This window comes from Cantharellus anzutake (assembly GCF_015039405.1).
Source record: "Cantharellus anzutake strain C23 chromosome Unknown EI90scaffold_42, whole genome shotgun sequence".
Lineage (NCBI taxonomy): Eukaryota > Fungi > Basidiomycota > Agaricomycetes > Cantharellales > Hydnaceae > Cantharellus > Cantharellus anzutake.
Window position 1 is genome coordinate 545,997 of NW_024066992.1, and position 57,290 is coordinate 603,286.

The 57,290-nt window shown below is 49.4% G+C and overlaps 18 protein-coding genes across 18 annotated transcripts; 7 read left to right on the top strand and 11 right to left on the bottom strand.

Moving 5' to 3' along the window:
* Positions 1-9,977: 9,977 nt before the first annotated feature.
* On the top strand, positions 9,978-11,283 carry EI90DRAFT_3018304 (uncharacterized protein; the record flags this gene model as incomplete). Its single annotated transcript, XM_039057220.1, has 7 exons — positions 9,978-9,996; positions 10,082-10,137; positions 10,374-10,405; positions 10,486-10,590; positions 10,688-10,963; positions 11,017-11,047; positions 11,107-11,283. 7 exons carry the CDS (start codon positions 9,978-9,980, stop codon positions 11,281-11,283), a joined length of 696 nt encoding a protein of 231 aa, XP_038913424.1.
* A 562-nt stretch (positions 11,284-11,845) lies between these two features.
* EI90DRAFT_2928711 (uncharacterized protein) lies at positions 11,846-14,886 on the bottom strand (the record flags this gene model as incomplete). The annotated part of the gene is made up of 13 exons (XM_039054968.1): positions 11,846-12,172; positions 12,227-12,310; positions 12,365-12,472; positions 12,527-12,669; positions 12,706-12,758; positions 12,781-12,943; positions 12,997-13,056; positions 13,129-13,218; positions 13,271-13,409; positions 13,446-13,693; positions 13,743-13,838; positions 13,894-14,036; positions 14,114-14,886. 13 exons carry the CDS (start codon positions 14,884-14,886, stop codon positions 11,846-11,848), a joined length of 2,427 nt encoding a protein of 808 aa, XP_038913425.1.
* A 35-nt stretch (positions 14,887-14,921) lies between these two features.
* On the top strand, positions 14,922-15,731 carry EI90DRAFT_2975260 (mitochondrial ribosomal protein L37-domain-containing protein). The gene is made up of 2 exons (XM_039055849.1): positions 14,922-15,141; positions 15,191-15,731. The coding sequence occupies exons 1-2, from the start codon at positions 14,949-14,951 to the stop codon at positions 15,427-15,429; spliced, it is 432 nt and encodes a 143-aa protein (XP_038913426.1). The 5' UTR covers positions 14,922-14,948; the 3' UTR covers positions 15,430-15,731.
* A 531-nt stretch (positions 15,732-16,262) lies between these two features.
* On the bottom strand, positions 16,263-19,126 carry EI90DRAFT_1834642 (uncharacterized protein). The gene is made up of 4 exons (XM_039052247.1): positions 18,478-19,126; positions 18,089-18,415; positions 17,408-18,019; positions 16,263-17,358 (listed from the first exon to the last, which is right to left on the bottom strand). The coding sequence occupies exons 1-4, from the start codon at positions 18,794-18,796 to the stop codon at positions 16,520-16,522; spliced, it is 2,097 nt and encodes a 698-aa protein (XP_038913427.1). The 5' UTR covers positions 18,797-19,126; the 3' UTR covers positions 16,263-16,519.
* Positions 19,127-19,933: 807 nt separating this feature from the next.
* Positions 19,934-23,832, top strand: EI90DRAFT_3068417 (uncharacterized protein; the record flags this gene model as incomplete). Its single annotated transcript, XM_039061093.1, has 3 exons — positions 19,934-20,916; positions 21,218-22,743; positions 22,846-23,832. Coding segments are annotated over 3 exons (2,913 nt in total), but the record flags the coding sequence as incomplete, so codon positions are not given.
* A 4,029-nt stretch (positions 23,833-27,861) lies between these two features.
* EI90DRAFT_3068427 (uncharacterized protein) lies at positions 27,862-28,510 on the top strand (the record flags this gene model as incomplete). Its single annotated transcript, XM_039061094.1, has 2 exons — positions 27,862-28,227; positions 28,281-28,510. A coding segment is annotated over one exon (256 nt), but the record flags the coding sequence as incomplete, so codon positions are not given.
* A 246-nt stretch (positions 28,511-28,756) lies between these two features.
* EI90DRAFT_1835015 (uncharacterized protein) lies at positions 28,757-30,868 on the bottom strand. The gene is made up of 3 exons (XM_039052249.1): positions 30,861-30,868; positions 29,053-30,801; positions 28,757-28,989 (listed from the first exon to the last, which is right to left on the bottom strand). The coding sequence occupies exons 2-3, from the start codon at positions 30,560-30,562 to the stop codon at positions 28,967-28,969; spliced, it is 1,533 nt and encodes a 510-aa protein (XP_038913430.1). The 5' UTR covers positions 30,563-30,801; positions 30,861-30,868; the 3' UTR covers positions 28,757-28,966.
* Positions 30,854-31,911, bottom strand: EI90DRAFT_1834992 (uncharacterized protein). Its single transcript, XM_039052248.1, has 2 exons — positions 30,976-31,911; positions 30,854-30,920 (listed from the first exon to the last, which is right to left on the bottom strand). Exon 1 carries the CDS (start codon positions 31,705-31,707, stop codon positions 31,201-31,203), a length of 507 nt encoding a protein of 168 aa, XP_038913431.1. The 5' UTR covers positions 31,708-31,911; the 3' UTR covers positions 30,854-30,920; positions 30,976-31,200.
* Positions 31,912-32,206: 295 nt separating this feature from the next.
* EI90DRAFT_3127315 (uncharacterized protein) lies at positions 32,207-33,624 on the top strand (the record flags this gene model as incomplete). Its single annotated transcript, XM_039064001.1, has 4 exons — positions 32,207-32,254; positions 33,053-33,245; positions 33,305-33,382; positions 33,434-33,624. 4 exons carry the CDS (start codon positions 32,207-32,209, stop codon positions 33,622-33,624), a joined length of 510 nt encoding a protein of 169 aa, XP_038913432.1.
* Positions 33,625-33,944: 320 nt separating this feature from the next.
* On the bottom strand, positions 33,945-34,690 carry EI90DRAFT_2928889 (ubiquitin-related domain-containing protein; the record flags this gene model as incomplete). The annotated part of the gene is made up of 2 exons (XM_039054975.1): positions 33,945-34,165; positions 34,237-34,690. The coding sequence occupies 2 exons, from the start codon at positions 34,688-34,690 to the stop codon at positions 33,945-33,947; spliced, it is 675 nt and encodes a 224-aa protein (XP_038913433.1).
* A 595-nt stretch (positions 34,691-35,285) lies between these two features.
* EI90DRAFT_2975272 (putative 60S large subunit ribosomal protein) lies at positions 35,286-36,456 on the bottom strand. Its single transcript, XM_039055850.1, has 3 exons — positions 36,002-36,456; positions 35,738-35,914; positions 35,286-35,670 (listed from the first exon to the last, which is right to left on the bottom strand). Exons 1-3 carry the CDS (start codon positions 36,188-36,190, stop codon positions 35,521-35,523), a joined length of 516 nt encoding a protein of 171 aa, XP_038913434.1. The 5' UTR covers positions 36,191-36,456; the 3' UTR covers positions 35,286-35,520.
* An 80-nt stretch (positions 36,457-36,536) lies between these two features.
* Positions 36,537-37,851, bottom strand: EI90DRAFT_2975276 (ribonuclease-III-like-domain-containing protein). The gene is made up of 4 exons (XM_039055851.1): positions 37,663-37,851; positions 37,034-37,608; positions 36,872-36,973; positions 36,537-36,806 (listed from the first exon to the last, which is right to left on the bottom strand). Exons 1-4 carry the CDS (start codon positions 37,763-37,765, stop codon positions 36,615-36,617), a joined length of 972 nt encoding a protein of 323 aa, XP_038913435.1. The 5' UTR covers positions 37,766-37,851; the 3' UTR covers positions 36,537-36,614.
* A 341-nt stretch (positions 37,852-38,192) lies between these two features.
* Positions 38,193-40,374, bottom strand: EI90DRAFT_3225769 (uncharacterized protein; the record flags this gene model as incomplete). Its single annotated transcript, XM_039066485.1, has 10 exons — positions 38,193-38,869; positions 38,922-39,080; positions 39,134-39,280; positions 39,336-39,425; positions 39,479-39,583; positions 39,634-39,708; positions 39,760-39,852; positions 39,905-39,954; positions 40,009-40,115; positions 40,169-40,374. The coding sequence occupies 10 exons, from the start codon at positions 40,372-40,374 to the stop codon at positions 38,621-38,623; spliced, it is 1,281 nt and encodes a 426-aa protein (XP_038913436.1). The 3' UTR covers positions 38,193-38,620.
* Positions 40,375-40,553: 179 nt separating this feature from the next.
* EI90DRAFT_2975282 (JAB1/Mov34/MPN/PAD-1 ubiquitin protease-domain-containing protein) lies at positions 40,554-42,297 on the top strand (the record flags this gene model as incomplete). The annotated part of the gene is made up of 8 exons (XM_039055852.1): positions 40,554-40,702; positions 40,757-40,808; positions 40,857-41,039; positions 41,100-41,228; positions 41,279-41,344; positions 41,402-41,596; positions 41,643-41,881; positions 41,934-42,297. 8 exons carry the CDS (start codon positions 40,554-40,556, stop codon positions 42,067-42,069), a joined length of 1,149 nt encoding a protein of 382 aa, XP_038913437.1. The 3' UTR covers positions 42,070-42,297.
* EI90DRAFT_3291096 (band 7 family-domain-containing protein) lies at positions 41,966-44,006 on the bottom strand. The gene is made up of 10 exons (XM_039067257.1): positions 43,692-44,006; positions 43,449-43,631; positions 43,364-43,397; positions 43,259-43,307; positions 43,130-43,208; positions 42,883-43,067; positions 42,698-42,823; positions 42,580-42,642; positions 42,349-42,526; positions 41,966-42,296 (listed from the first exon to the last, which is right to left on the bottom strand). The coding sequence occupies exons 2-10, from the start codon at positions 43,624-43,626 to the stop codon at positions 42,253-42,255; spliced, it is 936 nt and encodes a 311-aa protein (XP_038913438.1). The 5' UTR covers positions 43,627-43,631; positions 43,692-44,006; the 3' UTR covers positions 41,966-42,252.
* Positions 43,746-44,870, top strand: EI90DRAFT_2975284 (histone acetyltransferase subunit NuA4-domain-containing protein). The gene is made up of 3 exons (XM_039055853.1): positions 43,746-44,005; positions 44,067-44,249; positions 44,328-44,870. Exons 1-3 carry the CDS (start codon positions 43,907-43,909, stop codon positions 44,598-44,600), a joined length of 555 nt encoding a protein of 184 aa, XP_038913439.1. The 5' UTR covers positions 43,746-43,906; the 3' UTR covers positions 44,601-44,870.
* EI90DRAFT_1835578 (uncharacterized protein) lies at positions 44,832-45,800 on the bottom strand. Its single transcript, XM_039052251.1, has 3 exons — positions 45,386-45,800; positions 45,047-45,322; positions 44,832-44,989 (listed from the first exon to the last, which is right to left on the bottom strand). The coding sequence occupies exons 1-3, from the start codon at positions 45,645-45,647 to the stop codon at positions 44,958-44,960; spliced, it is 570 nt and encodes a 189-aa protein (XP_038913440.1). The 5' UTR covers positions 45,648-45,800; the 3' UTR covers positions 44,832-44,957.
* A 3,146-nt stretch (positions 45,801-48,946) lies between these two features.
* Positions 48,947-51,915, bottom strand: EI90DRAFT_3068456 (uncharacterized protein). The gene is made up of 4 exons (XM_039061095.1): positions 51,813-51,915; positions 50,844-51,463; positions 49,698-50,802; positions 48,947-49,626 (listed from the first exon to the last, which is right to left on the bottom strand). Exons 1-4 carry the CDS (start codon positions 51,815-51,817, stop codon positions 49,377-49,379), a joined length of 1,980 nt encoding a protein of 659 aa, XP_038913441.1. The 5' UTR covers positions 51,818-51,915; the 3' UTR covers positions 48,947-49,376.
* Positions 51,916-57,290: the final 5,375 nt, after the last annotated feature.

Below are 57,290 nucleotides of genomic sequence, written 5' to 3' on the forward strand. Positions count from 1 at the left end.
CATGCGTTAATAAGATATCCAATAACGGGAATAGCGACATCAAAAGTCCGAGCTCAGGGAAAAGACGATGTTTGCGTAGGATCCATAATTAAAACATACAACGAAATTTACACGGAAATTATTAAAAATGGGGAACTATAGTTATGCAAATTTTCAGCCCAAACGGTCCAGCCGTTGTGAAGTTATACCCATGACGGGAGAAATCCGCATCATGTGTAATGACACATTGTAACGGGTCTATCCAACTAGACTCGCGACAGGAAAGAGGGGGGGGATAAAGATCTCACTACAAGTCAGGTCTGAAGTGGGGTATATTGGTCCAGTAGAGTCTGGTGCTGATAACTCTCTACCCAACTATACAGCGGGTCACAGAAGAGTCCGATAGATAAAATAAGGAAAGAGTATCACATGACAATAAGAAAACGGAAACATCGGGCTCTAGACACCGGAAATGAAATCAGAAAAATTAGGAAAAATAGGAAATATGTGTAAGGAGTGTGAGTGGATATGGGCTACATGTGATGGATGTGAGGTGCTTGCTGAGGGTAGTAGAATCGCGGGATTTGGCTCGTTTATGGTACACCAGCAAATCCCTGTGACAACGTGAGGGTGGCGATGCGCAGGGAACCGGCCGTCGGAACCGAGATCCGCACTTCGGCAGATCACGAAGACCAATTTCCGTCCAAATAAGGAAGAGCCCGGTCAAAACAAAGCACGGAAAGTGCAAAACAACCTTAGATCATGAGGGAAAAATCTGAAATAAATCACAGAAGCCCATATGAAAGAAATAAAAACCCATGCATATCATAAATCCCGAACAATTAAACGGAAACGGCGCCCGCATATGAACGACTATGGGAATGACGCACATGATTACCGAATGTGCGTGCGAACTTTTGCTAACTCAACGAATACCAGGAAATAGGACACAATCTTAGTACCATTGGAAAGGTGGGAATAAATGAAAATTTATGATACCAAGAACGTGAGAAAACATCCAGAAATGAATGAGATATAGGGACATGAAGTTAGAAACCAGAAAATGCGTGGGAAAACAGCTTCAAGAGGTCCAGAGTCCTAAATAAAATACATAAAAATATGATATCTTCAAGGACGACCTACTATAACAACGAACAATACATATGGAGGATTAGGATGTGATAATACAAAGGGGAATCAGGGAATATGAACGAAATTCACAAAAACCACTAAACTACGACAGACCATGGCAGGAATTTTAGGGAACGATATTCTAATGAGGTGGAGAGCTATAACACATTCATTTGAGTAATTCTTGACTACTAGCAACTTTTACTTTCAGTTTTAAACCTGAATAATTCACTCATTTACCATTTCAGTCTCATTTTAACTAAATGTCACTAAATGAAAATGGAATAAATCAGCTGAAGGTCTCAGCACAGCCGTACGCATAGTAATGCGAAGTTTGAATTCAGAATCATCGAGTCATAGCAAATTTAATGGTATATATAGGGAATTTGAAATAGGTAACTGCGGCAAATGCAGCGCAGCCAAGTTCTAATTAACCATTAAAATAGCTTAGGCGAGGGAGGACAATAAGGATTCTAGGCGCAGTCTGACCGCAGTAGAACTGCAGTTCAGCGCAGCAAAAGCGCAGTAGAACTATAGCGTGAAAATTTCATTTTTTATTCAGTTTGAGAAAAATACACTGTAAATAAATCCTGTAAATAGAAGGTAGAGCGTGAAAAAGGAAGGCGACCCAAGGAGTATAAAAGGGAGACCCTTTCTGCGACTTTTCGCCCCCCTCAGAGAAGTAAGAAAATAGAGTATTATTTTTCTCAAGCATTTCTGGTTGTCACTCCAGTGCGAAAAAGTGATATACAGTTAAGATTGCCACTGTAGTAAAAGGCAGCAATTAAGGAGAGAAATATTAAGTAGATATTTCAACAGGAGAGCTGGTTAACACTCCAGATTTCAAAGTGTAAACATAAAACAGTTATCTTGCTACTGTTAAAACAAGCAATAAAATAAGACAAAAATAAAATAAACCCAAGGGACACTCCAGACACAATCCAAATTCATTAACTGAACAGAATCTTTGAAACTTCACCAAGTAGAAGATTAAATTCAAGTTTAAATCCAAATTAAACAACGCCACACAGAATTACACCTAGACAAATTAATAAATTTCAATAAAGAAACAGCTCCACAGGGCTCGGTTTATCTGTAAGTCAATTCCCAGGAACTTTAAAACTAACCCATAAAAATAGAATTAGCCAAAACACTCGGATTGGTACTATATTTACAATAAATAACACTAGTACACTTCCCCATCCTAACTAAAGAACCAGGGAACAGCTTGGTGGTGGTCTCGTTTGAACCTCCCAACTGACCTTCCTTCGTTCTCTCCTTCAGCGTTTGGATAGGTGGTCCACTATGACTAGGACAGCATTGTAGCCTTTTGACTTGGGGAGCTCTCCAATCATGTCAACCAAAATCACTTGCCAGTGGTGGGCAGGGATCTTGTTCGGGATGAGCTTCCCCACTTTATGAGAGGGGAAGGATTTGACATGGTTGCAGGTGTCACATCTGCATATGTACTGCCCAACATACTCCGCCATCCGTGGCCACCAGTAGTTGCAGGAGACAAGTTCCAGGGTTTTCCACCACCCTGGGTGCCCATTGCATGTGCGTCATGGTATAAGCACACCAGGTCGTGGCGGAGTTGCGGGTCTTTCGGGACGTACACTTTTCCTCTGTACAGAACCAGCTCTCCTTGTTTCTCCCACTCATCCAACCTCAGCCTGCCCTCTCCTAGTTCCCGCATTGCCTTTACCACTTTCTCATCTAGGTCCTTTGCCTTGCTGATCCTCTCAAGGATAGTCATCCCTTCACCTTCCACCAAGACTGCCTCTGCTGTGCAGGCCTCAAACCAAGTGGGTTGGAGGAGAGTCAACCTGTCGTTGTCGTTGTTGTGGGGACAACTCCGTGTACCGCAAAAAGTCGGATTCTGCGGAATTTGGTCACTAACATGCAGTACATATCCGCTGACGCTCCCGATACTCATTATATCACTATCCAACACTCCATACACTCACTCCATATTTTTCCATATTTTCCCCATCATTCCCGACAGTCCCAAGCCAAATTCCCACACCCAACCACGCCGCCAATTTCACCCCCTCTCCAGACCTCCATAACCACACATTAAACCCAGCCGTTTTTCCACCCATTGGTGATGCTATACCTTCCTCCTTTACCCACGGAGCATTTCCCAGAATGGAAACCCCATACTCGGATGGTTCAGCATGGTGTAGGGTCTCACGTGGTCTTGACAGCACCTGTCAATGGCCATATCTCAAGAAGTACTGCACCAATTGGGATGAATAAGGGCTCGTTGGAAAGCTGGAGACGAGGAGATTGCTGACGAGAGGATAGGCGGGCGCTGTGGCGAACTGTTGCGGAGTTAATTTTCACAATTCCCATTTCGGACCCATTGTCACATTTTCCCCATTCATTCATATTTCTTTTATTGTTTCTTTGTTCCCAATTGGATATTCATCATTTACGGTTGCCTAACGGCCCGTTTGCACCCCCCCATTCCATTTATTCCATTTCCAACTCATATAAAATAGATAACAGCTTGTACATAACAAGTTAGTATTGAATAGACCGTGAAGGGACAAGCAGAAGTTGCATCCAAGTGGCAAAGACGCCATCCACGACCCTAACGCCCCCACTGAGCTAGTTGCTCACGTCTAAGACCCCTCACATCATAATACTCAGCCTTGACGTCCAAGAGAGACATAGGTGAGTGTTTGTTTGAGGTTTTTGCAGACTCAGTAGCACCCATGGACCAAAACCCGGCCCAATGAACCACACCTGCACACACTACCACCCTCCCCCTTCTCTCTGTCTTGAGTCTAGGCGATAGACCCGTTACATCGTCTTTACCTTTTGGGTGGTCAGCATTGTCATATCCATCCCTGGCCATCGACTTCTGATCCCTCCGATCCCTCCGATTACTCCCGCTCCTTCTCCACTGACCTCGGAGCTTCTGTATTCCGCAATCCCCTCGGTACCCCTCGATGGTCACCACCCCCTCCTTTCAATTTATTACCTACGCCTCCCTAAGTATGGAGCCCCGAAGGCTTCCGGACAGCTCCGACGTCCGCTAGCGCACTCCCGCCTCCGTTGGGCAATACACTCGCCTGCCCTGCAGAGCCCACCTTCGGGCCTATCCCTCCTTTCCGTTTCTGGGTTATCGCCTGCCTTTCCGTTAACCCCGCAACCCAACTCATCGGTAATATTCAGTCGGCTAATGTTTAACCCCGTTAGCTCTGCTCCGTTCGGCTCCACCATTTGCGGACCCGTCTTCGCTGTAACCATATATATATCCAACTTGTACATAGGTTACACTTCAGTAATAAAATCGACTAGAGTTTACCCTCTTCAGTTCTGGTGGCCAGTTAGTAAGTTAAGGCACGGACGTGTTTACTAGGCACAGCGCTCCTGGCATAAGTCGCTGAGGCCGAAGCCCTCCATCACAGAGACACTCTTTCGTCTCGACCCGGTCTCTGACAAGCATGGCATGAGAGTGCATCAGGTTTCCCCATGAGTTTCCCTGGGTGGTGGATGAGGGGGAAGTGGAATTGGGAGAGGAAGAGTGACCACCATGCTTGGCACCGGTTCAGCCATTGTGCGGTACAGAAATACCCTAGGTTGCGGTGGTCAGAGTAGACATTGACTTTCTCCTCTGCTCCTTGTAGGAAATGCCGCCACTCCTCGAGGGTGCATATGATTGCGAGCATTTCCTTGTCGTATACCTCATAGTTACGTTCTACATCCATGAAACTCTTGGACATGAAAGCTACAGGGTGGAACTCTCCGTCTGTCTGGAGCTGGGTGTCAGGGATCAGCAATGACCCTGGACCCTATGCCGGCTGCGCGTATGCGCGTGGGAAGTATGCCGGTAATTCCCGTCTACTCCGCTTACCTAAGCCCCGGTGACCCGGATCATCTCCGGCATTGTTCTGGAACATTCTATGATCACGTGATTCTATCGGCAATCTGTTTGGTTTCCTTATTGCCGGACTCTACATGTATATAGCTGACCCTAAGATGGGGACATCCCTTTCCCCCGGCTTTAATCACAACTAGGTTATTGGAGCATCTTGCGCGAGCACGCGCATCCCCTGACACTGGGATAGGACCGCACTGGTCGAAGTTAGAGGCGTCGCACTCGAGTTTGAAGCAACCTGTATCGGTGGGGAAGGCGAGGACTGGGGCGGAGGTGACGGTGTCTTTGAGGGCCTGGAAAGCATGGTCTTCGCCTGGTCCCCAGGTCCATGCCTTGGTTTTGTGGGTTAGCACGTGGAGGGGATGGGCTGTCTCGGAAAAGTCTTTGATGAACCGGCAGTAGAAGTTGACAAACCCCAAGAAGGACTGTACTTCTTTGACCTTGGTTGGGGTTGGCCAATCAAGAACTCCACGGACTTTCACGGGATCCATCGCAACGCTTCCCTTGGAGATGATGAGGCTGAGGTACTCGATCTGCTTCCGCTCGAACTTACACTTTTCCAGCTTCAAGAAGAGTCTCTGCTTCCGCAGCATCTCCAGGACCTCTTGGACGACCCTCCTGTGTTCCTCCAGGGTGGCAGTGAAGATCAAGATGTCGTCCATGTAGCAGATGATGACCTCTTGGTCAATGAAGTCTTGGAGAATGTCGTTCATCATTGTTTGGAATGTCGCTGGGGAGTTACACAGGCCGAAGAACATAACAGTAGGCTCGAATAATCCCTGGTTGGTCGAAAACACTGCCTTCCACTCATCGCCATCCTTGATGTGGACATTGTTGAATCCCCAGCGCAGATCTAGCACTGAGAAGTACTTGGCATTTCGGAGGCATGCGAGGACGTCCAAAATGAGTGGGAGGGGGTATGAGTTTTTGACCGTGATCTCGTTGAGCTTCCGGTAGTCCTGGACTAGGTGCAACGATCCATCCTTCTTCTTGACAAAGAAGACTGGGGCTCCCATCGGGGATTTGGACGCCCGTATGTGCCCATTCCGCAGGTTCTCATGCAGGAACTTGTCTAGTTCTTTCTGCGCTGGTCATGACAGGGGGAAGGTCCTCCCTCTCAGGAGCTTGGCATCCAGCACCAGGTCTATTGCATGGTCCCAGGGCCTCTGGGGGGGCAGCTGGTTGAAGGCCTCTTTTGAGAACACATCCCGGAAGTCCTGGTACTGTACTGGGACTAGCACCTTGAACAGTGCCGGCTCCGCTTCTGGTTTGCGGGCTTCCTGGGCCATCTGCTGAGATGGCATCGTGGTTGCTCTTAGTTCGTGTCCCCAACCTGGGGGGATGATAGCGGCGTAAATCCTGTTGCCAGGTTCCACCACATGGTCTGGGTTGGCATGTCCCCGCACCAACTGGCAGGAGGACGGGCAGTGGGACATACTGACCTTTTGCTGTGTCCAGTCCACTTCTGGGTTGTGGTGCAGCAACCATGAGTGTCCTATGATGAGGGACTGCCACCCGAGGTTCGCAACAGCGAAGTGGGCCTGCTCTGTGTGCTGTCCGAATGTCAAGAGGGCCTCTAGTTCCTCAGTTATGGCCCCGTTCTCGTTTGGGGTCCCATCAACGTTGCGGACAGGAATGGGTTGAGGGAGCGGGGTCATCTCGAGCCGGTGTTTTCTGACAAACTCGGGGCTTACAACATTCCCGGTGGCTCCTGAGTCCAGGAGGGCCAACACAGAGACAGTGGCGAGGGAGGTCAAGGCAGTCAGCTTTACAGCTAGGTTGAGGGATCTGGGGGGTTGCTTGGACAGCACGTAGATGGCAGGTGGCGGGACCGCTACTTCCAGCGCCGCACTTGGTGTTTCTCTGCCCTTACTGATTGAGGATGCAACTTTCCTCTTTTTCTTGGCGATGACTTGGTGGAATTTGACGTTGGCACTGGCTTAGGCACATCACAGTATCTACACGAGCTAGTACTATCGCCTACAGGTGGCCGGGGCATGTCCTTCACTGGTTGCCTTCCTGAAAATCCTCTTGGGCTTCTACCTCCTGCCCTTCTCCTCCATCTGTCTCCATCCCCAGTTCATCCACTAGCTGCCTTCTCAGCCCCTCCATGAGTGCCCTGAGGTCCTCTGGGTGCATCCATCTGGCTCGGTGGGTTTTCGGCTGTGGGCAGTCTTGCGTGATGTGCCCTGGTGCATTGCAATTGTAGCAGAAGCCATTTCATCTTTGGTCTATCCTCAAGCAGTCAAGGTCCATGGGTTGTGGCCCTCCCCCTGCTGCAGGGCAGGCTGCAGGAGGCAGCGGTGCAGCGGCAGGTGGGGGATGTGGCAGTGCAGGGGCTGGGCGGGCTTGCAGGAAGGTGGTGGGGAGTGGGGATCTTGCAGGTGGGAGTTGGGGCCTGACTGGGGGCAAGCGGGGCTGGGTTGCCTGGAAGCATCGCCACTGGTTGTCGAGGAGGGTGGCCTCACATTTCCACTCGGCCCAGGTAGTTGGCATGTGGTAGATGCGGTAGATGCTCTCTCAGAGCCAGGAGTTGATCGCCTGTTTGAAGCAGTCTACTAGCCCTACATCTCCTAGCCGCAAGGTGGGGCCAAGGATCTCAAACTCTTGGATGACCTTGTCCACAGAGTCGGTGCCTTGTCACAAGGTGGCTTTGCGGTTCAGGTCTTGGAACATGGTGTCAAGTTCTGTGTTGAACTTATCCATGGTAAGCCTGGGGGAGCCCATTGTCAGCAGCGTGATGGTGCACTGCGTCGCCCATGCTCCTGCAGTCCCTCGCTTCATGTAGGACAGGACAAAGAGGATCTGGGAGAGGGCGTTGGGGAACTCCACCGCCTGAACATGGAAGTAGATGCCACATTCAGCCTTGAAGTGGTCAAGGTCTTCAGTTGCTCCAGAGAAGGGGGTGGGGGGGCAACTTTAGGTGGTTTGGGTCTGGGGGCGGGTACAGGTGCCAGTGCGGGTGCTGGCACCGGTGCGGGCGCAGCTGGGGGTTGGTTCTGGGCTTGGCTCTCTATGATGGCCTGGAGCTCTTGGAATCAGGACAGCAGCTTGTCATACTGCTCTTCGGTCACCATAGTGGGAGAGATGGGGGAGGCAGGGGAAATGAGGTTAAAGCCTTCTTCTGCTGTCAGGGACAGCTCCAAAAGCAGCAAGGTCCCAGCGTGAGGGACTCAATGGGACAGGTGTCAGCTATGCATAGCGGTGGTCCCATCGCAGGGTGAGCATCCCCAACCACTTAGTCTGAAGTGGGAAGTTGAGAAGAAGGCTGCTTCTTCTGTTCCCACCCCAGGCGCTATTATATACATGCGGTTGGGGTCACATGGGGGAGCCACATCATCTCCGCACACAGCCACACCTCCCTGGGTATCTGTCAGGGCACGCCCTGACTTGCCCCGCCTGACCCCCACTCCGCTTCCCCACTCCGCACCGCTTCTCCCTCCTTTCCCTTTTCCTTTCTTCTTTCTTTCTTTCTTTCTCTCTCTTACATGGACCACCTTTCCCACTGTTCAATGTATCACCGGCATGCATGCCCATTTCCCCTCCTGTATCTTACCATCCCTATATCGCCACCACTGCTGCCACACTCGCCCCGCACCCACAGCAGACCCTCTCGGGATCTCCCACAGAGGCACCCAGAGAGCCATGGCTGTGTGCAAGGGTGATGTGGCGTGCCCCACATGATCGATCCTGCATGTATATAATAACAGCTGGAGTGGGAACTGAAGAAGTAGCCTTCTTCTCACATTCCCACTTCAGGCAAGTAGTGTAGCCTTCCCTTTTAATGATAACTCACATTCCCACTTCAGACTAAGTGGTCAGGGATGCTCACCCCACAATGGGATGGCCACTATGCATAGCCACTATTCGTCCCACCGAGTCCCGCATGCCGGGACCTTGCCGCTTTCAGAGCTGTCCCTGACAGTATCTCCATGGGAGATCCCGGAGGTGTGCCACTCTGTAGGCGGGAATGTGCATGGCAGGTAAGCAGGGTTAGGTGTGTAATGATACATAGAGAAAGGGAAGTTGACCATGGAATAGAAATAGAGAGAAAGAAGAAAAGGGGAAAGGGGGAACGGGGAGTGATAGTGTTAGACACTGGTCCGGGGTCGGCACCGAAGGTCGCCGTTGCGGGCCGCTATAGGCCACGATGGCCATGATGCCGCGAACAAGGCCCGAGGGTAGGGCATTCGGCCTCAGCAACTCTAAAGGGAGTGCTGTGCCCCCTAGCTGTCTCTTGGCCCTCATTTCAGACTCACTGGGGTTGCCTTGTTGGGGTCAGGACTTAGGGGTCGTGGTCACATTGATATTAGAGCTAAGGTACAATAAAGTAACATACAGGATATATATATGGGGAAAGAATGAATGGAGGCGGACCCGGGCCGAAGTCCAAAGGGTCCGGAAGCAAAAGAGGACAAAGAGCGGGGTTGGCCGCACAGTGGCCGGCAATGACCGAAGGTCAAAACAAACAATAACAGATAAATAAAGGAAGGAGTGTAGGGCCGCGATAGCGGCAATGGTATCATAGCAGCACTGGACTCGGAGTTGGGCCGGAGTCGGGCACGGGAATGGTAGCGGCCCTGTAGGGGCCAAGTGGGCAGGGTAGAGGAGTCACGCTGGGCACGGTGCCAGAGGCGGACTCGGGGCGGGAAGGTTGGTGTGGCTGTGGGGAAGTCGGCCAGGTGCAGGGGAGCCTAGGGGCAAGCGGGGGAGTGAGCAGGGAGTCCTCATGGAGGATAGGGCTGAGGTCGGGGCTCACGCTCACGCTCGCATAGCGGGAACGGGAACGGGCGGCATCGGGACAGGCCGGGAATGGGCCGGAATGCATGGCCGTGACAGATAGCAGGGGAAGCGGAGTAGGGTGGTGTGGCGGTGCGGCAGCGCGGGGTCAGGTGGGGTGTACCAGATGGTGGTGGTGGTGGTGGTTATATGTGGGGTGCATTAGGACCGGTATTTCATCACATGCAATGACTATAGCATGTCATCCAGTCAGCAGGGTGAGTAATCTTGCTTTCACATTAATAGTTTAATTTTCCCACAGGTAAACATAAGAAATTTATTCCCCTTTGGCGATGTATCTAGAGGTGAACCCAAAGTTCAAACATTTACTTTTGAAAGCCTGCATTAAACAAGAACATGTGTGTGTTCTGGAGCGGGAATGATGGAATTTCCCAAAAATGGAAACACCGGATGTTTAAAGAATTCAACATATGGAACGGTGCAAATGTGATGGTTGTTCTTGGTATCCAGGAGAATTGATAGCAAAAATTCCAACATCCCTTGGCATCAATCCCTTACAAATGTAAAGAAGAAGAGAAACAACCTTCATCCCACAAAGTCAAGTTTTCCGTGAACTATGATATAATTCATTCAGTTAACCCAAATTCAATTCAAAGAACTTGAGAGGTTGGTGAATCAAATTGATAAATGTAATTCAGTTTGACTCCAGAACAGCCATTTCAATTGATTTAAATAATTTAATATAGCATATTTTTATCCGTCCACTGGATGCTATCCACTTATGGCCTTCTTCGGTTTCCTCCAACCACACACCCAATACAGCCGATTCCAAAAAAATCGGCCATTTTGATGTAAACGAGTCAGACGGGCGAAAAATCTAGAAAAAGAGATGGAAATGTATCACTTTTAGTTTTACATGTGACCAAATCCAATCGAAAAATCACACAGCCACTTGGAGCCACCAAACACCGGACATTGCAACCCCAAAGCCAGCGTGACGCGTGACCGGTTGTTGGTCGTGCCAGTACAGTATCCCACTCCATCCCCAAGTCCCCAAACGCCATCATCATCCTTAACAACCCAGGGAGGATTCGATGCCCTGGGAAAATCTTCGTTTCATGGAGTCAAGGATGCATTACAAGCACTCATTATTGCTACAGGGCTTGTCGGGACCATAGCCAGCGCGTCATATTATGGGTTAAGAAGGCAACAGGCATCCAAACTGTAAGCAACAACGTATTTCGCAGATGCCCATATATTTCTCATTTTTTCCCCAGATGCCAGAATTCTCTAAATTTATGCGTCAACGTATCTCAGCATCGGTTCCGTCTTCTTATCAAGCCTGTCTTGAATCTGCCTCTCAATAGCCGTACGTTTCCAGAGATGAATACGAGGCTACCCGACCGAGCGGGAATCCAAGGGTAGACGCAGTGGAAGATCGCCTGCGCCAGGCATATCTGGATGGAGGTTTGACACGGTGGGGCGACCAGATCTGGAAGGAGCTAGAGGGGGAGTTGGAGGAGAGCAATAGGTCAAAGGGCTAATGTGGTCTGTGGTGGTGAGTTAATGCTAACTCACCCTGCCCACTCATCCTTTGTATGGCTTATTCCATAGTCCATAGAATTTTTCTTTTTTGCACGTACCAATAATCCCTAGCAATGATTGTCTAGTAGTTGCAATTTTTGACGCCAAACTTGCGCACGTCCCTCCGCATATTCTGAGATCTTTGGCCATTAGCTGCTATTCTGAATATTTCATCTAGGTCTCATCACCGACAGCTTGGCATCGTGTTCCAGTGCATGGATATGGAGGCGTGATTACTGAAAGGCTTTAGCGGCACTTGAACGCTTGCGTGATCCCCAATGGAAGGAAAGGCAATCTGCGCTGCGTTCAGTTATATCCCGGGACTTTTCAAGGCCTGAGCGTGTCGATTCGACCTCGGGAAAGTCAGGCCTACTGGACTTCAATGAAAGCGCGCCAATAACCAGTAATGAGTATTTCCGCATAGGGCAGCGTCAAGTGTCTGGACATCACCCAGAAGGGTTGTGACACATCACATACAAGGCTATGATAATGTGTGTCCTGGAGTAGGAGTGGACAGTGATGCTAGCCATCTTCTGTATCGCTTAGAACGGTTTTCGCTGCCACAGTCTCCCCACCTCTCAGATGCTGAATCATGGAATACAAATTTATCCCCTCCTGGCCTCGGCCCTTCATCCATTCGATCCTGCATAAACCACTGGCCGTCGCACTCGCTAGGAGAGGCGCAGAATGCAGTCCCCCACCAGAATGCCACGCTACACGATGGACACCGACTTCAGCAGGCCAGGCACCGGACCCGTCATAACTGCGCCCTTCCTGAGGAGCCACTGCACCGGATTCACCTTTACGCCTCTTTGCGTTCTTCGTTGTCTGTGAGCGTTCAGTCAATTCCTGTGTGCGGTGTGTCAATAGCAATGTCCACGATTCGAGTTTGCAAATCTTCACCATTGGCAAGAAATTATCAAGCATCCGGTACTGATTTGTGTGGGAGTTATAGTCCATTTGATAGGCTTTCCATTGGAGAATCGGCTGCGGTGATTGCGAATGCTATCAATACCAAACCACGTTAAAAAAATCACGTACCGCGGACGAGCCTGCTTTCCTAACGTTTTTCATCAGGCAACTTGTCATTACAGAGCCATCCGAACAGGCAACAGCAACGTATGGGTGAAAATCGGATGTCGAAATGTCCTGCGAAGATGTGATATGTGGTGATGAGTGAGCGTGAATATTAGGGAATCATACCCATATAGGGCCATTGGCAATGAGAGTTGTTGTACCATGACCGATGAGTTGCGGAAATAGCCCATAATATTTCAGGAGGTTATCATGCTCGGGTACAAGCACTCCCCCGATGTATGGGGCGTGCTCGACACAGTACGGGATATCTGAGCGTGAAAACTATCAGTATCACAACCTCAAACACCTGGAATAACTCCAGCTAGCCTCTGGCCCGGAAAGCCGGATAAGCTTGGTTCTCCCTGGTATCGGCAAAGTACATAGTTCCAGAGTAAGAGGTGGCCAATATCGTTGTGGGATCAGAAGTGATATCTCCCTTCAGTTCTCCGTCAGAGAATATGTATGGCGGCTGGCGCGCCCAGGTGACGGATCGAATTGCGATCTGGGCTGCAGGAATGACCGCATACGGGAGAGGATCGATGACTGAAAGTTTCGGTTAGTCCAACAAAATTCCGAGTGCTCTCTCACATTCGTACCTGTCTCCCCTGGTTTCCGGTGTAGCAGTGCCTCTTTGATATGATATACCAAAATGGTGCCTAGGTATTGCTTGAATAAGCCAACTGAACGAAGTGGTATGCAACATCATGCAAAGCACTTGCCATTTGAACATCCAACAGCAAGTAGTTCGCTATTTGCCCAACTCAGACACGTACAAGCCGAGTTACTGGGGAAAACCTTGAAAATTGCCTTGGTATGCACTACAAATAAGCCTGAGCGGCAGTATGGCTTCAAAACGAGGAGACCACTGACTATATATCGGATCTTCAACATCCTGACCCAAGTTACTTCTCAAATGGTGGGGATCAGGAACGGAGTGGATCGAGAGCGAGCCATCCGTGAATACTCCTGCAAGAATACCGAGTTTTGGAACTGCTGATTCAATGTTGGCCTACAAAAAATGAAGACAGCTAACTAAATTAGGGACTGGGTAACTCACTGAATCATGAGAAGGCAAAGGGCACCATTTTATTTCGAATGAGGGTCCATCATCAACACAGAGTATCATTTCACATTTAACGTTTGCATCGAGGCCGGATGCCTCCTCTACCGGTGGACCGTAACTCCATAACTGTAGGCACGCCGGCCTTGAGAATGCCGTGTCTGGTGAAGGGGACAGAGAAAATTTTATGTTGGGGAAAGTTGCAACGGCGAGATATCTACGATAGTTTCTCTCTGAAGAACGTAGGTAGTGTGTTAAAGTGTGTAGGGGTTTCTCATGTACCTTTCAACAATCCATCCGTCATTGGGCACCAATCAAGTCCCCATGCAGGCCCCCCAACATTGAAAACTTGGGCGGTCGATGTGCTGAGATACTTCGCTGCATAATGTTGTTACGTCCCAGATTCGTCGAGGCGATGGATGAGCATAATCACCTAGGGAAACAGATTCGAATGTCCCTAGAGACACGATGGTTTGATCTCCGAGCGGACCAAAGAAGCAGTCAACAGGTGGAGGTGGTGTCCAGTTCTCGCTCTCATCGTCAGCAGTCGGAGACGGCAGATATTTACGCCCATCGCTGAAAAACGATCAATTATTCACCACGCAAACCAAGATGCAGAAAAGTTTCGAGCTGTGCGGGACACTTATACACACATTGTGGTCAATATTTCAAGATCGGAGGCACTACTAGAGACGCCAACGAGTGTCAGTGGCCTAGGGTGAGTGCCATCTGGTTGATACAATCGTTCTTTGTACCATCCAATATCTTCCATCAGCTCCCAGGCAGGCCCTGGAAAGAGGCTGCGCGACCAAGCTTGGGTGAGTTTGTGTACATGTCTGTAGTCAATTGATGGCATGGTCGATAGGGTCGGTTCCCAAAATGGTCGAGGCTCGGTTGTCAAGCGGAAGGAAGTCCCAGGAGGCACAAACGCGGGATAGGGCCGGACTCTTACAGAATTGTCGCGAGACGCAGATGTAGTTTTATTGCCAGCACGAGATTTAGACGCATGGATAATGGGCACAGAGTTGAGCCATTCACTTGTCGGACGTTGAGTCTTCTCTCGCTGTTTTTTGGCCAACTCGCTGCTTGAAGCTAAAGTACGACGAGATCTCCCCAAAGGGATATTTCCAGACGTCGACTCTCCTGCAGAAGGTTCCAGAAGGTCAAGGTTTTGACCAGAATTACTACTATCATCATCAACAAGCATGTCCTCAAAACCAAGATCTCCTTCCCCCTTTTCGCCTTCTGGGTCAAATTCGCTCTCACTTGCCTGATCTTCGATCAGAGGTCGCCCTGAGCGGGTGACCGATGGCCCAGCACTTCCCTCGTGAGCCGCACCCCAATCTAGCATATAGCCGTCATCTTCCTCTAATTCAATAAACGAAGCGTAGGAGGGCTTTGTCTTCCGCTGGCGCAGCTGAACCATGGCGAGCCGACGGGATTTTTGTGATCACGAGACCTGACACCGAATTTTTTCTTTCAAGTCAAATGAAAGTTCAACTTCGGGCGTTGTTGGAGACGATTTTCATAGAGCAGTGGTCAGGAGTTCATCAATGCAATACTGCCTCTCTTAAGTATGGCGATGCGCTCCCAAAAGGATCACGAGCCTTTTCGTTGACACTGGCCTCCCTGAGTCGCGTTAATCCCCAAGCTCCATCTGTACCTACGGATTCTGCACCAGGTGAGCCACTCCGGACTATGACTTTCTGATATTTTTGACATCAATGCAGATCTGCCCAAGTCATCATGCGTTGCGGGAACAGTCATGCCCGGTCTTAATTACTTGAAGGATCAACCGCCCGTCGTGGCAGTAGGAGATAAAGAATATCCTTCATGGCTTTGGACGATCCTCCAGCCTAAATTATATCCTCCGGAAGAACAGGGGCCTGGGGGTGCGGCCCAGAAAGCGAGGCATAAGAAAGAACGAAAGGAGAAGATTCGAGCGCAAAATTTCATGAGAACCCAATAAACATAGATCCATTCTTGCATACATATAATTATGTGGTGTTTTCTGCACCTGTCTGCGCTGTGCGTGTCCAGGTAGCGTTGGGGCTTATGGCGTTTTGGGTTTATTCCCGAATTGCTCGTCCGCTGCTCGTTGGACGGGTCGTATTGAATATGTACATCTCATGCGGAGGCGCCGCACCATACGCTGTCTATATTATTGTCCCATCGGAGCAAAGTGGCTCCCTGTTGCCCGCTCTCATCAAGATGCCTACCGAATGATGATGGATGTCAGTGGCGCAAATCGTAATGTTTATTTTTCCATGGATCCTTTTAGGCCCGCAATACTTAAGCTCTCGTCTCTGTCCGTGGTCTTCCTAGTCCGTGCTATCTCAAGCGGAAAGGGCAAACATATATATAGAAAAACATTCAAGATGACTGTTGAGTCTTCAACATGGGATATACGGAAATCGCTTTACTTGATCACGGAAGATTTTTGTTTGATTGTTGCTGATGGTTTTGTGCCTCCAAATCCAAGTCTTCTTCAGTACGTAGTCGTGCTCTGGGAAGCTAACCTCTTGACACTCGCATTAATGGCTTGACAATTTGTCGACTTCTCACTCTACCCAAACATACGCAATAGCGACGACTCCACGTTATACAGACTGCCTGTGTCTAGATATCATGAAGTCATAGCATGTTACGGGCCAAGTACTCTAGGGTATATTTCCCCCGCACTCAGGCTGCATTAGTTGATCATGGACCGTACCAGGGCGATTGGAAAAAGGAGTCGGTGGAGGTCAGTGATTTGTGGTGTGCATGGAAACATGGACAGAAAGAATATTGATAGTGGAAGGCACGATATTTCAGACAAAGCGAGTATTCGCGATATTAGAACCGTAAGTTACGATCATGAGGGAACAGTTGGGCCAGGAAACCGCGCATGAACGATTGCAAACCGAAATCAGCTTGCTCCAGTGTTCTCGAACCGATGTCTCGACCTTGCACTGACCAAGAATGAGGGTTCGAGATTGGAAAGAGCGGGTACGTAAATTGTCGAGTGAGGCCCTGTAGTCCAGGGTTCAACAGCAACCAGCTCGCGATGAAAGTTTTCCTCATGAATGGGAGTGCCTAGAAGAGCGACGTGCCTTTTCTTCAATTGTTCGGAGAGTATTTCCTAAAACCCGGACATCATCAGCCTGCAAGATTCTCGGATCAGTCCCCTCTCGCTCATCCATGAGCTCAGGACAGAGCTGCGCAGATGGATAATACACCTCCCCGACTTTCCCACCCCAATCAAAATCGATCAACATCACCCGGTCTCCACTGCAAAGGATGTTTGGTTCACGGAGGTCCCCATGAACAAAGCCGGCGGAATGAAAAGATTGCATGAGTTTGCGCAATTCATTCACCCACTTCTGGCAGTGATCCGCCAGGTTGTCAGAATCACCGGGGTGTACAGTGGGGGTGATATACTCCATGGCAATGGCGAACCAACCTCCCGGTAGTGGCTCATAGCCGAGAATTTCCGGTGCATGCCCTTCTTTTGCACACAGAGCATGCAGTGCAATTGAGTACCGACGCGCAAATTTCACAATGATTTGCTCCTTGCTGAAAGTTGTGGTTTCAGCAATGTACAGATGACGAATATCATGTACATCTGGATGAAGCCCGAGAATCCGGAAACGGATTTTCCCACTCTTTTCATACCTGGGTAGCTCTGAAACATATGGGAGTTTGTAGTAACCATGTTCGAGCTTGGGCCGAGTGTGCATCAAGCGTTTCGCATCCGAGTCTATGCAACTCAATAGGTCCAATGCAGCAGAAAAGGCAGCATAGAGTGCCTTCTGGTCACGACCTTCACATGCAGACGGAATGCATGATAGCGTGGGGGTCAGACTGACAATGTGCCACTGACCGAGGAAAATTATGGCATAGAAGGTAATATATGGGCCTGGCATAATGTACATCATACTGGACCGTTCCAAAGACATTCAACTTACCAATAACAGTTAGACCAAGGCATGGGACCCTCCAACCTTTAAATAATGCTGGCCCGCTGGGACGGTTCATTGCATCCTTATGCGAATGTGCGATACGAGAGGCAAGCGTAACTGTAGGCATCAAAGCAATGTCACAGAGCTCATTTCTGAACTCAACAATGCAAGATGCTGCTCCATGCGGTCCATCATAGTGACCGCTTGTGCAGGAATCACCAAAGTCAAGCCCAGGGTGATCGCGAAGAGAGAGAATTTCGTTCAAAGCAAACAGGCCCTTCCCCATCCTCTTCGTCTCATGATGATAGAATTGGGTCATATTCTGCGCGAAAGAATCAACAGCCAGTTCGAGGTTCTGTCGCTCCATATCCAGGCGATCTGGATAATGATTGAAGATGTCCTGGAAGCGACCAAAGCCGTGGTACAAGAGGGAAATTGGGGGAACTGAATCTGGCATAGGACGGTCATCCAAGATCCTTTGATTCGACTCTCTTTGCAATGACATGTACTCGACCTGCTTGCCTATTAACGAAGGGGCAGTTTTGGCGAGTTTGGATTCCAGCGCAAGGTCGACATCATCAGAAAGACAAGGTCGCTTGCCAGGGGCTAGGGCTATCGCTAAAGAGATGAACGGCGTTCAAGCAGGTAAGGGGTGAACACGAAATTTAGTCGATCAATTGCACTCACTAGTAAGTGGAGGTTGAGCAATAATGTGTAGATGTTTCCTCAGAGGTGGAGGCGAGAAAATGTCCGACAATCTTTGCAGAGGGAATAGCTTTTTCTCATCTTCAAGTTCCGCGTTCTTCACATTCTCCTTGACATTGCCGTCGTATGGGATGGAAACCATCCAGAGTGCGAGCTGGTCTGCGTCAATGTGATCGAGTGCGGGCTTTTTCTCCTCCTTGATAGCATCCTTGAGGTTGGCAACAGACTTGTCACTCGCAATTTCGACCGGAAACATGCGGTTAACGTCATCGCCACGCATGATACACCACAGTTCGAAGATAGGAGGATCTAATTGTGGGACTGAAAATGAGAAAATGAGTCACAGACAGAGGAAGCTCCGTGGCTATTACCATCATGCGGAAGCTGAACGACAATGTGTAGGTTTTGATCATCCGGTTCATCCGAGAAAACAGTGGACAATTTCTTCACAGGCCATAGTGCCTGCTTGTCTTCAAGTTCAACCTTCCCCTCGAAACTGTGGTCGACTGGGATGGAAACCTTCCAGAGTCTGAGGGAGGGTGCGCCAATGTGATCGAGTGCGGGCTTCTTCTTCTCCATGATGGCTTTCTTTAGTTTATAAACATTGTCCGCATTCGAAATTTCCACTCGGAACACTCGGCCAACATCATCGCCAAGTACCCAGCAGTTGAGATTGAGCATGATAGACATGAGTTATTGGCGAGTTCGCGGTGAAAGATAGCCGCACTGCCACGTGACAACGGAGGGCAATAACACCACCGCCGCTGGACCCTGCATCACGCAGACTTGTGCCAAGCGCAAAAGTTAAATCGGTTGAAGCTTCATGATTGAACGACCATTGGCGCGCGCGGCCATGCTGAAGGATTGACATGACCCGGCCGCCGACGCAATTATATAACGGGTGTAGCGTAATACCCATTTGGCTCCTCTCAACGGGGAGCCAAGACTCTTGCGGAAGAGGTACTTAGAACCTCCGGATCATTCCACGAAAAGGCGTATAAACCCTGACGAGAAGAAGCGCCGAGAGAAAGTCGGAGGGTTGGGTTGTGGGATGAGGCGATTGGGGAGATATATAAAGGGTCAGGAAGAAGGCGGGCGGCGAGTCCCCGCTTGTATGTGACTGGATGAGTGAGGCAATCTGGGGTTAGCACCGAAGAGTTGACCGCGCCAAGGTTGTAACCTGTTGAATTGGTGTAGGGCTACGTGTCCTATGAATTTATGCATACGCAAGCGGCCAAAAGCATTAGGAGCGGTATTTCGTCACATGCAATGACTACAGCGTGTCTAGTCAGCAGGGTGAGTAATCTTGCTTTCACATTAATAGTTTAATTTTCCCACAGGTAAACGTAAGAAATTTATTCCCCTTTGGCGACGTATCTAGAGGCGAACCTAAAGTTCAAACATCTATGAAGCAGCATTAACGAGAACACGTGTGTTCCGGAGCGGGAATGATGGAATTTCCCAAAAATGGAAACACCGGATGTTTAAGAACTCTGGCAATTCAACATATGGAAGGTTGCAAATGTGATGGTTGTTCTTGGTATCCAGGAGAATTGATAGCAAAAATTCCAACATCCCTTGGCATCAATCCCCTTACAAATGTAAAGAAGAAGAGAAACAACCTTCATCCCGTAAAGTCAAGTTTTCCGTATAATTCATTCAGTTGATCCGAATTCAATTCAAAGAACTTGAGAGGTTGGTGAATCAAATCGATAAATGTAATTCAGTTTGACTCCGGAACAGCCCCCACTCTACATTTCAATTAATTTAAATAATTCAATATAGCCCTAACATTTTTATCCGTCCGCTGGATGCTATCCACTTATGGCCTTCTTCGGTTTCCTCCAACCACACATCCAATAAATACCTTCCTTGACTCTCACTTCTCCCCTTCACATCGTTCTCTTCTCTCATACCTTGCTTTGGCTACAAGTGACATCAGCGCTCACGAGGACTACCATAGTCACTACCACGATTACGACGTCGGCCAACAACCGTTGGCCACGTCCACAGTGTTGCTGCTCTCATCTCTCTCATTACCGTGAATATTGACCCTTTACCAATGCCTCATCCAAAATATCAAGGCTACCTCGGGATCTCAGAGCTGATGCCAGCGGTGATGAGCATAACGGCAAGTTCGACTTCGATGACAACCCCCACCTCCACTCTTCACGTCCCCCTGCATTCAGCCTCTTCCTCCAGACCTTTTACACCCGTTAGTCCCTCCAATCTCGAACAGCTCACACTACGCTCTCAACAAGTCCGGGTTGAAGACACCGATTATTTCCAAGAGACCCTCCATCATCATCATCACCACCACCATCTCCACAGTGGTTCCTCTGCTCACATCGGATCTGATCCTCTTGATACTCCTGCTCTTGGATTTGCATCTGTGCCTGAAGGTGAATCTCGTACGACGGCCACATGCGCAGGGATATCCTCGCCTGGCCTATCCTACTTTCCCCGATCACCCTCACCTGACGCTCATGCGCACCCACACGCGGCGAAAGAGCAGTCACAATTGGGTGACCAAAGCACTAAACTTGAACGCCCCCCATCCTCACCCCCATTCTATTCGGCCTCCGTGCCGGCTCCGGAATCATCTCCTGTAGCAACCGTTGATGTTGGAGATCACAATGACGCTAATATTAGTGCTTCTCTCTTATTCGCTTTTGACGAAGAAGAGGATCGAAGAGCTGAAATTCGGGCCGATGCTGAAAGACCTTTCCCTGTTGACCGCGTCGTGTTGAAGGATGTCGTACAGAGTGTCTTGGGCGTCCAAGTGGCATATATCCAGTTCTTGAGTTCAGGCGAGTTGTTTTTCTTCGTATTTCCGTGTTTGGGCATTGCTCTATTTCTGGCCCCGGCATCATCGGGCAGCCGTTTGGCGCTCGGTCAACACTCTCAGCGTCGGACTTGGACCACGTTGTTTGAATAGATGCGAGCCGTCATTCATTTCACTCCTTCCATTGAACAACTCTAAATCTGGCTAATCGTTGCGAAGCTTGCTATCCGTTCTTCTTCCTTTCCTATCCTTCGTTCCTTATCTGCCCACAACCTACGTTCGCTTATCTTGCCCATACTTCCCATTTTAACTCTAATCTTCAATAGGAACTTTCCACAAAGCGTTCCTCGTTCACCTGACGGACCGTCGGGAACTAGTGGCCCGTCTAGCCCGCCGCTTCATGCCAAAACTCAAGGTCGAATCAGAAGTGGCAACCATCAACTATATTCACACCCATGCGCCTCTCGTACCGGTTCCAACGATTTTTCATTACGATTCGAATCCGTATAATAAACTAGGGTACGAATTCATCCTAATGTCTAAAGCTCCCGGTGTCCCTCTTTCGTATGTTTATCATCATTTGGGGGAAGGGGAGTTGAAGGAGTTCATGGAGGGATTGGCGAGGATCGTTCTTGAGATCTGGGGCCACCGGTTTCCTATGATCGGATCGTTATATCAGAAAGAGGAGGCTTGGGTGGCAGGTATGGGAATAGGGATCGAGGAAAAAGGAAGCGATAGGAATATGGATAGGGTGCCGGGTTCGCCAGAATCTATATCCATCCCTTCCCTTTCGTCCTCGAAAGATACTGCGCCTGAATTCGGACATTCGTTCACCCCGCAAACCCCTCTTCTTCCACTTCCTCTTCAGCGGATCGCTCCGCCACCACCGGTTCTCGTAATGTCGCCTCCACCCTTGCCACAACAAATATCGGCTATTGATGAGTCCAGTGCTATGGTTGATAAACTCCCACCTACACCCCCAGCTTCAGACTCGAGTCTTTCATCGAATGATTCATCACCCGTCGCCCCATTCCTTTCTCTCCCCACTTCTCTACCTCCACCTCTTCCACTCCCGACCGTTAAGCACACCTTTACGCCCGCATCCCCCTTCTACATAGGCCCCATCATCTCCTGGCCCTTCTTCGGTGAAGGTCGTGGAGAATTGGACTCCCCGCTTGAAATCGACAGAGGGCCCTGGAAGTCCGAGGACGAATATCTAGATGCATGTGCAAGGAGGGAAGTTGAAAGTGTGAGGAGAGAAGGTGAAGGGATGGAGAGGGGACATAAACCTCGGTTGATTCCGGGGAGTAGAAGACGGGCCTGGAGTTCGGCGGTCGTCGAAGCGGAGAGGAGGGGGGTAGGGAGGAGGGAAAGGGAGGGGAGGAGTAAGAGGGGTAAGATGAAGGGAGGGAGTGAGGAAGGTGTGGTTCATGGGCCTGTTTCCCCCGTTTCACCTTCACCTAAAAAGAGAAAAGAGGATGATGGGTATACTAGTTCGGATACGAACATCTCGTCCGTGATTTCGTCGGAGAGTGGTGGGTCTTCCGCCTCGAATGGCGGTTCGGGCTCCGAGAATGAAGACGACGACGACGACGATGACGATGACGATGACGATGACGACACGTTCTACTGGGATTACCGAGCGAGTATCCGATCGAGTTTGTTGGTGGCTCAGCATTCCGCTCGCGTTCAGAGTGTGATGAAGGATATGGAACGGTTTAGGAGGCATATGGAGGATGAGCTGGGGATGGATTTGCGTGAGGGGGAAGACGAATTCGGAGAGTTTGGGTTGGACGTTCATGACCTTAGTTTGCATAATATTTTTGTGGATCCGGAGGTTCCGTCGAAGATTGTGAGTCGTTTTGTTTGCATTGTCATCTCTTGTCACTGGATGCTGATTGTTTCTTCTATTGCTTTGATTTCGCTACGGACTTTCTTGATGCTCGTAAACTAGACCTGTATCATCGATTGGGAATCAACGACGATTAGGCCTCTTTGGCATTGTGCTCATTTACCAGCATACCTTACACCTTCCACCACGCACCATTCTTCACATCATTCTTCCTCCCAAAATCTTCATTCCTCCCATACCCACTCATCGTCTCACCATAGTCACTCCCGCCACCACCACCACCACCACCATCATCATCATCATCATCACTACCCATCCCCATCATACGCCGCCACGCTCTTCCGAGATGCTATCCGTTCGCAAGGAGGGCCGCTTGGTGAGTTGTGGCTTCGCGCTGAATCGGAAAGGGAGAAGTGGAGAGAAGCGCATAAATTTTTGGAATGGGATGGGTGGGAAGAAGGTTTGTTGGATAGTGTTATTGGCCTACCGAGCGTAGATGAGGGGGAGAGAGATGGAGAGGAGGAGGAAGGGGACGGAAACGAAAATGGAGGTCTGAGTGAGAGTCGAAGGGTGACGTTTGGAAACCCGGATGTAGGACTTACGTTGGTGGGAGTTGGAGCGGGAACTCGTCATGTAGGAAAGGTTTCGGGTGCTGGACTTGCGAAGCAAAGAGAAGGGGCGAACTCGACGGTGAGGTTCAAAAGTGGGTTTATTGGCTTGCGGCTTGCGTGAGCGAAGGGCGAAGGGGCGAAAGGCGAAAGGCGAAGGGTGGTCCAAGTTCTAGCTTGTCTGCTTGCTTTGTAGGTGTTCAAATTCGTCCTCTGCGGGGTATTTTAATTTTTTTTCGGGTGCATGAACGTCCGTCCAACTGGTTTGGTCGTACGCGGTTTCCACTTGTTCAATTTTGGGTTTGGGCATCCTTGATCCTCTTGGGCTCAGTATCAAAACATTTTTTTTCTTGTGGTTCATTCTTCGATATTATATCGAAACAATCGGCTTTTACTCTCTTTCAAGCAACTCTTTTTTCGTCCTTTCATGTTCGCACGTTTATTTGTTCTAGAAATAACTTAATTCACGTCAATATTCTCGGGCTTTGAGCTGAACACGCTATACTTGTTTATGCATCCTGAGCCTCCAAAGTGGAGGAGAAATAATACGACCACTGCCGGACGCGAAGCACACTTGGCCGCCATGATGAGCTATCTCAGGTACATGTGCGTTGAGGGTTACGTATAGAAAATCCGATAGGTGCCTGGTGCATGACCATGCAATGGTCCTCTGGCATTATATAATAAGTTTCACACCCAAATCGTTCCCCTCGAGTAAGTTCCTTTCACGCTATGCATGTATGTACGTTGCATCAGGAAGGGAAGGCCAATTGATCTCAAACCCCCCCTCCATGCAACGTTTACCCCCCATGCAATGAGTGCCCCATCTCATTGTGCTTGTACGGCTGAATCTTCTTCCTGTCTCAATTTGATCGTTTTCGACTTCACGAGAACATTTGATCCAAGTTCCATCCCACAAAACAAGATGTACTAGATCCAATGAAAAATTTATCCATTTGAATATCCGATACAAAACAAAAAAAGTACACGGGTCAGTCAGGCTGAGGAAAAATGAAGCTGTAATCTCAGTCAATGCCGAGGGGCGATTGACGTATAGTTTCTTAGTGTGTTGGGGGGTCAGTATCGCAATAAGAGAGTAACTCACCGGCCCTGGCCGCCCCCCAATGATAGTCTGCCACTCAGACTGGAGACTGCTGAACGCCCAGCCTTCCCCTCCCTGAGCAGGTGACTGGCAAGGGTTCCAGTCCCAACCGACGTTGGTGATGGATCTTGATGCCCCCAACCAACTGCTGCCATCTCCACCACGCCGGTCCGACCAAAGATGAATAGATGTAAGCAGGCACGGCAGACATTGGGTGTCGTTGATGGCATGATTCCTTGCTGTGATGGTCGAAAGATGTGGAGGATTCGCCCAGAACTGATATCGAACAACCGGAACAAGAGAAGCCCACCCAAGCAGTACCCAGCCAAAGAAAGGGTCGCAGCACGGCCCCAGGGCACCTGTTGCCCCAACCTCATGCATGAAAACTGAGAACAGCCAAGACAACAGTCACGAATTCGATACGCATAGTTCGACTCTCCTCTTCGTTGCTTCTAGCCAGGATATGAATGTAGAGAAGCTTTCCATAAAAAGAACAATGGGAAAGTGGTTCGCCAACGGCGACATAGAACCAAAGAGAAATACAGGTGACTATATAGAAAATCAGAGTCAAGCAGTGTGGCGCTGGGGAGGAGTAACACGCACCAAGGTAACAAAATGTCACAAACACCCTTGGGGCGAGCCGTGAGATACCGCAAACGCGCGTTCGTCAACAACCATTATTAACCTAGGAAACGCCAAGCAAGACAATGAACCAGTGAGGCTGGGTGAAATAAGCGTGACGAACCTCCCCCCTGACCTAAAGGCGACGCAACGCGGACTCATCAGATAGTGATGATCATCCACAATTAAAAGTTAACGGCTATCCGCAGCGAGTGGCGCTGTTGGCAACGGCATCCCACTGAGCGGACGAGGAAGAGGGGATTGCACCGCCAACAACCTTTAGCCTAGAAAGGACAAAGAACATGTGAACGAATTGGTCAAAGCTGAATGAAAGTGCGAACGAACCGCTCTAGCCTTCAGGCGATGCATGCTGCGTGAACTCGGCCGGCGACGATCGTCCGCGGAATTTGTCTCATCTCGCAGCGAGTAGCGCCACTGACCACGGAGAGGGGACTTGCTGGGGACCTGTCCTCTGTTTCCTATCCACGCCGATAATCGGGCGGATGACTGATCCTACTGGATGACGTTTTGGAAATATGGATGAAAGTCGCTCACATACATTTTCTACGATATCTCGACTGTCCGTTCACCGGTTTGGACTGTTCAATCGCGCAAGTGTTGTCTCTGAGCATGCCTCGGTTATTCGCTGTCTGGAACCGGCGAGAAAGGCAAAATCGCTCAGGAATGATAATCCCTTCACGCATCAAATTGCGAAGGCTATGCTCCGCTCAAACGGCTGAAATGAGGGATTTTATTCAAGTCCTCGCAGGAGCAAGTACATAAACCCGATAATCAGCGAACAGCAAGCTTCACGCAACGCTGTATACTTTTCTGGAGAAGGTGGGCTCGATCCTCCGTGCATCGGCCTGCACCCATTATAACGAGAGAAGGAATTGGCTGAGGGCTAGTTAACCGTCCTTGACAAGTGATATCCTCACATAAATAACTAGTACTCGTGAATACCGATGCTTCCATGAAAACATCAAGTTATTTGGACGGGCACCCAGTGCACGGATAAGTTAATTTTGGAAGCAAGGCAATTTGCATCGTCCCCGCTTGCGGCTAGGTTCCCCCACAGGCTGATGCCAGTGTTAACGCTCTCAACTGTGGAAGGGTGCCATGCATCGTGATAACCCATTCCTGACAGTGACAAAGGAAGGGGATAGAGTTCGCTACCAGCCCCCTGCATGCATGGCCAGCTAGCCAACAGGGCACTTCTTGAAGATCCTGCGAGAACCACCATAAGCCGCGCATTGCCGGATGTTTCTCGAGACTTGTTTCCGTGATGTGAAATCCAGGTGGAGCCCTTTAAAAGGGACTTTCCGATGTTAGTCATTCTTGATCATAATATGGAGGTGCATCCTGAGCCCCGAGCGATAGGCATAACAGGGACAAGAATTTGCCTGACGTGCTGGACAAATGCGGTCCGCTCGATCCACTACATCGAGCAATCTCGCCTGGAGCCCAATGGGCCCCCAGCTCCAGTCCTAGCCTTTCCCGCTCCGTCCGTCGTACACTGAGCTCTTTGACCACCTAACTATTGACATCGAAATTCACCTCGGTAGTTGCTTGCTGCCAATGCGGATTCACAAGACACCCTATTCCTTGCTTTAACACCTTTTTTAACGGGTGGGGGCGCAGGATAGACGGTCTGGCAGGCAGTTTCCAGCGACTAACAATGATCGCATCCATCTGTCTCAACCCCAAGCTCTTTCAGCACCGCACAATGGCTCGCCTTCATCATGACACAAGGCCCATGCCCGATAACTGTCCATATAGTTTACTGGCTTGTTTTTTTTTTCCGAGTCCATACCCATATGGGTGGGGTCCGTCGGGCGTCTGGGCGCTCTTGCGTCCGCTCAAATGCAGAAGGGTTGAAAACGATAGCTAAAATTGATTTGTGAGCCGCTGGTGTCAGCGTTCGTGCAAATAGTTCCACGATATGAGACAAGATGTTCAATCGCAGAGACAGGTGGGCACTCTCTTGTTCGTGAAAATTCCAATGGGAACGGGGAGTGCAAGTAGAACAGTTGAATCGTGGGCTGTGTGTAACCCACACGCGAGCGGTTCATGATGCGGAACATTGGGATCTTTGGGTACAAAAATGGTGAGACTTTAGCGCTTGAATTGCTGGCGCAAGGAACACTGGAGGACAACAAACACGCTCCAAGGAGCCCCTTGAGAGGGGAGCCAAATAGAGCATTAGACTGGCTCATGCCGCCGATGCCATATTATGGTAAGCAGGATCATGCCCTTCCTCCTGCCAAGCAGAGATCAATGTTTAATTGGTAACACGCAAACATCACAGCGTAGCTCATACGATCAATGCATTCTGAGCACTCGATTCGTTCGAGATCTACTGTTCCTGAGCCGATCTGCTGGAGTGAGCGATGCCTCCCTTGGTAGCTTCTGTGTTGACTACGTTGCGCAGCGTGCAGAGAGGACCTCGAAGTCAACCCCACATCAGCAAACGTGAGGGCAAGCTACCAAATTGACAACAAACATATTACTCTAGCCAGGGAGTCATTAAACAGGCCATTCCAGTTGCTCGATGCCACCAGTGTAGCAAGTGAGGAGAGAAGTGGAACTTGCATAGCCACATGGGCTGACACAACACACACGACATGCCTCAGTCTGACATGGGCGCTTCAAACTCTATTCTCATCTCATTCGATGCCCTTCCCCTCCAATTAGAACATGAACAGGTCCTCATACAGCCTTTTCTAAAATTTTTGTCCGATCAAAAGTGAATGGGTATTGACCCCGTTCGTAAAAAAATCACCTGAAAATGGTCAAATTTCTCATATTTTTATGTTTCAATACAATAGAATTATATTTCCATCTAGTAGAATTAGCGCCCACAGCTATTCCCCATTCCTCGTTGAATAATGACCATAGCACTGACGGTCACAGCGATCTAGGCAGGTCGCCAGCCTCTATTGGAAACAGTGATCCTGCTCTCGATCCTGCTCACATCAGCCCAGCCGAGCTTCCATACACCATGACCATCTCATGGGTACCAAACACGCGTCTCCAGACATGAAGTGACACATCGTCCTCATGTCCTCAACCCTCACTACCAAGGAGGCGGCACAAATTGCCCATCTCGGTGACTGCAGAGTTGCCGCATTCTCTCAGCTCACCAGCAAGGGACCTCTTTGATAAAGTTGGCAACCGTAGGTGTAGTCGCGAACTTGACAACTAGGGAGTATGGTGTTTCTGTCTCCCACCGGCTCAGCCTGAAGCAACGAGGCTTCACATACATCAGCAAGCACTGTTGGAATGCTTGCTGGGGTGTTTTCAGGAGCGGGTGCGGGGCTAATGGTCATCATTCCAGTGGGCGCGCTTGTCTTTGTTGAGAACATGATAGTTGACGCACAGTCGCTGTTTCGGAGAGAATCAAAGCAGGTGAGGAAAACTTGATGATTTCCAGAACTTTTCGTGCACGGTAGCTTAGGACACGGTCTGATCATGGCCAGTGTGAAGGGTAGGATCAATCGTTGTGGTCGGGAATGGGTATGGCCGTGCGGCGCTAACTCTACTGTATTGAAAAAATAAAAATTCGAGAAATTTGATCATTTTTGGGTGATTTTTTTTACGAACGGGGTCAATACCCATTCACTTTGATCGGACAGAAATTTTAGAAAAGGCTGTAACGCAGTGCTTAAACAGATATATGTCAACCCCAACACCAAGCAGCGCTGCGCCGCTGAAAGTCAAGTGTTGGGATCATTTACACAGCAATATACAAGATGCGAGTTATTCGTGTGTCATAGGCGTCCGTCAGGCTGGTTAATTGAAGCCTGGACAATCTGGTGAAACGAGAGTTGGTGAGAGAATCCGTACAAATGATATCTTGTGATTGGCAAGCAAAACTGGGCTGTTATCGGGATTAAAACTCGAATGAGTCAGGGCCTATCGCAAAAATGCACCGTATTATTCTATCAAGAAAATATGTGCAACCTAAAGTGGACTCACGCATGTGGAGCTTGGGGATTACTTCGATAACTAAATTGGAAGGGTAGGTGGCAGCCAGCTTGATCAGTTCATGGCACACGCCTGTTGAATCCCACGTGCGAATTTTTATTGTTATCTTGAAAGGCACTGTGTTTATGCTCCTTCTGCTGTCACTGAGGCACGGGACATCCACAGAGCTAGCCGATGGGCTACGACCTCTCTCCTGCACCCTCTCCATCATTTCCTGGAGGAGTTCAAGAAAGTCGGTTGCGAAGGTGTTAAAGGGTGGGCGCAAGCCAATAAACGTGATTAGCTGAAGCTTCCCGAACATTGAGGTCGATCGGGCAAGGGCACCCGTTATTGAGCGAATGGTAAAACGGTGGGCAAGATATTCCTGAATGTACATGCCGAAGTGCAAAAGATCCATGTGTCTTTCCAAGAAAGAAACTAAGCTGGAGTCTCGATAGCCCCTGGTGGCAGGGATGAAGAATTTCCTTAGAGAAGGGAAACAGGCGTGATCCAGGAAGTTGTTCAGCACTGTGACATAATCGCGATGCATCCCAATATTGGTCAAGCCGTTGTCCACGAATTCAATAGATAATACGTGTTCAAGGACCTGGGTGGACCAGTCGACGGAATGAAAGTTCATCAAACTGAGATAACCAATCTGGATTTCTCGCAATCTGGGGGCTGGGAGAGGGGAGTTGATGATGGTGCTAATTCCTGTTCCCCAGGGCGCACGTAAGACCAACGCTTCGAGTTTGTCTTTGGATTCATCAACGAGGAACGAGATAGCTTCTGCAGGAACTGCACCAACAACACTCAAATTACGGAGGGACGGAAGCTTGACAGGTGTTAATAGGAATGGTGGTACCATTCGGAAGGAGTAGACATCAAGATTGAATGTGCGAAGTGAGGGAAGAACGTCTTCGGCTTGATTCCAGATTCCTGTGATATCGCATGGGGCAATGTGATCGTATATAATGAGCTCAACACTGAGGTACTCTAAGTGGTCCATTCCTTTTGGCAATGGAAAACAAGAAAGGAAAAGTTTGTTTCCCCAAAACTTCCCCGAGATCCTGAGACGCTTGATTCTAGTGAGGTGTGGTCTTAACATGGAGATAACTGCGTCTATGGAAGCTTGATCAATATACTCGGAATCGAAGCCAAGTTCCGCGTCCAAGAGTGATCCTGTCGACCTCTCAAGTCTTGCCCTAATTTCGGTCAATCGTCCTTCACGTTGAAACGGAAACGCAACCTGGATGTGTGACCATAGAGAAGGTGTGGATATGCAGGCCGATCGCCATCGTGAACACACATGGGAAAATGTAACAATCTGGCTGAATGCAGGATAGGGGTTGGCATGGATCTTGAATATTTTATTGTAGAGCTCGTCTGGAAGGCTACAAGCCGGGGCTCCTCTGTTGAGGTGCGGTGCTGTAGCTTCCGAGATCCCGGTGATACCAGGATCCTGCTGCACACACGTGGTGGTGCCTCGTTGTCGCATGTCGTGGCAGCGGCTCGATAACATCACATGGCTTTGTCACACAACTTGTGCTGTCAGTGGGAAATTCAATCTTATTATGTAGTATACGAGGCCGCGCGTGCAAAACCTGTGCGAAATAGAAGTACAGATAGGAGACGAACGGATGACCTGTGCATTTTCTTTCCAATGTCTCAGCGCGTCGCAGGGAATGGTCGTGAAGTCGCAGGAAAGTTATTTGGATTCGCCAGTCGGTTTTCCAGTCAGAGATGCCTTTCAGCACTGTTCTACACACAATGAGCAGGCCCACTTCACATAGCCGGCTTACGGCCGGAGGCTCATTCACCTGGGTGTGATTGGTATCAAAACATGAAACACTCAGAAACGGTGGAAGACATTCACGGTGCTGTCAGATTGACGTACAGTGTAGGCACACCTCCTAGAGCAGAAAGTAGACTCACGAATGCGAGATTCAGGAACTTCCACCTTGACAATTAAATTGGAAGGGTATTTGATGGCCAGACCAGTCAAACGAAGGGGCACAGAATTCGTGGAGTTGGGGTCTATCGGAGGGGCCGTTACTATAGTCATCTTGAGCGGTGCTTCGCCTCCTGTATCGGCATTAACATGTAGGGCATTCAGAGAGGCATCCGATGCGTTATGCGCACCTTCCTGCATCCTTTCCATCAATGCCTCGAAAACCCCCAAAAGGATAGCCGTCGTGCGGGTAGTGAAGGGAAAACACATGTCCTCAAAGGTGACGAGTTGGACATTAAGGGCGACTGAATGAGGGAGTCCGTTCTCAAACGAGCGACAGAATGGTCAGGTTCCTCGTAGCCGCCCATGCTGAACCGCGAAAGATCCACGTGCCTCTCCAAGAATGAAACTAAGCTGGAGGGATGATAACAAAATGTCGCATTGGGGACGAGGAGGTTCTTGAGTGACGGGAAATATGCGTAAATCAAGAAGTTATCCAGCAACCTCGCGTCCTCCAGGCCCCAACACCAGGGGCTGGTGCCCACAATCTCAAAAGACGAGAGGTGCTCAAGGGGCAGAATAGTCCAGTCTACCGATCGAAGGAGTTTGAAAGTGCGATAATCAATCTTGATTCTCCGTAATTTTGGAGCTCGGAGGGGAGAATTGATTGGCGATAACTTAGGTGCACATAAAACCAGTGTCTCGAGTTCCCACATGCCATCGGTAACAAATGAGGGGATTTCCGCGAGGGCAGCACCGAAAATTAGGAAGAGACGGGAGTTGGATTGGGGTCAACCGGTACGGTATTTTAGGTCCCCGGCGGAGGCGGAGTATTAATGTGCGAAGCGATGGAAGGACTCCATCGGCGTCTCCCCATAATGGAAACAGAGGAAGAACTTCAAGGTCATTGTTTTTGTGTAGAATACCGGATACTTGATTCTGGTAAAATGTGGTCTCAGCATGGAGCACACATCACGTACAGAAACTCCTTCGATGGAACCGGGCGCGATCGTGAGTGCTACACTGAGCGATGCTCCCGTCGACCTTTCAAGTGCAGCTTTGAACTCCACTAATTCCCCTTCGCGCCAAAACGGTAGTGTAATTTTGATGTATGACCACAGGCCGCCGCCAGCTTGAACATACATGGGAGAAAGTGACAACCTGGCGCAACCTAGGCAGGATACCAGCCTCTATAGATAGAGGGCGCAACCCAAGATGGATCTTGAAGATTTCTTCGTAGAGCTCAGAGGTTTAGCCGCAGAGGTAGATTGAACCTCATTCTCACAATGCCTTTCCCACGCTCCCAATGTGGCAGTCGCGGAATCAATGATGAAACCACCATACTGGTTGCTGGGGACACTATCCATAGCTCTCTACCTGAGGGAAACTTAGGCAGGACTCCAGCCTCTATGACTTCGTAATAATATATAGAAGGGAAAGTCGTAGGCAGGATCCCAGAGAGGCTGGGTTCCGATTGACCCTACTGAATAGAGGTCAGAAATAGAAACACCGCTTAAGGGAATGGGCATTACATAACCAATAGAGTAAATCATCACATTCATTTGTTTTGTATTGTACATGTACTTACGATGACTAACCAACCCAACCCCTTCCATTTTGGTGTCATTGATGTAATCATCTTGACTAATTAACTCGGCTCTTTTGTCTTTATGTAACTATGATGACTAATACAACGTAGCGAAAAGTCGTCCTGCAGCTTTGGGAGGCGCTCGTTAGTAGGGCCGTTAAAAGAAGCTAGCCAATAATTCTTTTACTATCAATTAATATATAGCAGCTCATATCCGGGAATGACAGCTGACTGGAGGGGATGAAGTTTCCCAATGGTTCATGGCCCATCGCTGGCGTAAGTTGTAACCACTTGGAGGTAGACGTCAATTGTTTCCTTATCTGCTCACTGCTTGACTAACTGTGTGAGATCAGGGCCGTCGTCATTAAGACGATTGTGATAGTGTCCTCATTATAAGTTCAGCTGCCCTTGCTTTTGCAGCGCAGTACATGATTGATGTTCGTGTTCACCATAGATTACTTTTTTCTTTGCAGATATGTCTTGCACTTGGTGCAAATGTCTATGTGAAGGGCTTGAGCCCACAAGAAACTACTCGTGCAAAGGAACTTGGCGCTATAGGACATTGGAAAGGTCCTGTCGTGAATGGGAACTCTCCATTGCTAGATTCTATCATCGATTCGGCGGGTGGAGATATCTGCGCGAGATCATTCAAGATACTGAAACACGGTGGGCCGTGCGATTGTTGTATGTTATGGGATGTAGGTTCACTCTTGGTCGCCGGGTAGCATATTGCTGGTACAGGGCTTCAGTGCCTAAAATCGAATCCACAATGGAAGAGGTCCTCAAGAATGTCGAGCTCAAAGGTGCGCTATTTGCTTATTAGGTGTCGATTAACCGATGCTCATCCCTCCTAGGCTCAACCACGGGCTCTCGTAAGGATCTGCTGGATGCCACCGCGTTCATAAAGAAGCACCGCATCATTCCTGAAGTCTTTCATGGACTACACAAGATCCACGAAGGGCTCAAGTTATTGAGAGAGGGTCAAATTGGCGAGATCGTCGCGCGCAAAATCCCCTGGAAGAGAATCCGTGGCTCTGATGAATAGGGGGTCATTGTTTAATCATTACCAATCGATAATCAAAGTCCTTCGTGTGTGCGCTGGGATTACTAATTGGGTATCGCTAGTGACTTGAAGCTATGGTGGATGAAACGGTACTGATGAAGGATGTGGAGGGTATCGTCATGGGATGGTAGACGATGAAGACAAAGCAGCACGACACAGGAAATAAGCAACCATCCAGAGAGCAAAGAATCAAGTTATAAATAGGCAACTGGGGAGAAAGCAAAATACTGCGTGTTCAGCAAAATGATCAAACAAACAACATCATCTCCGCACACGTAAGGCATACGTTTGAGTCACACAATTCAACAAATAATGCATCCACAGCATCCACCTCCATGGTTTGAGTCATTCGGGCCACTCTCGCCCCCACCAGCGACCGCCGCGGCATCGGCAGCTCGCCGGGTTCGCCTGCGGCTAGATTTAGACTTGCTCCGTGATACGTCATCATCTGGAGCGGGGGCGAATGGGCGGACAGAGATATGAACTACCGTAGGCGTAGAGGATGTCTCAGGTATGTTCATATCTAGTAAATCCCACATGATTTAAAAAAATGCATCATTAGAGGGAGAACTGTTAGATTCCATACCAACTTACCGCTGAGCCTGAGGTTATCGGCCCATATCCTCCCTAAATACAGAAGTCTTAGGAAACCCGGTGAAGGAGGTTGTTCATTCTGCCATTCCTGTGGCCAAGTATTCCATATGAGTTCCTTGACTCGTAAAATTGTTATATCCTTTGGGAATGTTAGGGTACGCCTGCGGCCCGAGACAAGGAGAAGGGAAAGAGTGATTTGGGGTTGAATGGTTTCGGTAGGTTCGGGTGTACCAGGGGTGATAGTGTTGACAGCAGTAATGGGGGCAGTTTCGACTTCGGGGTAGGAGCCATTGGAGGAACGGAACTGGTCCGCCGCCAGAAGCGACGAAGTTGTTGCAGAAGGATCCGAGTTACTTGACGGTGCCGCCGGATCAGACAGAGGTGGGATAACGATAGGGTTAGCCGATACCTGGGAGACTTCAGGTAGTGATTGGTTCGAGGTAGGAGCGGTCATAGGCGAAATCGTATATTGTCCAATATCCGTTGCGGGGATGACCTCGAGATATTGATCCGTCGGTGGAGGGGTAGGAGTCAGGTATGAATTATCCATTTGAGAGAGTGCCATGCGTGGGAGAGTAGTAGGGATTGCTTGGCTGGATCTGTGCGCTGTACGTGATGGAGTCACCAAACCACCTAAGGTGCTGAATACGGGGGAAGCCAAGCCATAAGAATCAGCAACACAACTCTATCGGATCCAGGACTTACTTGACAGAGTACGTTCAAAGAAACCTATCGCTGTACGGCTTCAAATATGGGGCGGGGGTCTGAAACGGAACTGAACTGTCTGGGAATTGGGTTAAGAGGTGTGAGACACCGAAGATAACTTCAGAACAGGGAGAACGGCAAGCCTAACAGCAACAACAGACCATTCACATACTCACTGGGTTGAGTCTCGAAGCCCTTAGTGGGGATATGTGATGTCAAAGTTTAACCATGAGCGGGGTGGTCACGAGGAACAAATTTCAAATTTTCAATACCCCTTTTCACACAAGGCAAGGAGACAGAAATAGCACACGAGCATGGCCGGGCGGCTAATACTTAAGATTGTTCGACACATAAGATTCTCGCGCGAGTCAGCATAATTCCTTCAGCAAAATTCAAGGGTCCAAGTCTCTCCTAGGCTAGGTAAGAATCGGGATAAGGCTTTCAAAAGCCGAGGAGGCATGGGCTATGTTGTTGCATATGTACTGAGAAGATACATAGTAACATGCTGATAATGATCATGTCATAAAGGCGGTGGTCGACCCGACACTACTGGACAGATGATGATCATAGCAATGTCGTTCAATGCGTAGATGGGCGATAAGCGATAAACTTCGAGCGGTGCTTGGCGACGCGGTGGGGCAGGGGGAAACGAAGCTTGGGGTCAAGAAGTTGTTGGATGTAAGGACGCCTTATATCTTCGTCATTCTCGATCTCTTGAACACGAATGATCTGAACGTTCGAACCGGGTTAAATAACAATCAGATCACAAAGGGAGCACGCATTATGAGTTACGTACGTGGATAGACGAAAAGCGAGCGCGATGTTTAGAAGCCATATCCTGGTACAAGGTGTGGACAGCAGCTGCCCTCGTAAGATCCCGGAATTCCCTGTACATGTTGTGCGTCCCCGAACGCGAATCGTATCGAATCCAAATACCGAAGTTCTTCACCCGACCGGGTTCCTTCTCCGGAATCTAAAGGTAGGTTAATCAAGCGAGTACAATTGTCATCAAAAATATCATTAGAGAATGGTTTGCCAGGACACATGGAAAGTCACATACAACATCAATGCTGACGATTTCGCCGTTGGCCTTCTTAATCTTCTTCAGTTTTGAAAGAAAGAACCAGAAACGTGACTTGGCAACGACCGGGTTGGGCGCAAAGATACGCATACGGTACAATTTTGGTGTGGGATTAGCCTCCGTTGGGAGGTGGCGACCGATGATTTGGAACTCGATGAATCTGGTCATAATTGAGTGACTATAACGCGGAAATGTTCGGTGCAAAAGAAAGGGTGGAAGTTGTCAGTTCAGAGGTTCAATATCAAAAGCCAAAGTGCATCCAAAGTTGGAACCACGCATCCAGAGTCAAAACCCGTGATAACGGATATTTCAAGCGCAAATTGGGTGCCAAGGGAGCGTAGGATGCTGAGAGAGACCGTTAGAGCACATCTCATACTCACATTAGGTCCGTCGGCGGTGTCTAAGGGAGCACCAGAAACGATTCAATTTAGTCGGGTGTCACCATTCCACCGATCACGAGACCCGGGCGCTTAGAGACGTTGCAGGCTTTTTCAGTAATTCTCAGCTTGTACACGTCCATGCAAAGATCCAAATAAATGGTGTACGGTAGTACATGTCATGATTAGGCAGCAGCAGGCCGTAAAGGCTGTTTTTAACTCATCCTACTTGAGAACTTGCCCCGTGGCGACATCGGTGCCTCCGAGATGTCGGGACGTAATGGCGCGTTCCTTCCCCCCAACTGGTAGCAAACGTCTTCTACGCGCTCGTGTAGCGATGCGGGTAACACTGGGACCAAATTTGGAAGAACGCGTGTGTGGAACGCCACATAAGCTGCGACCCCACCCTGTTGAAACATGGAGAATCAATCAAAGGCACAACATGCATGAGACGGGGGGACAATGTGCTTACAAATTGGTGGAAAATACCTCCTACCGTCGCCTCCACTGCCGTCCCCTGCACTTTTATGCGGCCTGCGTGGACAGCACCTGGGTTCGAAGCCAGATGGTTTTTCTAGCACACAAACTTTAGAAACACACATGTAACCCAGAAATAATTAAGGGGGGGACACACCGCAGATGTCCACCGCATGACCTTTCCTATCCCCCACTCGTTCCCCACATGCCTCCCTAATGTATGGGTGTCCAGAACATTCTCCGTCAACTCCTGAAAATTAGTGTATGGAACCTCCTCTGTGGCTGCATTACCACCGTCAAAGCTTGGACCAGCAACAGATTCAGGCAATGACGCCTGGAGGGACATCAAAAAATACGCATCCATCACACGCCGGCCCATAAACGCTAACCTCGTGTTATGTCCATACGTCTGTGCGCCTTTGCGATAGCTCGAGTGTGTGAGGACGCGTTTCGCTAGATCGGGAGGGAATTGTAGTGGGGGAAATTGTGATTCTAGATAGGAGACAGCCCATTCACCGTTCGAACGGGCCGCCTCGAGGGATGATGGTGTCACTGGATCAAGTTCTACGTCGTCATCCAGCTCGGAAGACTTGTATTGCTGCTGAAGGGGTGATAGGGTTGAAAACGATGAAGAAGGTAGTGGTGGATTTGAGGCGAGGAGGCATGATTGCAGGAATGGAGGCACAACTCTTAGGGAGGGCCGAGCAACTAATGTCTGGCACGACACTGACCCTAAAGGATTCCCTTAAGCCTTCCGAATAGGACAAGAATCGGACAAGGACATACAAGGTGCGTGACCCAGTGCCGAATGGACATAACGAGAACGGCTAGTCTTCGTCACGTTCCGTGTGCCGTGGAGTGTCCTAGCTATTCCTGACGTGCTCGTCATGCCCAGGAATTAGAGCACTTAAATATCCCCCTTGCCCGGTTTGAACTTTTTGGGCTTTGAAAACGGCTCGTGCCAATGAAATTCCCACGACGGCCAGTTGAATTGACGCTCGCGTTTGTTCCGACAGCCAGATTGCTCTGCAGCCCTCCGCAAAGACTTCGACCATCACCATCCACAGTTTCCCGTCCTGTCGAGAATCGGGGGGTGGCGGAACATGATTACCAAACCACTTACCCATGATTGGAAGATTGCTTAATTCTGCTTCGCCAATTACTTGGGAATGCTATACACTGGCGATTGCACTTCCTCCGATAATGATGTGGTATCAACAGCTTCTGATCCAGATTCCAGAGATGGCCTAACATAGGGAAGCAGGAGCCGTGTCGTGCCTTATGGATCTCTAGTGCATTTCCCTGCCAAAGCGCCGCGTCATACCGACCATGTCCCGTTGTAGGGGGAAGACATGGCTGCTGTTCTTCTGAGTCTGCTTCGCTGAGAGGTGCTGGAATATGGTGCAAATGACATTTCCCAAAACCCGAATGAACGTCTGATTACCCAAATCTGAGCTGGATTGGGCAAGCGTTCGAGTGGGCGAAGAGGACTGCTGGACTTCGCTCAATACCGTGCTCGGCCGTTGGCGGCTCGATGGGAGGCGATCGCTATAAAAAGAATCTCACGGAGTCGATTCATGGCGAAGATACTTAATTCGACCTCATGGATGGGTTTACTCTTAACACCTTAATCAATCATCAAATAGCCCATCAACCCGAGCAGCCCTGGGAGACGAAAACAGGTCGCCCTCTTCATCATAAGTACCCACTCCGTACGAGGCACTAGTCCCCGACTCCCTTTCTTTCAAAGCCTAGGCAGGTGGAAATATGTACCGTAGATTTGGTAGTGGTGAATGACAAGGCCCACCTTGGTAAGAAGCTCCCTGCTCTTCAGAATGTTGTGATTAAGTTCCTCTAAATAGGTGCCCGAAACCTGAGCTTTACGCAGGACAGTTTCAATTGCCTTTGGATGGAATACATCGGGATTGGAGTCTTCTGTAAAGGTAAGGATTCCATTTGGTGATAATGTCGCAGAGAGTTCTCCATCTTCTATCTAGAATCGAGAATGCAGATGGGCGAGGAACCCCAGGGTCCCACTTACTTACCATGCTCAGAACCATTTCTTTGGCTTCGGTTTCGCTCGAGAGCCCAGCAGACGATACAACCTGCTTCAGCGGAAGGCTTAGATAAGTATTCATCAGGTTCTTCAATGTCCATCTGGGTGCGCGAGCAAGAGCAATCTGCAACAACCCTGCGTTCCCTTCCTGTGGACAAGTCAGAAACAGCAAGTGTATCGCGAAAACCGGAAGGAGCGAACCTCCCTAAAGCTATCCATTTCTTTCGTGAGTGTTTCTTGTAGCTGGCCTTTGACCACTGGGTACAGCTTGATGAGCAACTGGTACGTGGAGTTGCTCTTTATATGCCTTATCAGGTGATTGTACGTGTACTTGGGTAAAGGTGACACCTGAGAGAAAAGTCTATGCGCCTGAGCAAGTACGCTTATATCTAAGGGAACGAACCTTTCCGTGTCGGATGAGTTGTATCAATATGTGCTTCTTACATGCTTCCAGCTGCAAGGCTGAGAGCGCGCTCGCTGGGGATGTGGCAGCCTGAATCACCAACACGTCATAACAAATACGGCCAATTGGGAAGCTACTAATACCAGCTCAAATGCACTTTCTGCATCGCCATAATTTTTAAGAACTCCAAAGATGATCCCTGACAAATAATGGTATTGCAGCACATCAGTATACTCCAAATCTGTAATCTGAATGGCTGATTAGGGTCCCATTTCTTTGCAGACGCACTCACGCCTACCGTTCGGTCGATTTCGGAAACAGGTGGAGATATCAGCGGCAAAGCAGAGGTGAAGTGTCGGGTTTGAATGCATATCTGGTATCACACTCTTAGCACAATTCAATATCCGAAAATTGGAAACCTCACCAAGAGATACAAAGGATGAATGGCGGTAAGATAATGTGTTGACGGCGGATATCGAGTCGCTAGGTTGTATAACGGTTCAAGCGCAAAGGACAGCTGGAGAATTTGGTTGGGTCTCAAGTCACCGAAACTTAAGGCACAGGCGAACATTACGTATTGATTCTGCGAATGCTATAATCCCCTTTGCCAGCTTTACGACTATATAAGTCAAGAGGTTAGAAAGAGAATAAGGGGTTATGATGACCACCATACTCCGTTCAGGTACACAGCGTATGGCAATTGGGTCAAGACTTTCACAGAAAGTAGTGATGAAATCAGCATGGACGGGAGGGGCACCAACAGTGCTCAACCGAGAAGATCTGTTGATGATCCTTGAGAATCACAACGGTAGCACCGGAGTCGATGGCCTTACAGGATAAACAGGTAGGGGATTGTAGAAGTTGCTGCAGACAGGGCCTGAAGGGGATCTTGACCATTATCTAAGAAGGCGTTAAGAAGTGCCTCCGATTCGTCGCGTTTGATAATGGATGAGAACAAGTTCGCTATCCCTTTGGGCTGAAATTCTTCGCCATTTTGGGGTGCCACCATCGCCAGCACGGAGTCCAACGTTTGGGCCATGACACGACAACAAGATCAGATGCGAGAATACCAGAAAAACACTGCGATCTCTACTGGGCGGGACCGAGACCTTAAGGGAGAGACGAGCGCAAAGACGATCGCACACGACAAACGCGTCTACCTCGGAAGCAAACCTCGATGCACATTTTATTTGCCCCACAGACTTCTTTGCACTGAGAATGGCTGGCTCAAGCAGCCATACTAATGTCCCCCTCCAAACATTCCAATTAGCAAATCAGATCAAAGAAATCGATCCTCAAGACGCGATCTTCAAACACGATTCAGAGGAGGACAGACGAATCAATCGCGAGGCGCCTTGGAAGAGGGAGTGAGACAAGGATCCAGCTGCTAGCCGACTTCGTACTAACATATCGCATACCAGCCCGCATTACTTTAGAAAATGCAGAATATCGGCTGTTGCCCTCATTAAAATGGTGAGTCCACAGTTTGTAGCTCAAGGCACCACCTGAGGAGTTGAAAAGGTCATTCACGCACGCTCCGGTGGGATATACGAGATCATGGGCCTCATGCAGGGACGAGTCCAAGGGGATGCAATAACCATTATGGACTCGTTTGCGCTGCCAGTCCAGGGCACCGAGACGCGCGTCAATGCTGGCAACGAAGCCATTGAGTATATGAGCCAGTACAAGACCGGATCAGAGCAGGTGAGACTATCGCAATCCTCCCTTTTCTATTTCTGATGCTACCATGGAATCCCATGAAAGGCCGGAAGAAAGGAGAACGTAATCGGATGGTATCATTCGCACCCGGGGTATGGATGCTGGCTGTCTGGAATTGATGTTTCGACACAATCAGATAATCAAAAGTTCCAGGACCCATTTATTGCCGTCGTCGTGCGTCTTCCCATCGTATCCCTGAAGCTGGACCCACACCGGTTTTCCAGATTGACCCTAACCGGACGATATCAGCAGGCAAAGTTGAAATTGGGGCCTTCAGAACGTATCCTGAGGTTCGCCAATGTAGTTGTCATCCAGAGTCTTGGAGCAACTCTCATCGTCCAACTTAGGGATATAGACCTACAAATTCCTCATCTGATTATCAATCAATACCACTCGAAAAGATCGAAGATTTTGGTGTTCACGCCGACTCATATTACCCGATCGAAATCTCGGTCTTCAAATCCAAGCTGGACGACGAGCTTCTCAACCGATTATTCAACAAATACTGGGTGAATACGCTGAGCCAAACACCCTTGATTTCTGTATGTGCTTTTCTCGACCGTTAATTCAAGTATTTGACCCATAAAGAATCGAGCATACGCAGCATCACAACTCTCTGATCTCGCTGCAAAACTAACTAAGGCCCAATCATCTGGGGGTCGCAATCTCCTTCAGACAACCATAAACTCGGTCCTGGCAGGGATCAGCCTACACCCTCCGGCTGCCCCTGAATCAATCATAAGAAGCAGATCGGGGGCGGTACTTGTGCCGAATCAGAAACCGGTGAAAAAAGAAGACAATCCGTTGGAGCAAGTCGTCAAAGACAGGTTGGTTTGATATATTCAATGATTTAAGGTCCCAGCTAAAAAAAATTGCCAGTGCAAGAATCGTGTCGGACGCTCAACATGGTCTCATAGCCCAAATCCTGAAGGACATCATCTTTTCAAATCGACCTTCTGAGAGTAAACATCCTTCTTCGCGTGTCAGCCCCGTCGTGGACACGGTTATGGAGTGACATGCACTAAATCGTGCCTTTCCACGGAACGTTTTGACATTACTTCCATCGGCACTTTTTGACGCGCTCCCAGCTTGCCACCAGAAGTAAAATTGGTGTCATATCAATCCGATACTTATAACCATGTTACCATTCATGGCAGGAGTTCATATCGGAGCAAATACAGCGAGTAAAGATATATGGCTATTTTTTGAGTTTCATGCTACCAAGTAGATCCTCACTCGTGACTAAGAATTGGTCAGAAAGATGTCAGGAACCGTAAATGGGGAGAGTTCGAACCGTTTAACAGCAAGGTGCCTGAGTCAAGCATGACCTTGTTTCCACTTGTCGACAACATTTGGGCTATGTCACGGGCAGCTTCAAGGCGCCTCAGTTGCAAAAAGCCCTTGGTCGAGCGGATGGCCTCGCCGATGAGTTCTGCTGATTTAGCTTCACCCTCTGCGCGAATAATGATGGACTACAAGATCTAGTTCAATGACTAAGATTGCCGTAGTGCATGGTTGTACGCACTTGTTTCTCTTGGATCGCTTGGTCAACCAAGAATGCAGCCCTCAGGGCTGTTTGTTGCGCAATCTAGTGTATTATCAGATCTAGCATTGGTCGTCATGTCTCATCATAGAGGACTCACTTGCTTGGCTTCAACTGCGTGAGTAAACTCAGGAGAAAAGGCGACATGAGTAATCGACACATCGTCTAGAACTATGTTAAATCTTAAAGCTCGCTCTGTGAGTCGTTCGCGGACAAGCCGTGAAACCTATTTCAAGGGAATGCATAAACAGGAGGTCACGGTTCGGGAAGGGAGTGTTCGCGTACGTTTTCACGTTGTGTTATTAGTTGGCTGGCATTGAACTGCGCCACGACACTCTTTAGGACTTCGTTGACGATGGAGGGGAGCACACGCTCGTCATAATCCATGCCGAGCTCGCGAAAGATGACGGGGAGACGTTTGATCTCGGGACGGGAAAGCACACGACATGTGATGTTGACCATTTGAAGATCTAGAGTGTTGATGGCAGAAGTGAGCAAGAGTGGACGAATTAGTCGCAAAGATCAACTATGCCTTTGGTGCCGGTCAAACTGGCTATGTTTCTTGGTTTTGCACGCACATCGAAGTCTACAGCTTTCTCAAACCATGGAACCTTCCACAGGTCTTAGTAAGTGAGATGTCGGGAACCACGAACGGACTCACCAAAAGATGCGTGCCCTCGTTATAAATTTCGTCCCTTATGCCATGAAGCCTGGAGAAAAAAACTATTCGTGTTCGTCGAGAGCTTGAGCGGAGATAAATGCTCACCTCGAGTACTTTATAACTCGATGGCCACCATCAACTGCAACGGATCAGGTCAGAATTCTGACACGCTGCTGAAAATCTATCTTACCGTTAAACAGGGAATTGTTCAAAAGATATGCTCCTCCGATAAGGGCTACAGTTACACCAACTCCACCAATAGCACCTTGAGACCCTCCTGGGAAGCCACCTCCCCCAGCTGCAGCATATCGGCTTCGTTGGAGTTGCTGGGCAAACCGTTGAAAAGCCTCTCTCCCTCCCCCCTGCATACTTTCTAAAACATCTCTGGATAGTCAGAAGCGTTGAATGCACTCATTGTACGTTAGCCACATACGGACCAGGACGAATAATGCTTCAGCAACGACCTGCCAGAATGGCACGTGACTGGATCTCGAAGCCCATCCAACGAAATAGAGGCTGGTAACCTGCCTGTAACGAAAGGTGCACCTCTGCTGGTTTAATCTTGTCTATAGAAGAAGATTTCCAACTGGATTTTGCTTTGCTCCGAGAAGCGCCACAGTATTGAGCACGGGTACCTCTAGCCCCATCATGGCAGACACTGGTATGGAAGCCAAAATGGCGTACGATAGCGTCCGGAAGGAGCTTATTCAGGCGCTGACTAAAAAGCGTGGAATTGACAAGTCCCTAGTCAGCCCTATGTTGGAATCTGGGAATCGTCTTTGCGCTGATTTTTGTGTCGCTCCTTTAGGCAACTCTCGAGCTTCAGCTCTACAATTTCGAAGGCACATACCTAGCAGACACTACATCATCTGGTGGGAACATCATTACTGGCTTTGACTCGTATCTCAAGACCACTGGTTCCGGGAAAAAGCGCCATGACGTCGTTGAGGCAGATCGTATTTTCTCAAACTCAAGTGCAACACTGCCAAGGGTTCGTACTGCACTTCGCATACCGCAGCAGATATTCTCATGCGTCCCTCAATTTTCATTGCCGCCTTCTTCCTCGTAGTCAATGGAATTATCCCAGCAAGGCCCCCCTACCCCAACGCAGCTGGATTTCCCAGCCACTCCCGTGGCCGCAGTCTCTACGTCTAACATTGGACCCGTCACCGTTTCGCTGACTGCAGCCTCCTCTCAATCCGATCCTGTTTCTTTGCGGAAAGATACGACTAGGAAGAGGTCAAGGCGTGGTGCTAGCAATATGAGTGATGATGACGACGCTGATAGTAGCGCTGGCGTCAGCACCAGAACAAGGCCTGGGAAACGTGGCAGAATAGACTGACTCTCCGAACATACCATGATGTTAACTAATACTTCTGCGCCAGACATCTTGCACCGATGTACATGTATTAGCGTTCGTCATTAGCACTGTTACATGCCTACAGCCTGTATACATCTAGTTCACTCACGCTCAGCGTTGCCTTCATCATGATACGTCGCGTCCTCCGCTCTAGCTTAGTAGCTACTGACACGGAGCACAGTGCGGCAGTCAGCAGCTTACGTCAGAACAATGGATGCACCAGAGTTTCTTATGTTTTCCGGGACACTTAGGACATATATATATATTCTACTCAATATTGCTATGTTACAAACGAACATCGAAACAACACATTGAGGATGACTGGAAGTGGATAGATAATCATGTTTTTTGGGCCACGGTACCCTGACACACTGAGTAAAAAAAAGCGTTGATCAGGATAAAGTGCGTAAGACTCATCCGAAACTCACCAAGACAGATATGCAAGCATCCCACCGTAGTGCCGAGGGAACATGAACTTCCTAAATATGTAAGGATGTCAGCATGGTCGAGACAGGGAGGCAAGGGGAAAATGGTACTCACAGCCTTAACTGCTGGGTGGGCACCATCACCGAAACGGACGCCCACCCAATACACAGAAGGGGTACGATCAACGAGTATGCACACTCGCAGGAACATGATCGTACCGACGCTGATCAAATGATCAGCGCCCTGATAGGGTGTCCCACCCCCCATGCACGACGCATCTAGATTCACAAATGGGGCAAGTCAGCAACGGTTCCACTGATGAAGGATCGGGGTGGACGTACGACTTTGGCGTGTGCGGACCGGACTGAAGGGGTTAAAAGGCGGATTGGGAAGATGGGGTGGCGCGATGGCCACCCCGTAATGGAGGGGGATATTAGAGCACACCTGATCTTGTGGTGTGCTCACTGCGAATGAGTGGCGGAGAGTCCCCACGCCGCGACGTGGGGAGTGTTGATGGGGATAGGGGGGTGCCAGCACACCTGTACTGGGGCGACGGGTATAGTAATGAGGGGGTAGTACCAGCACACTCCCTTGTGCTGGCATTGGTGGTGAATGGGTATAATGGTGAAGAGGATGGTGATAGAAACGAATCGGTTGGTTGCATGAGTAAGGGACTTCGTGAGCACAGCAGGATTAGAGGTGATGGAAGGTGTGCGGTGGAGGGGGCTCCAAGTGAAGGGAGGGGGGAGTGAGGCTGATGGGAAGACAACGTCCTTAAGCCATTCTTTTATACCTTTCTGGCCAATTCAGACCCTTCTTCACGGCAGGTGCCAGGTGCCAATAAAGGGGTTTCCCAGCACCTTGCCGAATTGTGAAACAAAAGATGAACTTCATGTCAGAGTCCCTGGCTGAATTATTGAGTCGCCCATGCATGGTATGGCCTCGTTCGACCAGGAAAATGCTCGCAAGATACGCCGCTACAAATGCCGTGGGTGTGATACGGAGAGATCACAGGAGGCGAAGAGAAACTGAGTCCAAATGACAAGCTCACTGGGTCAGGAAACAGCCGCTCATAAAGGTGATACGCCAGCACACCTGAATGGCGGTCCGACTAACTCCGCCCGGGAAGCACAGATCCGTGACAATAAGTCAACCCACGGACGAGCAGCGGGGTGTGCAGACCCCATCCGAAGTGCCTTGAGCCTCCACCGAAGGACCCGTAGGTGAGCTTAGTATGGCTGCCCGGCTAGGCTCTCGTCAGACAGCGCCGTAAGTTGGGGAGATGTTGTGATCATCGCCATCAATGATTCCGTAAGATGCAGCAGCGTGAGCGCTTGAATTGATCAGGAGAACCCCAAAAATGAGTATTCTTTAGATCCAGCATCAAATATTCGCAGCCTATTCAGTCACGTCACAATTGATTGTTTTTGCTGGTTTGACCGGAGGGTATCCGTCAATTTGGTGCTGAGGTAGGATGCGTTTAAGGTTTTGGGAGGGGAAGCAGTGAATCGTGATGATGAGACGAGGAGGGGATACGCAGTTCGGTGCGAATTCCGAGCGCTTCCGTTTCGAGGGAGGAAAAAAAAAAACTAAGCAAGGTTGTTTGACAATGCGAGTAAATGCATTTGACAAATAAGGAATGTTCGTTCCCGTCCCCAAGAATTGCGTGTAGGTCCACCGCTGTTTCGACAACAACAGAGACGTCTGGTTTGAGGAGTCATTCGCCCCCAAATCACCAAGAACGCGAGTTGAGGAGGCGTCAGAGCCAATAGCAGAATGAGTAGCAAGAAGATTTTTGACTTGGTGAAAATTTTAGTGTGGGGCGCCAATGGCAATCCATGATGTGGCGAGTTGACCTTTGTACATCCACACTCAACAAGACGCGTACACACCTCGCATGGACCCAGCTCGTGTCTCCTACCATCATCTATCATCGGTATTTACGGTGGATGACACTATACCCGGACCTGATTCTGGCCATCAGCCTCCACCGCATTCACCCCATACAGTTTTCACAGCGGAGCCACCTGAATTCTCAATGTTCACTATGAGCGTTCTGGCGCTCTTGACATCGCATACTTCAAACTCGTGACTTGCATTTGGGCGCGCTGTCGACTGGTCCCACATCGACACCTGATACGCACTCTGCTGAGGACTAGAATAACCCAACAGCTTTGGCCAGCCAGCTATATCGGGGCCCGTCAGATTGGGGGTGGTGCCTTTATTCAAAGTGCGCGCATGACGCCCCAGGACACTCTTGGGGCGTTCACATTATCCAGTTGATAAGTATTGTCCCTTTAGACAAACGAGTCGCTGATGTAGAATGACCCAAGTCCTCCATATGCGCAACGTTTCATCGTTTCATTCTCGCGAACGACAAACGCCGGGGTGAGTCTATCTTACTGGCCCACGTTCTCTTGTTACATCAGTCTTCAGTGGCTGCAGAAAAGCGTATTGATATAAGTCCATGAAGGTGCCCCCTCACGAGCAATTGTAGGCCGATGTCCAGTCGTTGACTTCGGCTATCCCAGTAACTTCAAACCGTCACTGCAGAAAGAAACACCGGTCGCAGCGCGGGTGGCTTTCTGGCGCGCGCGATGTGTTCGACGGGTTAGCTTATTGACCCAAGATTAGGAGGGGATCATCAAGAACCGAAGGTCAGCCTGCAGATCGCGCGGAGTTTGTGATATCGCCAAAGACACTGGGACTTGGCTATACGAGCGCACCAGGTCAAAAGCAAGCCTAACGAGCCTTTCCTGCGCGGTTATTCTGATTCATAGGCTCCTGGAGGTACACGTCATAGCATCGAGAGAGTATCGCTGTGGGGCGAAGGGTCAGTTTCTTCGCCGTAGTGCAGTTTGCTTCCATTGACAGCCCCCTTTTCCCTGTGAAGGCTACTTGTACTGGACTGGGGCGGGCGTGCTTGGTTGTGTTCCCAAGCAGAGATAACCCTACGAGACAGCAGTCGCCTTCTCTCATCATGCGGTGAGTTCAATCCGGCTCATCAGGAGCCAGAATGATACGAAAAAACGGTAGCCTCTAGCGTGATGAAAGATCAAGAGGGACGTTCTTGGTTTGTCGTCATGCACGACCTTTGCCCTATCTGTGCAAGAGTTGCCAAACTGAATTGCGAACTGGCCGATCATTCCGCGGTTCCCCCGGTCGTCCAGGTTGTGTTTGGTTCGGTTGCTGGACCAATAGCTGCCCGGGTGGTCGAGAACAGCGTGAAACGAGTCGTCTTACCCATGACAGCAGTATTATACATCTACCTCCCCGTCCCTTTCGGGGCTGTTTTTTTTTTTTGGAGTTTGCGTTCCACCGGAGCTAACCCTCAATAATCTTTAATCCGACAATCTGCCGAGCCTGCAACACGAAAAGTTGACTTCCATTATCGGGGATGTCGACTCGCAAGTTGTCAACATCAGCACCCCGCCTGCTTCAGCTAGATTTCCTTCCTCTGGGCCCCCCAAGTTCTTTTTGATCCTTTGACAACAAAAACTTAGGTTCTCCTTGTCGAATCGATTCGTCTATTTCCTTTGCAATCAAGGGGAAGAGGAATTAAGCACATCTTCGCTCGAAGGAAGGCTATAATTCCCAAGAAAATGGTATATTTTCCGACCTGACACCACCCAATAAATATCTAGACTGCAACCCCTGAACCCCGCCAGCTCATCTCTGTCCAAACGCGCAATCCTGCCTTGATTTCAAGGTCTAAGCACCCGCGGTCTTGTCCTCAAGCAAGTGACGCAATGGGGCTCGCTCTCGAGATCCAATGCGCTTCTACGTGCAACTCCTAGTTTTGCTCCCTCCATTGGCTCCTCTGCTGGGTGACATGATCTGACCATCTGCGTTGGAAATCCCACCACCTTGACCTCACAGAGGCTGACTCTCTGTACGAACCTAGGGCTTAAAATTACAAACAGGAATTTTTCATGTTTTATTATAACGTAGCACAAGCAATTTGTAACAACAAAAAAAAAAACCAGCGAATCATCGGCTACCATACAACATACGAAAGAGGGGATATGGCCTTGTGGTATCTTTTTGCGAGGCGTGTTTATCGGTGCTCGGATGAAAGAGGGGGGTTTACAGCATGCGAATGGAAGAAACGAGAACGTCAACAGGTAGGCAATAAATGGAAAACAGAGAGATGCTTGTGGAGAGGGTACAGAGAAGTGCATGGGATCAGCTTGAGAGTCTGGACATGGGTGCTGGTGATAGATACAGATATGTAACAAGTGTGTGTGGGGGGGGGGGGATCAAGGAAATGAGGTCAAGACCACGGTTGGCAGCCCATGCCCTCGGAAGGCCTGACGTCCAAGGGATCGAAGTTCACCCTCTTCCACCATCGCTACTCGCGCTAGCAGTAGTGACAGCGTATTCATACCTATCCTTAATGTCCCCCCAACCACTTCTCACACGGTGCCTTCCGCCACCGACAGACACGATCCGACGTAGGGGGAAACCGTTAAGGTTCAAACCTAATGGAGAGTCACGTCCGGAGTCCTCATGTGTGGAACGTAGCGAGTGAGAGAGGGAAGCAGGATACTCTGTTCCGTGAGACATGGATACGGAACGCACGCTATGATCAGGACGTACAAATACAAATTCAATCAGCTCCTCCATTCGAGAAGTTTGGAGACTGGAACTTACTTGGCGGACAAAGTCGGTGCAACGCTCAGACCGGCGAAGCTACTGGGAAACAGTGGATTGCCGGGTCCCCGCTCACTTAAAGCAGGATGATACGGCTTGTTTGGATTCGTGAGTCCAAACCCTCCAAAACCTTGATATCCCTTCGGATCTCTCAAAAACCTAGATGCGCCACCATTGATCGCCTCACTGATTGCCTCAGAGGGTCGACGCCTTCCACCTGTGCCCGCGGGAAGGGGTAATACAGTAGCGGCACTTGAATGAGACGCAGGATCCGTGGACGCAGGAGAATCTAAAGTGTCCACAGGCTCGTGTTCGAGAGGTTTGATGGATGTGGCAGGAGAGCCTGTGTCGGCATCTCCAGCCCCAGTACGGATGGAAAGATTCGAAACGGGGCGAAAAAGGGGTGAGGTAGAATGCTGAAGAGATGAGCCTACTGGAAGAGTAGGACGACCGAGGCTGCTTGGTGCAGGGGAGGTAGTAATCTGCAGTGCTCGAATCTCACGATCCCGGTCTTTGTCACTGAGATTTGTAGATGTAGGACTATCCTCGGGGGAGTCAGGGATACCAAAGTGCGCCCTGCGTGATCCAAGCGGCAGGAGCTCATGCTCTAATCCTTGCGTTTCATGTGTTGCGTAATCCTTGATATGGACATCTGGATCACGAGATGCGGGGGCCACAGCAGCAGCAGCACTCCTCGACCTCTCGTCTTCCTCTTCCTCTTCGCCTTCCCCGATATTTTCCATATACCGGTTACTAAAGCCGCTCTCGCTAGCACCGCTGGGGAAGTATCCGCTCGCTGACGGCCCAAGGGGTTGTTCCAGGGTATGCCCTAGCTCAAGCTCCTCATCGGCAAATACGGGTTCCAGAACAGCCTTGGGCTCATCAAGGTCCTCATCGAACACCGAACGAGAGTCATAAGCAATATCGGGAACAGACTCGTCAGTCCTCGGAGGCACAGCAAGGCCCCCATTGATACTTTCTGAAGGAACCAAATCTTCGGGGGTATGCGTAATGAGATCGGCACCTTCAAGGACGATGCCAACATCCTCGTCATCTTCGTCATCTTCATCATCGACCTCAAGCTCCACAGGGACACCCAATGCCCCTTGAATCGCTCCCAAAGAGCTTCGCTCCTGGCGCGAATACATGTCCTCGCAAGCTCGACCCATAACTTATCATCACATTGCGTTCTGGTAGTCTCCATCAAAAGTTGCGATAACCTCGTGAATGACCATTTTGTAGGGTCTTCTTCGTCTTCCTCGCCTTCCTTCATGTGGTGCATATTCTCTGGAAAAAGTGCCCTGAGAAGATTAAAGAGTCGGGAGGTAGGCAGTTCGTTGAGAAGCTGGGTAACCTCGGCGGGACGATTGACAAATGGAAGCAAAACTTCATCTGGCATCGGAGTAAACACTGCAGGGGAGGGTCGCTCGGAGGCGCCGGGCGTCGTAGGACGTGAGCGAACGGGACGTCCAGCACCATAAATGGAAGTAGCCGGCGAGCTGGGAGTGCTTGGCTGAGTGTTCCCAGTGGATTCCATGGCTAGCTCGTAGATTTGTTGTGCCGTAAGATGAGGTTGTTTCATCATGGGAGCCAGATTCGGGTTTGAGAACGAGCACCGATGGGAAATCGGTGAGTTTGGCGCAGTGTGAGCAGTCGATCCTGGGCGAGAGGAACCACCGTTATCTCCCACGTTGTTACCATAATGGGCAGGGGAAGGCTTTTCTCCCTCGGGAGGATGAATGGGTGTGAACGATGTAAGGGCAAAGCTCATTCGGTTAGCTAGTACAAGATGAATTGTCAGTAGGCTCAGAATTACTAATGTCATTAATTGGAGGTGCGACTCACGTCCGGCTCGTCTCGGTGGGCCAGGACTGTTGTTTCGGACCGGGGCTGAAGATGTGTTTGACGATGCAGAATAATTGCTTCCCCAAGAGTCTCTACGAATGTGCTGCCGCCCTGAGGTTCCAACATTAGACCTACCATCTTCATGAAACGATTGAGTTCCAGAGGCAGCGTTGTTGTCTTGCAGACGGAGGATCGTGATTCGACTCGCACTGCTGGAGCGCGACAATCCTCCCCCTTCCGTCGTGCCTCCAGATTCAGCCGCGTGTTGACCCCATGGATCCGGGGCGGATCTGGATCCACGTCGAGTTGAGAGCCTCCTCTGAGGCAGATCACCGGGCTGAGTGCTGCAGGGAGTAGGAACCGTGATGGATGGCGCTGGAGCGGTTGCCATGTTGTCCACTTGGTCTGTCAGGTTGGTTCGAGAGAGAGGGAGGAAAAGATAAGAAGAAGTGAAGCGGGAAGATGCGGGATTGGTTCTCAGTTTGACCACGCAGAGAACCAGCAGCGAAAGAAGCTGGAGGGGGCTTTATAGGTCAAGCTGATTTGAGTTAATCTCTTATAAAGCGGTGGGTTGAGGGTATTTTCAAATGGATCGGAGCAGCAGATTGTTGAGTTTTCCACAGCGCGGTTGAAGGACGAAATATTTGCTGATATTTGTTGGCAGAAGAACCAGTTTCGGGAGAATATAGAATTTGATTCCGACGATCTGGGCCTTCAAATGAATTGTACATGTATATATAGACTATTTCGTATTCGAAGGTACAACTGCAGAAAGATGACAACGAAATAAAGTTTGGGTATCACGGTTTGGATCAAGACGAGTTTGATGGAAAATAACAAGAAATCAGAAGAAATCGTCATCTGCGGATGACGGAAGAATGACGGGTTGTTGTGGGGTAACTCCACGGTTTTCTCCTTTCCCACACCGCTCACACGTGATGCAGCATAAGACTTCCTTCTTTAGCCTCCTCCGCCGTGAATTTAATCAAACACCCCAATCTGAAACCCCCTCGAGATCGATGAGCACAGTCTATCCAGTAAAGCAAAGATCCTATCTTGGTGACACCCGCAGAGCACTTACCATGCCTATTGCCAACAAGTCGGTTGCGCTCCAAATTCACGCGCCTTTCTCACCCAATACGCTTCAATGCCCGAATAGTCTATCCAATATTACCAGGTCATAATGGTTGGAGACCTGCCTACCCGAATAGTAAAGGCGTTGAGTTTCTCGGGTGTGGCTGTTGGGCGATAAGTTACTGGCTAAGCTATCGCAGTCGCTGTGTTATTTACTTCTTGTGGGCGCTGAGGAACCTCGCTGCAGACCACGCCATGCGGTATCGCGGATTTGTCCAACGAAACCTACTCATCGTCAGTCATCCGGAGGGACTGTACATAGGCAACAAAGGCATCTTTGCTGGAGGTCCCAGTGGCGATACCCGAGTTATTTGTAGGCTTGCAGTCTTGTGTGTGCCGAGGATGTCGTGGAAACAAATAACTTTGGACTGAAATTGACCCACACTCTGGACCTAGGGATGATCGCAAGAGGGTTCGATCGACTTATCGGAAGCTTTGTGTGCGCTCGAGTCAGCTGAGTAAGGCAAGGCAACAACCAACGTGTGCACCCGGTTGACTCCTATCACAGTTGGGTAAATGTCCTCAGCTTTCTCCCCCCCGAATTTTACAATAGCATACATCTTGCAACAGCATTTCCCTGAAGTTCCTGATGGAGTGATCGTGCACATTTTGTGACGGCCCCGCAAGGCCGTACAGCAAACTAACATTCGGGCATGAGGATCGGATCCGTATCTTGGGTCACGGTTGGAGGTGGATCGCGGTAAAAAAAACACACACACATCGGGTATTTTGCAAAGATGCAATATTGGGGTTTTAGTGGTTCAACAACTCGAGGTAGGCGTTTCCGGTCACACTTCCTTACGTCCACAAACCGCAGTGCATACCTATTTGATGAAACTAACACTGCTTAGCCTACTATGGGCTTGAATATGACTGATTTGGTTCCTAACCGCCAATGCTACGGCCTGGCAGGACAGCAGCGATTCCTAATGAATCAATGGTTTGAAATATCTCTCATAGTCTTCACGGATCTGGCGAGTCAAATGGAAATGAGGATCCACTGTTTCAGGAATCCATGTCCACAAGTAGGGTGACGCGCTCTATTTTAATAGAGGCTGGTGACCTGCCCAGTGACGCGCATATAATATAGAGGCTGGAGTCCTGGTTATGCGTGTGGCTATACATTCATGGAACTATTGAGTTGGCGCCAGCCGAGCGTTTGTCCCCTGAAGAGAGGCTGGTCACCTGCCTAGCGTTTGTCTTGTCTGATTCCCGGTCTATTCTGGTGCTGACTCTCGCAGGAGGCTCCCAAGGTGACGTAAAGCCAGTGCTGAGCTGGCGTCAAAAACTCTCGGGCGCCCCGATCCTCGATTAAGTAGATTTCCTTGCTGGACTTTGTTCGAGTCGGCTCAGTGGTTTTGCTCGTGGCCTTGTTGTTGCCGCGAGAGAGAGCCTGAGATAATGGATGAGCCTTTCTCACCACCGTCATAAATGATGTCAAGCGTCTGTCTCACAGGGATATAGATATATTCTGCAGCTACTCGAACTCAGTTATGTTATGATCCATCTCCTTCAGGGTGGGGTCTCCACCTCCGATTCTTTAGAGATGCACTTGCGTCGATGCCTCCCAACGACATAGTCTGTAATCGTCTCTAACACCCTAGTTGTTCGTTGCAGAGATATGAGATGTGCGCATTATTAACGGTCGAGTTCACAGAGCCGGACCCGGACGCCCCCTAATTCTCATGGACCAACTGGCTGCTGCGCCGGATGCGATGGGGGGCATTGGAATAATACATTGCCTAGGCCAGAGGAAGATTTCCCTTACCAATTTGGTGGCGCCATGTTGCTTCTCCAACGTGGGATATGCAAATCTTGACTTCAAGGTCTCTATGACATGCTTTTCACAACGCCATCAACTCAGAAGATTCCAAAGGAGGTATCGCTAGTTCCACTCAATCCGTTCAGGGGCCATTGACCCAATCTGGATTCCATTTGGAATTCGCTAACGCCCAGAGCCCAATATTAAATCCTTCTCCCTCTCAAGGTGCTCCTTAGAGGGCGTTCACTGTTCTTGTGCGCTGGCGATCTGAGGGCCGCCAAATATGTCCAACTCCCCCGTAACCTCACGTTATACCACGTTCGAGACCCCAATGCACCAGATGATGGACTGATCGCTGGTGGGTTACCTTACAATCCATGACTCGACTGCACAGTCTTCCCAATGGCATTCTCAGGAACAGGAGAGTGCCTAACAATGCCGGCGACTCGATGTCTCATGATTTTGGTCTCGTACGCGTTGTTGATGGGAATCGTTCGCACGAGCACCGATAGCAGTGACACCACTTCTGATATTTTCAAGAAAACTAACGCAATTGTTTCTCGATCCTTCTGGATTCGAGCGTATGCAAAAAGGTTCAGATGCTCGGTCCCACTCGTACTAGCACTGACTCAGAAGTCAAAGAAAATCGTGTAAACAGTTTATCAAGCATCAGCTCTGTGTCTTGGCGAAGGCGAGCGATTGTGCAATGCTGGAGTATATGAGACTGAAGGGACCTCAGGCTGTGGTGGATTGGCGGATGGATGATAGTACTAGAAAACTGTTTTTCAGGCTGCCTGTCCTATGCATGTAATTATGGCAGGCGTCTTGCGGATTAGCAGCAAGCAGGTATCGAGGACTTGGGGACTTGCAGTGAAGGCGGCGAGGAATGCCGTATGCCACAGTGGATGATGGAGGGGTTGTGGCGAGGAGAGGCTGGGACTGGAATTAGAGAATCATCACGCCCCAGCTGAGTATTGCAATTATTAATTGCTCGATCTAGTGAGTTGAGCGGCCGGTATCCCGTCCCCTATCCAGCACATCACACTAGTACTCCTTGGATCGTTATACCCATCATTCGAGGCTTAGGATGCAGCTGGCGGAAAATATTTTCAGCCTAGTGATGATCGACATTGGCAAGTGCACTTTATGTAGCGCTGCATTCCAAGAAAGGGTTACTGGGGCTCGATCTAGATTCAACCCACAGAAACAAGAGTCTCAAGACACTAAAGCATCGGGAAATGCACGTCCTCTGGCAGCTCTTCCAGCGTCCACTTGTATATACCCAAGAATAGCGCTCGAAAAATTGCCGGATGGCTGACCAGGGCCGGCAATCATATCTGGACAGAATATTCCGGCTCGCTAGTATGATGGCGGAAATCTGATGTGATCAATAAACGCTTCCCTGCATGAATGTCATGGGGGTTGAGCCCCGCTGGGGCTGCACTGTTTCCACTTCCTTCGCCAATGCCAGGAGTTAACATAACGCATGGCATCCTTCCGCGAGCAGCTGAGAGGTTTGGCATGGACGTCAACCTCTTGCCATTTAGTTGCAAGCATGCATCCAAACTTATCCCAACACTAGACACCCCGTCGAAATGAATTGAATGGCATCGATGCTTCTGTGGAATATTGATATTTCACAAATGAATATCAACTGTCAATGACGGGCAACTGCTTGACCCAACCCTTAGCCAACTCCTTTTACCAGATCCTCTTGTTACATATATCTGCGCAGGCTGATGCGTGGAGTCGCCTGCGTTCTCTAAAAAAACCTACCGGAGTTACACGAAGCTTGCTGTTTGCTTGTTTTCCTCTGTGATTGGCAACAGGTTTTCGACTTGAATAAGATCCCTGTTTTAGTGGGGGCATAGCCTTGGTAATTTTGATGCCTGAAGGGTCCATCAACCCTGAACGACTTCACTGATTTTTGCTTTGAGCACCCCATCCGCAGTCGTCCCGCCCTTTCTGGACGGTGGAAAACCAAGGCATGCTCAGACACAATACTTGTGCGGTTTATCGGTGCAAATCGGTGAACGGACAGTCGAGATATCGTAGAAAATGCGTGTTTTCGGCTGTGAGCGACTTTCATCCACCAATAATCCATATTTCAAAAAATGTCATCCAATTGGAACAGTCGTTCCGCCCGATTATCGGCGCACGTAGGGAGTAGAGGGTGCAGGAATAGCATAAAAGGGGGTTGTATGGAAGTAGGTATCCCTCCCCAGCAACCCTCCTCTCTGTGCTCAGTGGCGCCACTCGCTGCGGGATGGCCGTTTGGGAACAAATTTTGTGGATGATCGTCATTGTGTGATGAGCCCACGCAGCGTCGCCTGTAGGCTAGGGCGGTTCGTTCATCTTTCTTTCCTGCTTTTATCCTCGATGAGTTGATTCGTACTTTGTCGATCTTTGCTTGGCGGTTGCTAGGTCAAAGGTTGTTGGCAAGCGTGCGTTTTCGGTTCGCCACAACTCGCCCTGAGGTGTTTGTGACATCGCGTCAATTAGTAAGTGTTTCTCGTCTCCAGCGCTGGCACATTGTTTGACTTTCAGGGTTTTCGTAGAATTTGTTTTTTCTCTCCGTTTTGTGTCACCATCAATGGGCCACCCTCGGATCCGAATCCTTCCCTCACCACGCAACGATGGCAAGCCCCTCCATACTCATACTCTGTCCAAAAGCAACCACGAAGAATTGATCAAATTTGTGACTCGACCGCCTGTCTTTGTCTGTCTGTCTGTCTGGGCTCAGCTTCCTCGCACGAGATTGGGACAACACGAGTCTTGGGGCCGTGCTATGGAATTTTCTTACAGATGCTTGAATGATACTCGTGTTCTGGTCTACTTTATCGGTTCCCGAC

Excerpts from the sequence above, each read along its gene's own strand:
- EI90DRAFT_3291096 (XM_039067257.1), bottom strand. The coding sequence starts at position 43,626 with ATGCAGGGGGGAGGGAGAGAGGCTTTTCAACGGTTTGCCCAGCAACTC. Across the intron at positions 43,209-43,258 it reads ACGAGGGCACGCATCTTTTG|GTTCCATGGTTTGAGAAAGC; the intron begins GTGAGTCCGTTC and ends GACCTGTGGAAG. Across the intron at positions 42,527-42,579 it reads AAGCGATCCAAGAGAAACAA|TCCATCATTATTCGCGCAGA; the intron begins GTGCGTACAACC and ends TAGATCTTGTAG.
- EI90DRAFT_2975284 (XM_039055853.1), top strand. The coding sequence starts at position 43,907 with ATGGCAGACACTGGTATGGAAGCCAAAATGGCGTACGATAGCGTCCGG. Across the intron at positions 44,006-44,066 it reads GTGGAATTGACAAGTCCCTA|GCAACTCTCGAGCTTCAGCT; the intron begins GTCAGCCCTATG and ends TCGCTCCTTTAG. Across the intron at positions 44,250-44,327 it reads CAAGTGCAACACTGCCAAGG|TCAATGGAATTATCCCAGCA; the intron begins GTTCGTACTGCA and ends TCTTCCTCGTAG.
- EI90DRAFT_2975272 (XM_039055850.1), bottom strand. The coding sequence starts at position 36,190 with ATGACCAGATTCATCGAGTTCCAAATCATCGGTCGCCACCTCCCAACG. Across the intron at positions 35,915-36,001 it reads AAATCGTCAGCATTGATGTT|ATTCCGGAGAAGGAACCCGG; the intron begins GTATGTGACTTT and ends ACCTACCTTTAG. Across the intron at positions 35,671-35,737 it reads CTCGCTTTTCGTCTATCCAC|ATCATTCGTGTTCAAGAGAT; the intron begins GTACGTAACTCA and ends TCGAACGTTCAG.
- EI90DRAFT_2975260 (XM_039055849.1), top strand. The coding sequence starts at position 14,949 with ATGAAAGTTCAACTTCGGGCGTTGTTGGAGACGATTTTCATAGAGCAG. Across the intron at positions 15,142-15,190 it reads ACCTACGGATTCTGCACCAG|ATCTGCCCAAGTCATCATGC; the intron begins GTGAGCCACTCC and ends ACATCAATGCAG.
- EI90DRAFT_1835578 (XM_039052251.1), bottom strand. The coding sequence starts at position 45,647 with ATGCCAGCACAAGGGAGTGTGCTGGTACTACCCCCTCATTACTATACC. Across the intron at positions 45,323-45,385 it reads GGTCCGCACACGCCAAAGTC|ATGCGTCGTGCATGGGGGGT; the intron begins GTACGTCCACCC and ends TTGTGAATCTAG. Across the intron at positions 44,990-45,046 it reads ATGCTTGCATATCTGTCTTG|TGTGTCAGGGTACCGTGGCC; the intron begins GTGAGTTTCGGA and ends TTTTTTACTCAG.
- EI90DRAFT_3068456 (XM_039061095.1), bottom strand. Across the intron at positions 50,803-50,843 it reads GGTCGAGCTTGCGAGGACAT|GGGCATTGGGTGTCCCTGTG; the intron begins GTATTCGCGCCA and ends GAGCGATTCAAG. Across the intron at positions 49,627-49,697 it reads GCACCGACTTTGTCCGCCAA|CGTGCGTTCCGTATCCATGT; the intron begins GTAAGTTCCAGT and ends TCCTGATCATAG.
- EI90DRAFT_1834642 (XM_039052247.1), bottom strand. The coding sequence starts at position 18,796 with ATGTCTATCATGCTCAATCTCAACTGCTGGGTACTTGGCGATGATGTT. Across the intron at positions 18,416-18,477 it reads CGTTCAGCTTCCGCATGATG|ATCCTCCTATCTTCGAACTG; the intron begins GTAATAGCCACG and ends TCCCACAATTAG. Across the intron at positions 17,359-17,407 it reads CCTTGGTCTAACTGTTATTG|GCCCATATATTACCTTCTAT; the intron begins GTAAGTTGAATG and ends ACATTATGCCAG.
- EI90DRAFT_1835015 (XM_039052249.1), bottom strand. The coding sequence starts at position 30,562 with ATGTTATCGAGCCGCTGCCACGACATGCGACAACGAGGCACCACCACG. Across the intron at positions 28,990-29,052 it reads AATCCCCAAGCTCCACATGC|GCCCTGACTCATTCGAGTTT; the intron begins GTGAGTCCACTT and ends TTTTTGCGATAG.
- EI90DRAFT_1834992 (XM_039052248.1), bottom strand. The coding sequence starts at position 31,707 with ATGTGGGAACTCGAGACACTGGTTTTATGTGCACCTAAGTTATCGCCA.
- EI90DRAFT_2975276 (XM_039055851.1), bottom strand. The coding sequence starts at position 37,765 with ATGACGAGCACGTCAGGAATAGCTAGGACACTCCACGGCACACGGAAC. Across the intron at positions 37,609-37,662 it reads GGCACTGGGTCACGCACCTT|GGTCAGTGTCGTGCCAGACA; the intron begins GTATGTCCTTGT and ends GGAATCCTTTAG. Across the intron at positions 36,974-37,033 it reads TCATGCGGTGGACATCTGCG|AAAAACCATCTGGCTTCGAA; the intron begins GTGTGTCCCCCC and ends TTTGTGTGCTAG.